Source organism: Zingiber officinale, chromosome 1A (genome assembly GCF_018446385.1).
Source record: "Zingiber officinale cultivar Zhangliang chromosome 1A, Zo_v1.1, whole genome shotgun sequence".
NCBI lineage: Eukaryota > Viridiplantae > Streptophyta > Magnoliopsida > Zingiberales > Zingiberaceae > Zingiber > Zingiber officinale.
This window is the reverse complement of record NC_055987.1, coordinates 148915428-148987516: the sequence shown is the minus strand read 5'-3', so window position 1 is coordinate 148987516 and position 72089 is coordinate 148915428. Positions and strand designations below refer to the sequence as shown.

Genomic DNA, 72089 nt, shown 5'->3' with positions numbered 1-72089 from the left:
CGATGGACGCTGGGGACGTGGCACTCCTGTTGACTGGTCGAAGACTCCAAAGACGCAGATCCTGTGCCGCCGTGAACTTGCAAACACAATGCCGAGCCAGGAAGGGGTTCCCCGGCGATGGGCCTCCGACGCTCAAGTCAAATCTCTGGCAGAAAGAAGTAGAGCGAAGAAGAAATGAGAACTGTAGCTACAGTGAATAATAGTGCATACCTCTATCGACGTCTGGGGGTCCTTATATAGGGCTCTCCAAAGGTGCGTGCACGCTCCTCAAAGCATACCTAGAATGGATGTATTAGGAAAGCGTGCAAGACGTTATACTTTAATAGCACAAGCATATCTCTGACGTGACAGTGGAAGTTTCCCCCATACGATTCTCTGTCTGATCATGCCGCCGACCATGCCTCTTATCGGCGACACTAGTTCCTAGGACGATGTCGCCAACTGCTCCCTTTGTCCTTTACTGGGCCGAGCATAGGAACCGCTCGGCAAGCACCTTTCCTCGGCCGAGCGGAGGAGCCGCTCGGCTAGTACTTTTCCCGAGCCGAGCAGAGGCACGTCTGCTGACGACCTCCAAGCGGATGCCCGTTCGGACAGTGGCCATGTCTACTGTTAGCCGAGCGGGATGGCCGCTCAGCCTCCGTTTCTTCCCGCTTTGCCTTATGATCGTCGGAAACTCGGCATCAAACCGAGCTGTCGAGCAGCCGGGTCGGCTAATCCTTCTGCTGATCAGGAAGGCAATCCGCCCGGTCGAACGTCTGTCGAGTGTTGACCACTTTAACCTTCTCCCGGGTGGGCCCCCTCCTCTCACCACCGGATCACATGTCTTTCCTTCAGGTCTAGTCGAAGGAGGCTGAAAGTCCGACTGACTAGACAAATGGCCTGGCGAGTGGTTGGCAGGTCGGCCATTAAATGAGTGGGATCCCGCTCGGTCTCCATAGGACTGATCTTTCTCCCCTGGTCGGCGATTTGTACCTTTGCACTTGGCTATTTTGGATACTTTTCCTTACCTTTGTCGGAGGGGTGCGGGCCGGTCAGCTAATGCTGACGTCATCCAAATCCCCTCGTGATGTGAGCAAATCCCCTCATGATGCGTGTAAGCCCCCTCCATTAAGGCCGAGCACGTGCCCATTAAATGTCATCCTGTGGGGTGACGCCACGTGTCATTGGCGTAGTCGCCACATATCCGAGGTGACAGTTGTTGATGTGACGTTTGGTGGTTTGAATTCAACGGTCGAATTTGCGCTCCAATTCCTGTGACCTAGATCGGACGGCCCCGATCGGCCACGCCTATCTTTATAAAGCTTCAGCGTCACCGCTTCTATCTTAGCGTTCTGTTTCTACTATCCGACCACTTGCTCCGGCGACTCTGCTTGCTTCTAGTGTTCCGTCCCAGTGTTCCGGCGACTCCCAGCTTTCTACTCCGACAATCCATTTTCCTGTAGGCTTTAACTTCTGTTTCCTTGTCTTTTCTCCTGGCCTTTACCATTTTTTGGTGTTCCATCGTCTCGTTTAGTGAGCCTCTTGTCAATCCTTCTTTGATTTTTGGTCGACCCCCTTAGCAAATCCTTCTATTTCTCTGTTTTCCAACTTAGCCAGTTCCTCCCAGCCAGTCGACCCGACCCCTGGTCCCTGGTACACCACCATGGAGACCAGGTTGGATGCGGGCAACGCGACATGTCTTATCAACGCTTTTGACCTCCCACCCGACCACGAGATTGTCCTGGCCGGACCGTCCGATCGGCCACATAACCCGCCGACCGACACTATTTGCTTCTTTCTGGACCAATTCGTGGTCGGTCTTCGGTTTCCTATTCATCCGTTCATAACCGAAGTTTGTAATTTTTTTTGCATCCCGCTCGCCCAGCTCGTCCCTAACTCCTTCCGATTGTTATGTGGGGTAGTCGTGTTATTCAAAATGCACAGCATCCCGCTGACCCCTCAGGTCTTCTATTACTTCTACTACCCCAAACAGTCCGAGCTGGGCACCTACCTATTCCAATCCCACATCGGCTTGGTCTTCTTCGATAGAATGCTCTCCTCCAACAAGCACTGGAAGGAGTATTTCTTCTACATTAGACTCCTCGAGCGGCCAAGCTTCCGCACTCAATGGCAGACCGCTCTGCCACCTCCGCCCGAGCTGAAGAGATATAAGACTCAACCATATTACCTTCACGCAACCAACATGTTGGCTAGGCTGAAGCTCGATATTCACAAATTGCTTCCCAAGGGCGTAATGTACATCTTCGGGCTGAGTCCGAGCCGAGTGCAGCTCCCGAGCAGCCTATATATAAAATTTCTTAAATCTTCTTCCTTTGAGTCTAACTGATTTTGTTTTTCTTTTGCAACTGACATTATGATGCGCGCTCGAGTTGCCAGGATAATGAAGGCCAAGTAGACCGAGATCGAGACAGCTGCTGCCAAGGAGATGGAGTGGCTCGGCTTGACCCCGGCCGGCTCGCAAGAGGGCACGCCTGGGGAAACTGCAACTGCTAAAGAAAATACAACTGCGAGCGATGGGACCGCTGAACGGACGCCCAGCGCGGGAGCGGCAATCGAACCTGGCTCGGTTCGCGGCGTGCCGCCCGTCATTCCTGCTTAGGGATCGGGATCCTCGAGCGACGAAGTTCCGCTCTCCCGCAAGAGGCGTCGAACGGAAGCGCCGTCCCGATCCGCTACTTCAGCCATTCAAGGTGGCAAAAAGGCGAATACGCTCGCCCCCAGCGGCTACTTCAGCCATTCAAGCTTCTGCGGAGGGAGGCGTCCCATCCCCAGCCCCCGTACCAGTGGAGGCTACTTCCTCCGATCGGACTCCGTCTGTGGCTGAGCTGCAAGAGCCGCTCGCCGTTCAGCCACTCACCTCCCTTCCTCTGGCCGGGCAGAAGATAACCCGCTCAGCCATTCATCCCGTTCATCCTACCCAATCCTCCGGTCCGTCTGCTTCTGCCCAATCGACACCGGGCGGAAGAGGATTCGTCACCGCCACCCTTCGTCTGCCGATCGAGGATCTTCGCGCGCTGGGCGACCAGGCCGAATCCCCAACATCAAGTCTACATCCGGGGTCAGCTCGGTCGCATCTGGGAGGAGGCGAGGGTGCGAGGGACCATGAAGTCCCCGGGCGCACTGACCGACAGTCATCTGGAGATGTCCACCGGGCTTAGTTTTCTTAGCTATCACTTCATAAATTATCTCCGATCAACACTAATATTTGTTTGCAGTACTGGGTGGAGAGCATCGCCATGTGTCAGCGGCTGGCACAGGTGGAAGATGAGCCGAAGAAGCTCAAAATTTCTGGAGAAGGCTCTTCCTCCCTGGGACCGCCGTCCGCTCGGCTGAAGGCCGAGATGGAGAGGGCCCAGCAACTTCTGACGAAGGAGCAGCATAAATTGGCCGAGAAGACCAGTAGGCTGAGTTAGATCGAGACTCAATTGAAGACTTACAATTGGAAACTGGATTTGGCCACTACAAGAAAACAGCACGTCGTCGCCGATCTGGAAGAAAAGAATAAAGCAGCCCGACAGTTGGCCGAAGATTTGAAGAAGGCCAAGGACTCTCTGTCTGCCAAGCGGGAGGGCCAGTCAGCCAAGGAGGCTGAACTTCAAGGCCAAATGAAGTTCCTCGAGGAGGAATTAGAGGCTTCGTGCACCACTTTAAAGACCTATCAGGAGGTCAAGCCAAGTCGCTTCGCGGTCCTAAAGCAACAGTACCTCCGCTTGGACCAGTTCATGGGGAAGGTGGCCGATCGAATCGTTCGATTGTTTGAGCTGGCGATCGAGGCGACGCTCAGCCAACTGAAGACGAATGGGCATGTCTCCGAGGCCCTATCTGATAAAGACGTGAATCGCACCCAACTTCTCGAATCCATCCCCGATGAGGTCTTTGAATACATCGAGTGAGCGAGGGGTCAGTAGAGTTTTGTGCAAGTCTTAACTGTAATCCTGGCGCTCGGTAAAACTTATTAATGAAATCATTTTGCGCCCTCTTTATATGGTGTTTGCTTACCAAATATTTGGATGCGTAGTCCTGCTCGGCTGTGTCGCCCATGTCATTATTGAAGTATTGACTCTAGGATCATACCTCCGGGGTTTAGAGTCGCCGCTCGACTTCAATTTTAACATATACGTTAGACGACTTTCTAAGGTCGGGGTTTGACGTCGCCGCTCGACGGTCTTCAAGGCGGGGTTCTTATAGTCGCCGCTCCGACTCTAGGGTTTAACGTCACCGCTCGACGGTCTTCAAGGCGGGGTTTTTATAGTCGTCGCCCCGACTCTAGGGTTTAACGTCGCCGCTCAACGGTCTTCAAGGCGGGATTTTTATAGTCGCCGCCCCGACTCTAGGGTTTAATGTCGCCGCTCGACGATTTTCAAAGTGGAGTTTTTATAGTCGCCACTCCGACTCTAGGGTTTAACATCGTCGCTCGACGGTCTTCAGGGCGGGGTATTTATAGTCGCCGCTCCGACTCTAGGGTTTAACGTCGCCACTCGACGGTCTTCAGGACGGGGTATTTATAGTCGCCGCTCCGACTCTAAGATTTAACGTCGCCGCTCGACGGTCTTCAGCACGGGGTATTTATGGTCGCCGCTCCGACTCTAGGGTTTAACGTCGCCACTCGACAGTCTTCAGGGCGGGGTATTTATAGCCGCCGCTCTAACTCTAGGGTTTAACGTCGCCACTCGACGGTCTTCAGTGCGGGGTATTTATAGTCGCCGTTTAGACTCTATGGTTTAACGTCACCGCTCGACTATCTTCAGAGCGGGGTATTTATAGTCGTCACTCCGACTCTAGAGTTTAACGTCGCCGCTCGATGATCTTCAGGGAGGGGTATTTATAGTCGCCGCTCCGACTCTAGGGTTTAACATCGCCGCTCGGCGGTCTTCAGCGTGGGGTATTTATAGTCGCCGCTCCAACTCTAGGATTTAACGTTGCCGCTCAACGGTCTTCAGGGCGGGGTATTTATAGTCACCGCTTCGACTATAGGGTTTAACATTGCCACTCGACGGTCTTCAGCGTAGGGTATTTATAGTCGCCGCTTCGACTCTAGGGTTTAACGTCGCCACTCGACGGTCTTCAAGGCGGGTCAGCCGCTCGGCGATAACTTTGTAAACCTTTGATTCAGATTTTAATCCTGTAGCCGAAGGATGCAGAAGAAACGAATATTACATGGTATAAATTACATCAACGCACCTTTCACCCAGCTCGGTATGGCTGGAGGTGATTTGTGCTCCAGGGACGTTCGAGCCTCCGCCCCTCTTCGTCCTCTAGGTAATAAGCACCCGACCGAAGCTTTCCCACGACCTTGAAGGGTCCGGCCCAAGAAACCTCCAGCTTGGTGACATCTCCGACCGACTTCACCTTCTTCCATACGAAGTCGCAGACTTGAAAAGATCTAGGTATTACCCGTCTGTTGTAGTTTTAGTGCATCCTCTATCGGTAGGCCGTTAGCCGAACGGCTGCTTTGGCGAGGGCTTTGTCTACCAAGTCTAGCTCCAGGAGTCTCCGCTCGGCATTGCTATATCGCTGCAGACGATCAGACTCAATTCCAACTTCAACCGGGATGACTACTTTGCCTCCATAAACTAAATGGAATGGTGTCACTCCCATCCCCTCCTTTGGGGTCGTGCGGATTGCCTATAACACTCCTGGAAGCTCGTCCGCCCAGCTGCCTCCGACGTGGTCGAGCCGAACTCGAAGAATTCGTAGAATCTCCCGATTGGCCACTTCAGCTTGTCCGTTGCTTTGGGGATACGTCACGGAAGTGAAGGCCTGCTGAATCCCGTAGCCTTCACACCATTCTTTGAGATGTTGCTCGGCGAACTGTCTCCCATTGTCGAAGACGAGCCGACGCAGAATTCTGAACCGACATATGATGTGCTACTAGATAAATTTCTGAACCATCTGCTCGGTTATTCTTGTGATCGGCTCGGCTTCGACCCATTTGGAGAAGTAGTCTACCGCGACGAGCAGGAACTTTCGTTTGCCGATCTCCACGAGGAAGGGCCCCACTATATTCATGTCCCACTAGTCGAACGGGCAGGATACTATAGACGTCGTCATCTCTTCTGTGGGTCGGTGTGAGAGGTTGTGATAGCTCTGGCAGGACAGGCAGGTGGACACTGTCCGAGCGTCATCCACCTGGAGGGTTGGCCAAAAATATCCGGCCAGCAATATCTTCCTGGCCAACGACCGACCGCCCGGGTGTCCTTCGTAAGTTCCTTGATGCACCTCCTGTAGAATGTACTCGATGTCTTCTGGCCCGACGCACTTGAGTAGGAGCTGGGAGAAAGCTTTCTTGTACAGTTGTTCCCCGATCAGCGTGAATCTTCCCGCTCTTCTTCTCAGCAGGTGGGCTTCCTCCCAATCGGATGGCGTAATTCCCGATCGTAGGAACTCTATCAGTGATGTCCTCCAATCGTTTGGGAAGGAGAGTCCTTCCATCCGATCAACGTGTGCCACCAGAGATACCTGCTCGATCGGCTACGATATGACAACAGGCCATATGGAGCTAGCTAGTTTGGCCAGCTCGTCTGCCGCTTGATTTTCTGCTCGGGGTATCTTCTGAATAATCACCTTCCGAAAGTGGGCTTTTAACCTTTCAAAGGCTTCGGCATAGAGCTTGAGTCAGGTGTTGCTTATCTCAAATGTCCCAGTGAGCTGCTAAGCGGCTAACTGGGAGTCCGAGTGAATCAAGACCCTGATTGCTCTGACATGCCGAGCGGCTTGCAGGCATGCTATCAGCGCCTCGTATTCGGCCTCGTTGTTAGTTGCTCGATATTCCAGCCGAATGGACAGATGCATCTGTTCTTCTTGAGGGGAGATCAGTAGTACACCGACTCCGCTCCCTTGCCGAGTGAACGATCCATCCACATATATCCTCTAAGTGGTTTCTGACTTGAGATTCTGTACTTCAGTGACAAAGTCCGCCAAGGATTGTACCTTGATGGTCGTTTGGGGCTGATACTATATATCGAACTCACTAAGCTCCGTTGTCCATTTGATCAGCCGTCCGGATGCTTCTGGATTGAGGAGGACTCAACCCTGGCTGTTTGTCATTACAATGATTGTATGTGCGAGAAAGTATGGTCGAAGTCTCCGAGCGGCGAGCACCAACACAAAGACAAGTTTCTCGAGACCAGTGTAGCGAGATTCATCATCTTTTAAGATATGACCCAGGAAGTACACTGGTGGTTCTTCGTCGTTCGACCATACCAACGTCGAGCCGACAGCGTGCTCAGTCGAGGATAAATAAATGCGAAGTGGCTCGTTGGCAGCTGGCTTAGCCAATACAGGAAGAGAACTCAGATATGCTTTTAGCTCTTCAGAAGACTTGTCGCACTCCTTGTCCCACTGGAATTTAGTAGCTCGACGTAGTACCTTGAAAAAAAGGAGGCTCCAGTTGGCAGACTTGGAGATGAATCGAGATAAGACAATTATCCGACCGGTGAGGCGCTGAGTTTCCTTCAAATTCCTTGGTGGCAGCATGTCTTACAACGCCTTTACCTTACTAGGATTCGCCTCGATGCCCTGCTCGATGACGATGTAGCAGAGAAATTTCCCACCTTTTGCGCCGAACAGACATTTACTCGGGTTCAGCTTGATGCCATATGCGTGGAGCGTCTGGCAAGTTTCTTTTATATCTACGCAGAGGTCGGCAGCTCGGAGAGACTTAATGAGTATGTCATCGACATATACTTCCATGTTTCATCCTATCTGTTGCCGGAACACCTTATTCATGAGCCATTGGTAAGTAGCCCCAGCATTCTTTAGTCTGAACGACATTATGTTGTAGCAATAGGTGTCGTCTGCTCTGATAAAGCTCACCTTTTCTTGGTCTTCTCGGGCGAGCGGCACTTGGTGGTACCCCTGATACGCATCCAACATGCATATCAGCTCACATACAGCCGTGGAGTCCACTACCTGATCGATCCTGGGTAGTGGGTAGAAATCCTTTGGGAAGGCCTTGTTGAGGTCTCAAAAGTCGATGCAGACCCTTCACTTGTTGCCGAGCTTTGAGACTAGCACCACATTCGCAAGCCAGCTCGGGAACTGGACCTCTCTGATATGGCTGGCCTCCAAAAGCTTCTCTACCTCAGCTCGGATGATCTGATTCTGCTCGGCGCTGAAATCTCTTTTCCTTTGCTTCACCGGCCTTGCATCTGGTCGGACGTGAAGCTCATGCTGCGCTATGCTCGGGGAAACGCCAGGTAGTTCATGCGCGGACCAGGCGAAGACATCATGATTTCGCTGAAGACATCCGATCAACTCGGCCTTCTGCTCAGCTGGCAGGTCGGCTGCTATGAAAGTCGTTGCCTCTGCCCGGCTAGGGTGTATCTGCACCTCTTCTTTCTATTCATAAACTAGAGTAGGAGGTTTTTCGGTTATGGCGTTTACCTTGTGTCGAGGAGCTTTCCAAGCGGACTTAGCCTCTGCCTTCACCATCTCGACGTAGCAGCGCCGAGCAGCCAGTTGATCTCCTTTGACTTCCCCGACCTAGTCTTCTACCGGGAACTTGATCTTCTGGCAGTAGGTCGAGACTACCACCCGGAATTCATTGAGCACCAGCCTGTAGGATCGTTGCGGCCGGTTAGAAGGGGGGTGATAAATAGCCCTGTAAAACAAAAACAAAAACACCCTTCTCCAACTCTTAAACTAACACTTGTAAATTAAAGTAAGCAGAAAGAAAATCAGAAAAACGAGACACACTGGGATTGACTTGGTTATAACTGGGGAGGTTGTTAATTCAAGGAAGATGATCGTACTTAAAGAAACTCCTTCAGGCGGAGAAGCTTCGTACAACGATGACGCACAAAGGAAAGAAGCTAAACTACAACTGAGAGTGTACAAGTGTTGGAATTACAATTTTTGAGTTATTTTAAGCTTCTGGACCAAGGCTATATTTATAGCCTTGGTCGGGGTGCCTGGAAGGGTTCCGGGCGCTCTGGGAGGGATAAAACTTTATCCCCCAACGTTTAGATCGCGTAAAAGGTGATCCAGTCAAATATTGACTTCCGGGCGCCCAGAGTGGTTCCGGGAGCCCGGACGTCCGGGCGCCCAGACCCCTAAGTCAACTAAAGTTGACTTTTGGTCTGGGCTCTCTGCTCCGGTTCAGCTTGCCTCGGTTCGGGTCCTTCGGCTCCACTCGCTTAGGTGATCTCGACCATCCGGAAAAGGGCTCACCCGAACCCAACTTCCGGTCTTCTCGAGTGGGCTTCCGCTCCGACTTTTCGTCCCTCGGAATCGCCGTGTGTTTCCTTCTCGTCCACCGACGTACTCATCCGCAGTCTTCGTCCCTCGGACGCACCGTATGTCGTCCTTCTCGCTAGCTACGTCTCTTGCTCCTCGAGCAGTCTTCCGCTCCGGCTTTCGTCCCTCTAAACCACCGCACGCTTCCTTCTCATCCGCCGGTGTACTCTTCCGCAGCGCCTCATCCCTCGGACGCATTGCGTGCCGTCCTTCTCGCTAGCTGCGTCTTTCACTCGACTACCTGTGCTCCTAAACTCCTGCACACATAGACACAAGGTTAGAAACACACAGGACCTAACTTAACTTGTTGATCACACCAAAACAACCTTAGGGTTCCAACAATCTCCCCCTTTTTGGTGTGAGCAACCCAAGTTAAGCTAGGGTAAAAATAGACATAAAATAAACTTAACTAAATTTTGTAATTAAGTGCAAAAATAAAACTAGTAAAAATTTTGGTCTACCTCCCCCTAGACTTATACTTTTCCTTCTCCCCCTTTGATCACATAAAAATAGGGTTCTAAGAAAAAAATCTAAGGGTAAAAAAATCTTAGAAAATTTTGAGATCCTTAAAAATTTGCAATAATTTTACATAAACAGTCTCTGAAAAAAAAATATGAAGTGAAATTTTAAGAAAAAGTTTCTTAGTAAAATTATAAGTTAAAAAAAAAATTCTAACTTAGACAGCTTTGCAAAAATATTTTTTGAAAATTTTTCAAAAAAAATTTAAGCAGAAATTTTCAACTTTTAACTTAGGCAAAAAAAAATATCTTCTGAAAATTCTTCTAAGTATAAAAGATAATTTTTCTAAGAAGAAAAAAAAATACTCAAATTTTTTTTTTAAAAAAAATATTTTCAAGAAAAATAATTTTTTAAGTCTTTGCAAAAATTTCACGTAAGTATTTTTCTAAGTATAAAACTATTTGAAAAAAAATGTTTGAAAAATTTTAAAAGCATTAATTAATTCTAATTTTAATATTTTGACAGAAAGTTAATTAAACATTTATTTTAATATTTTGGCTTCCAGGTCGTGGCGAGACACTAGGATTTCTTGGTTATTGGAGCAACAACCACTTTCTTAGACAAAGTCTCATGAAGAATTTCAATGTTTAATTTTCTCGCCCAAAAAACTCTAAGTCTAATCAATAGTTTAATTTAAACAGGACTTAAGAACTCAATATAGGTTCCAACTTACTGGATTGATTAAAAATTTCTTAGGGGCATATTTTCTAGAGATATTCTTAATTTGTCCCTGGTGATATCTATAATACCAATTCAAATTTTTAAATTTTCTAAAATTAGATGAGCATGCATGGTTTTTTAAATTATATATTTGAATTTTCATATCTTTATTTTCTGATTTTAATTTCTCATTTTCTAATTTTGATTTGTCTAGTTCTTTTAAGGGACATGACTTAGCTAGAATTACTTTTAAATTTTTATTTTCATTTTCTAATTTGCAGCAATCTTTTGTTAAAAGTTTAATGAACTTAAACATTTTGTCGGGAGGAAGAGATCGTACCTGACTTACCTTGTTGATCTCGTTGTCCGTTTCTCCCCATGAACTACTGCTTTTTTCCGACGTGGCTCCCCCTTCATCGATGCTTTCGATGCTCATTTCGGAAGAGCTTGACTCGCAGTCGTCGTCTTGATGACTTGCCATTAGAGCAAGTCCGGAGAATGCCTCGACTTCCGACTCCGACCACGTATCGTCCCACGTCGCCTTTAGGGTCTTTCTCTTTTGGATGAGCTTCTTACCCTTCTCCTTGTCCTTGTTCTTCAGCTTGGGGCAGTTGTCCTTGACGTGCCCTTCTTCGTCGCAGTGGTAGCAGCGGATCGTCCTTTTCTTTTTCCCCTGCGGATGGTTAGTAGATCTAGATTTACAAAATTTCTTGAATCTTCTTACCATCATTACCATTTCCTCGTCGTTGAGAGAAGATTCCGACTCAGGTTCGTCTCTCGAAGCTTTGAGGGTGACGTTGTTCTTGGGCTCCTTCGAACCTGCACATCTTGATTCGTGCACTTCAAAAGTCGAGAAAAATTCTTCTAATGAATTTTTTCTAAATCTTTTGAAATGTAAAAGGCATCTACTAGTGATGCCCATTTTGAATTTCTCGGAAACGAATTTAACGCGTACCTTAGCGAATTTCAGTTACTTACCTTTTCTCCAAGATTCGACAGTCCGATGATGATCTCTTTGATTCTTGAGTGCAGATGCGCGATTGTCTCGTATTCCCCAAGTCGCAGGCTAGTGAGTTGATTGCGAAGCAAATCTCGTCTGGCGAGCTTGGATTCGGAAGTTTATTCGTGCAGCTCGAGGAATTTCTCCCAAAGTTCCTTCGCGGAGTTGTAGTTGCCGATTGACTTCTTGTGGCGGAAGAATGCTTAATAGATGGTATTCTGCTTTGTCGTTCGCCACGTAGTCAGCCTGCTCCTTTTTTGTCCATTGATGTATTTCCTTGTCCTCTGAAGCTTCAAATCTAAGTTTGATTGTTAAAATTAATTCAAACTCTGTTGTAAAAAATACCTGCATCAGTTTCTTCCAGGTGACGAAATCCCCTTCGTATTTCGGCGGGTGAATGTTTGGTCCGGCCATCTCATTGCTTCGTTCGGCGATTAGTCCTCCTGAAGCGCGTTGACTCTAATACCACTTTGTAAGACCATTGCGGCCGGCTAGAAGGGGGGTGATGAATAGCCCTGTAAAACAAAAACAAAAACACCCTTCTCGAACTCTTAAACTAACACTTGTAAATTAAAGTAAGCAAAAAGTAAATCGGAAAAACGAGGCACACCGGGATTGACTTGGTTACAACCGGGGAGATTGTTAATCCAAGGAAGATGATCGTACTTAAAGAAACTCCTTCAGGCGGAGAAGCCTTGTACAACAATGAAGCACAAAGGAAAGAAGCTAAACTACAACTGAGAGTGTACAAGTGTTGGAATTACAATTTCTGAGTTATTTTAAGCTTTTGGACCAAGGCTATATTTATAGCCTTGGTCGGGGCGCCTGAAAGGGTTTCGGGCGCTGTGGGGGGGATAAAACTTTATCCCCCAACGTTTAGATCGCGTAAAAGGCGATCCAGTCAAATATTGACTTCCGGGCGCCCGGACCCCTAAGTCAACTCCAATTGACTTTTGGTTTGGGCCCTCTGCTCCGGTTCAGCTTGCCTCGGTCCGGGTCCTTCTGCTCCGGCTCCGCTCGCTTGGGTGATCTTGACCATCCGAAAAAGGGCTCACCCGAACCCAACTTCCGGTCTTCTCGAGTGGGCTTCCGCTCCGGCTTCTCGTCCCTCGGAATCGCCGCGTGTTTCCTTCTCGTCCGCCGGCGCACTCATCCGCAGTTTTCGTCCCTCGGACGCACCGCATGTCGTCCTTCTTGCTAGCTACATCTCTTGCTCATCGAGCAGTCTTCCACTCTGGCTTTCATCCCTCGGAACCACCGCACACTTCCCTCTCGTCCGCCGGTGTACTCTTCCGCAGCGCCTCGTCCCTCGGATGCACCGCATGCCATCCTTCTCGTTAGTTGCGTCTTCCACTCGACTACCTATGCTCCTAAGCTCCTGCACACTTAGACACAAGGTTAGAAACACACAGGACCTAACTTAATTTGTTGATCACACAGAAACAACCTTAGGGTTCCAACAGCCTGCCCAGGATGACGTTATAGGCTAACGGGGCGTCCACGACGATGAAGGTGGTGGTCCTGGTCCTTCGGAGCGGTTCCTCTCCAAGTGATATAGCCAACCTTGTCTGACTGATTGGCTGGACTTCGTTGCCGGTGAACCCGTACAAAGGGGTTGTCATTGGTAGCAACTCGGTCCGGTCTATCTGGAGCTGGTCGAAGGCCTTCTTGAAGATGATGTTGACCGAGCTTCCTGTGTCAATAAATATGTGATGAATAGTGTAGTTGGCGATTACCGCACGAATGATGAGGGCATCGTCGTGCGACACTTTGGTCCCATCAAGATCCCTGGAACCGAAGCTGATCTCGGGTTCGTTCGCCCTCTCTTGGCTGCATCCTACAACATGGATCTCCAGTCGTCTAGCATACGACTTCCGAGTTCGGTTCGAATCTCCGCTGGTCGGTCCACCAGCTATTATGTTGATTTCACCCCGAGCGGCGTTGCTCCGATTTTCTTCCTCCTGAACGGAGTGCCCGACTGACCTGCGTGATGCTGGGGTGCGGTCGTCACTCCTTGCCTGATGATAATGCCGCCGCTCGGGTGACCGCCTGCTCTCTTCTTGTCGTTCGGTACTCTTCCGCCGATATTGCAGTTCGGGGGAAGGTGATCGACGACGATAACTCCTGGGAGTCGGCTGGGCGACCGCAGGAACTCTGCGGCAGTCTCGGGTGTTGTGGGTGGCGGATTGATGGAAGACACAGAACATAGGAGTCCATACCTTTCCCTTGGGCCTTGGTCGTTCGACCGCCACGTGCTGGACATCGTGTGGCCTTGCTTCCTGCTTTGGGAGTGCCATATCAGCTCTGGGCCCTCTTGGAGGCTGATGGCTGGTGGGTGGCCTTCGTTCGGCGTGCATAGCCAGTTCTGATGGTGCTTCTTTCCTTCGAGCCGCCTGGGCTTCCTCCATGTTGATATACTCGCTGGCCTTCTTTAGCATATGGTCGTAATCGCGGGGAGGCTTCCTGATGAGCGAGCGGAAGAAGTCCCCGTCGATGAGCCCTTGGGTGAAGGCGTGCATCATTGTTTCGGACGAGACCGTGGGGATGTCCATGGCCGCCTGGTTAAAGCGTTGAATTTAGGTCCGAAGAGTCTCTCTCGACCCTTGCTTCATAGAGAACAAACTGACGCTGGTCTTCTGATAACGCCTGCTGTTCGTGAAGTGGTGGAGGAAGGCCGTCATGAAGTCCTTGAAGCTTTGAATCGACCCGTCCGGCAACCTTCGAAACCAACGTTGTGCTGATCCGAAAAAAGTAGTGAGGAAGACTTGACACTTAACTCCATCCGTGTACTGATGAAGGGTTGCCGCGTTGTCGAACTTGCCAAGGTGGTCATCTGGGTCTGTCGATCTGTTGTACTCGCCGATCGCCAAGGGTGCGTAGTGCCTTGGCAGAGGGTCCTGTAGAATTGCTTCGGAGAATTGACGGTTGATCCGCTCGGGTGATGAATCAGCTCGGGGCGCTTTGCCCTTTCTTGCATCCCGAGCGGGAGCTTTGTCTAAGGAAGACCGGTCTCGATTCGCTTACGCGATCTCAGAGGGCATTTGGAACAAGGCCTGGTGGAATGGGATCGGCGCGGGTGGCGCCTCTGCTTACGTACTGGTCGGACCTTTGTTTTGACCTCATATGGAGAGCTGTTACGGCCGATCCTCGTGCGCCGCTTGGCCTCTAGATGCTGAAGTTGCTTGTTGCGCCAGCCGCTCGGCTAGCGCCTTCTGTTGTCGCTCTATCATCTTGGTCGTTCGCGCTTGCATGAGCGCGTCAAGTTCCTTTTGAGAGAGCGTCACAGTATGTTGGCGTCCAGCTTCTTCCATCTCCTTGACTCGGATTCAGGTGAGTTCCCACAGACGACGCCAATTTAATCCTGTCCGAGTGCTGAGTCGATAGACGCTGGGGACGTGGCACTCCCGTTGACTAGTCGAAGATGTTGGTGCAGCGGAGACCGGCAAGAGGGGGGTGAATTGCTGAAAACAAAACTAAAAATACCCTCCTCGGATTTCAACTCAGAATTTAAATCAGCAATAAAAATAACAGCAACTAAATTAATAAAACAGAAAAAGAAATAGGAACAGAAAAGACTCAGGGATTTAACCTGGTTACAACCAAGGAGGTTGTTAATCTAGGGCAGTGGAAAAGAGCGCAGTAAGAAAATTCTCCTTCTCTTAAGGCGGAGAAGCCTTTTACACTTTTGGAGCTCACTAGTTGCTTAGGAATTGCTTACAGATTGATTGCTTGAGTTGTTCTTCTATTCCTAGCTCAAGGGGCCTTTATATAGCTCCTGGAAAGTCTATCCCGAGGGTCCAAGGCGCCTCCAACAAGGTTCAAGGCGCCTCCAGCTCGGTCAGCGGATAAAACTTTATCCGCAACTCAAACGGTCAAATCTGACCGGTTGAAGGCGCCTTCATGATGGAGGCGCCTCCAAGCTGGCAGCTCCATTTTTCAGCTTGGTTTCTTCAGCTTCCGATGCTCCGTTCTTTTGGGTGATTGCGGCCAACCGGAATAGGGCTCACCCAAACCCAATTCCCGGCCTTCTCCTCGAGCAGCCTTCCATCCGGCTTAACGTCCCTCGAACGTCGTGCACGCTCTTCACGCCCACCGGAGTACTCTTCCGCAGCTCTCTCGTCCTTCAGACGCACTGAGCCCGTCGGCTCCCTTCCCGTGCCGTCCTTCTCGTTAGCTGCGTCTTCCGCTCGACTTCCTGTGCTCCTAAACTCCTGCACACTCAGACACAGGGATCAAACACAGCAGGACCTAACCAACTTGGTTGATCACATCAAAACTACCACGGGGTCCAACAGAAGACTCCAAAGACGCAAATCCTGTTCCGCCGTGAACCTGCAAACACAATGCCGAGCCGGGGAGGGGTTCCCCGACGATGACCCTCCGACGCTCAAGTCAAATCTCCGGCAGAAAGAAGTAGAGCGAAGAAGAAATGAGAACTATAACTACAGTGAATAATAGCGCATACCTCCATCGATGTCTAGAGATCCTTATATAGGGCTCCCCAGAGGTGCATGCACGCTCCCCGAGGCGTGCACGCTGCTCAAAGCATACTTGGAATGGATGTGTCAAGAAAGCGTGCAGAACACCATAGTTTAATAGCACGAGCATATCTCTGACGTGGCAGTGGAAGTTTCCCCTGTACAATTGTCTGTCTGATCATGCCGCCGACCATGCCTCTTGTCGGTGGCACTAGTTCCTAGGAAGATGTCGCCAACTGCTCCCTTTGTCCTTTACCGGGCCGAGCGTAGGAACCGCTCGGCTAGCACCTTTCCCCCCGCCGAGCGGAGGAACCGTTCGGCTAGTACCTTTCTCGGGCTGAGCGGAGGCATGTCTGCTGACGGCCTCCAGGCGGATGCCCGTTCGGACAGTGGCCATGTCTAATGTTAGCCGAGCGGGATGGCCGCTCGGCCTCCGTTTCTTCCTGCTTTGCCTTATGAGCGTCGGAAACTCGACGTCAGGCCAAGCTGTCAAGATGCCGGGTCGACTAATCCTTCTGCTGATCAGGAAGGCAACCCACCCGGTCGAACGTCTACCGAATGTTAACCACTTTAACCTTCTATCGGACGGACCCCCTCTTCTCACCACCGTATCACTAATCTTCCATCGGGCGGGTCTCCTCCTCTCATCATCGGATCAGTAACTTATTGTAATTTTAAGAATTTATGATATATTAAAAATAAAGAAAAAAATATTAGTAAACGCGTTATTATTGGTATTTTCCTTTTATCTTGCTTTTAATTCAAAAAAAAATATTTTATTTTTTTAAAAATTTTATGAAATAAATATTTAACATAATACCTTTTATCTTCCATTTATTTCGCCTGCTCCTCGTCGCCGTTCCCTGTGCTTCCACGTCCGCCGCCCAGCGCCATCCTATCTCGTGTGGTAGCATCTTCATCTCCTCTCTGCGAAAGCTTCGCTTGTGGTCCCTGATCAATAACCTACTGCTCCGTACTGTATCTCTCCCAGTTCGCCTGATTCTCCCTCCATCCTCGCCTCGGAAGACCCTTTGGATCCGTTGTCCGATCGAATCCCGCCTCCGCGGTTCGAAGGATACGATTTTTTGGCATAAAATTTGTATTTTTTTGGGTTTATTTGGTCAAAGTTGCAATCTTTCGGAAGCCTGATTCGGATGGCGCTGCAAGTCTGCGGAGCAGGTTTCTCGCTGCTCCCTCCCCTGGGACGGCGGGCGGTTATCTCGAGGGCTGTTGCTCCGGAGAGTACTACGACAAAGGTGGAAGTGGAGAAGGTTAACCTGGGGGGATCCGAGGTGAGAGTCACCAAGATTGGGATTGGTGCGTGGTCATGGGGAGACACTGCCTACTGGAATAATTTCCAATGGGATGGTAATTTTTCCCACATATCATATGCTTAAATTTATAGTTTGGCAAACGAATTGCTTTCGCAAAATTCAGAATCCAGTGACTTTGGGTCTTCTTCCTGATATTATCTTCTGTTGTTAAATGTATAAGAGTTTTGTTTCATTTTGTCAAAGCTGCTAGAATTTGATAATTCATGCAATGTTGGAGTGCGAAAGTCTAACTCGTGCTATGATGACAAGATTTATGCGACTTTAAGCTTAACTTCCTTAATCTGTGGTGACACTGAAGTTATTTGCTTCTGCTGTTGACTCTTTTTTCGGTTTCCATGTTGTTCATTTGAGGTAACAGATAGGAAGTTGAAGGGAGCCAAGGCTGCTTTCAATGCAAGCATTGATGTGGGCATAACCTTCTTTGATACAGCTGAAGTTTACGGTGCCGGGGTAGGTAGAATTTCTTAGGTTTGGTTCTTTAGTTTGATGGATATTTTTATTTCTTCAACTAATATAATTTTGCTAAAACAAGGTAATTTCTCTTAGGTTATGGGGGCAGTGAGCTCTGAATTATTACTTGGAAGGTAACTGATTAAGCCTTTCTACCATCTTTAATCTGGACTAGAAGTTCTCAGCTTTATGATAAACATTGTTTATTTTTGATATACTTCATTTGACAAAGGATTCTGAATCCCTGCTTTGGTTTGAATTGAAATTATAAATCAGATTCATTAAGGAGAGGCAGCAAAAAGATGTTGAAGTTGCTGTTGCCACTAAGTTTGCAGCGCTGCCATGGAGGCTGGGTCGACAGAGTGTTATCTCTGCTCTGAAGGCTTCACTCTCACGTCTTGACCTTGCATCGGTTGAACTATACCAGCTGCATTGGTGTGCCTATAAGCCTGTTCCTGCTGCTATTTCTTGAAACTTGGCAAAGTTAACACTATCACTAACGTTCCTGTTGTCTATTATTTACAGGCCAGGAATATGGGGAAATGAAGGTAATTGCCTTTAACTTTCCTTCAATGTGCATGGAAGTAATTCTATCCCTTCATAGATCTAACTCAGCTCAGGTTTTAATCCGTACTATGGAACTTGGTTTAGGGTACATTGATGGCCTTGGGGATGCTGTTGAACAAGGCCTTGTCAAAGCTGTTGGTGTCTCAAACTACAGTGGTTGGTTCTAACTTTGACTACGAGATGTTTTCTTCAAGGAAACTGTAATGATCCTTGGACTAACATGCTGGTTGATCTGATTTTACCCTCGACACCAGAAAAGCGCCTCAGAGATGCTTATAATCAACTGAAGAAACGGGGAATTCCATTAGCTTCAAACCAAGTTAATTACAGTCTACTATACAGGCTTCCGGAGCAGAACGGCGTGAAGGCTACATGTGATGAATTGGGGATTTCTCTGATTGCATATTCTCCTATCGCACAAGGTATTATTCAAATATACACCATTCTCTATGTTATTTTGCTTGTCTGTTTATATAATGAGCTAGTTGCATGTACTTATTTGAAGTCTACTGATGCTTGTTTGTATGAGTTTTTAGAATGCTTGGTGGAATCTGGACGTCTTCTGGCTTTGATGGTTTATTAATATGCTCAAATTTTTTGTTCAAAATGTCATCACAATGTCAGACCCTATGAACTATAAACTATATCTATTTTATTTAGTGATCAGATGGTAGAAGTCTAGCTTGAGTACATTTAATTTACTTTCCATTGTTTCTTTTTCCGAAATTACATAGATGTGGAAAATCATACTCATTGTAGGTACTTTGCACCATAGGTGTTACTACTAAAACTAAATTATGACATGAACACACTGGCTGATACCTTGAATTACCATCCAGGTGCTCTGACCGGAAAATACACACCAGAGAATCCTCCAACTGGCCCTCGAGGACGAATTTATACTCCGGAGTATCTCAGAAAGGCAAGTACTTGTGTTGCTAGATTCGTGCAATTGTCGAGGTCAACTGTGAACATTCTTTTTGTTATTGTTTGCAGCTGCAACCTCTTGTCACAAGACTTAAGGAGATTGGACAAAATTATGGCAAAACTCCAACACAGGTCCCTTCATGCTTCTGATAATCTATTTTCCGTTTTGATAGAATTAAAGAGAATTCATTTGCTAATTTGCTGAAAAACGCAGGAGCTAGTAAAATTGTGTGTTCTTTGTTCTAGGTGGTTCTGAACTGGTTGATAGCCCAGGAGAATACAGTGCCCATACCAGGTGCAAAAAATGCAGAACAGGCAACAGAGTTTGTGGGTGCTCTAGGATGGAGACTCACAGAACAGGAGATTGAGGAGCTGCGTTCGATCGCATCAGAAATGCCATCAATCGTTGGGTTTCCTGTCGAAAAGCTATAACTGCCTCGAGCAAAAAGTCTATGTGCAAATTAATAGATGTAGATGGGCACGATTTCTCTTCACTGTTTTCTCGCCTGTACTTTTCCTGCAATGGGAATATGATCTTTATATTGGGCAGCTTTTGCATCAAAGACGACTTTTTTTTGTAGTTCCTCGGAATAGTTTATGTAAAATGGTGCGATAATGACATTAGGTGCCTCAATTACATTGCTGTGTTTGGTGGACGCAGCTGCCATTCAGTTTGAAAGCATTAAACTAAATGATGCATTACTTGTAACTAAGCATATGAACCTAAAATCTGGATTTATATCATCTTCTGTTAGTTCTTTTTTCTGTTAGTTTGATGTCTGACATGAGCCGTAGCCTGCAGGAAATTGAAAATGCAAGCCCCAGAGTAAAAGCTAAAACATGGAACACAAGAGTTTGATGTTAGTAAGCTGCACACTATTTATTAGACTGACACGTGGAGCCTTTGTGTGCCCAGGCAGGTTCATGGGTACTTGAAGCCCGGCAAAATCCAATCATTCAAGAGCCACATGTCCCTTGCTACCCTCTCCACCAAGAGTTCGCCAGAAGTGGGAGAGAGAAGAAGATGGTGAATCTTTTTCCTGGTCTAAAATTATTCCAAGTTATAAATGGAACCAATGGATGGAGTTGAATCACACAAGACTAGAGGGACTGTAAATGGTAAACAGGGGCATTATTATCTCGAGACAAAATTGATGACAATGATGCAGCATCTTGCCCTTAACTTTCTCGACAAGCTCTATGAAATATATGAGAATTGAATCTACTTTTTCACAGAAGAGCATTTAAATCTTTTCAGCTCTAATAAAGGTTGTGAAGTAATTTTCATTTGGATCATTAGCTAAGGTGATAAACTAATTATATGCCTACTGATCAGCATGCGGTAGCTTTTCAAAAAGATGAAAATTTTGTGGCTGAGAGTGGTTTGCATTAACTTCCATCAGTCACAGATCAGTCACAAGAATGCCACTTGTGGAGTTGATGTAGAACCAAAAAAGAAAGGATACTGTTCTTGACAGGGAGCACTACAAAGCCAGTATCTCATCTAACAGGGCTCGCTGTAGCCGTCCTCAATTTAACTGCTTCTACTTGTCGGATTTTTCAAATCTAATTCAGTTTATCCAGATGGATGCGATCCAAAAAGTGATTGAACTATGCAAACGTTACTTTATTTAGCAAAATTGTGGAAACATAGTTGTGTTTGGAGTTGGATTCATGGAAGTTCGAGCTGAGGCTGTTCAATTGAGATACCAAGCAAGGACAAACAAGTACAAGTATTGCCAGAGATTTTTATAACGAGAGAAGATAACGAGTAAAAAGAAAAAAAAAGAAAAAGAGGTCGCACCATAAATGGCATGTTGTGATGTGATAACGATGTCATGCGTCCTCCTCTTCGTCAATTTACGAATCTGGCCGTGGTTAAATCTCAAGGGAGAGAGGAAACTCCCTCACACCCTCTTTGCAACTTTCAACTCCTCCTCAATCTTCATAGCAACAAGAACCGGGAAATTAAAGAGCAAATTCTGTTTCATTCACCACCATAATCCACTGATTGCATAGTTTGCTTTGATCAAGAATCCATGCCGAGGTCTGTTTCTTTCTCCTTTTCCTTAATTTTCATCACGATCACTTTGGTTTTGATTTTTTTTTGTCTTTTTGAAGGTTGTCTGAAGCCTTTCTCTGATTCCTTCCTAGTCTGTGGATTTTGGTCGCTCGAGCTGTCTCGTGTGGTTTTGGCATGTCTTCTTTACTTGGAAAAAAGAAAGATTAGAGCTGCTGCTCCTTGAACTACCCCTTCTTTTTCTGTCATTAGATGATGAAGTTTGGCCTTTGATGGTTCTCGATGATGTTTCTTCCAGCTGGAGTTGTAGTTCTAGCTCGGGGCACAAGCTTTTCGGGACGGTTGAATGTTTCCATTCCTTAATTTATAGCGTATTATCGGATTCCTTCTCTGCAATTGTTTGTTTTCTGTTTCACGCTTTCCCTCGTGCGAAGATTTAGGATCTTTTGCATCTCGTCCGGCTAATTTGGCAGCTCTGGTTCCTCATACTTCTTGTCTAATTTTACTTCTGGTCGTGTATTTTGATCAATCAAGAGATCTGTGATTTCCCCCTCTTTGCCTGTTCTAGTTTAGGTTAAACAAATTTGAGCTGTGACGACTTTAGAACCCTAGCTATCTTGGCGCTCTTCGTTTATTCCGGGTTGTTGGGTTTCACTTGTGTGGAGCAATGAATCAATATGTTCCTGATTGGGCCGTGGAAGATGACTCTGGTTGCTTGACGGATCTCCTTCCCAATTCGAGTCAAAAGAAACCAACGGGGTCAGACTTCTACTCGTTCAATTCCCTAACCCTAATTTTTCAGTTTCTGATGTTCTTTCGTTCTTGCAGACTGGAGAATGAGCTTGTTGAGTTGCTGTGGAGAAATGGGCATGTTGTCATGCACAGCCAAATGCGCCGGAAGGCGGCCCCTGCCGTCTGTGAATTCAAACAGCCTCAGAAACATGAGCAGTCGCTCGGCAACTCCAGCAACTTGATCCAAGAAGCTGAATCTGCGTCGTGGTTCCAGTACCCCCTTGACGACTCATTCGAAAAGGAATTCTGCTCCGAGTTCTTCCCCGAAATTGAGGCCGCTGAAACTGATAAGATAAGCAAGGACTTGGTTGCAGAAGAGCAAAGGTTCTTGAGGTTTGGTTCCACCAATGACAGCAACAATGATTTTACAGGGGCTGCCGCTAAGCAGTCCACCCCTAGTTCTCAAGAACATGTGATGCCCCCTCCGATATCGCATTGCTTGGGCTCTACACCTCAGTCTTCCTGCTTAGATAATGCAAGTGTTCAGAACTTTTTGCAATTGTCGAATATGATGAAGGCTGATATGGGAGTTAGCTCAAGCCGTCAATTGGGGCACAAAGGATCAGGGAGCAACTACCAGACAGGCACTGTGGAGTCTTCCATGATGACAGTTGGATCAAGCAACTGCGGCAGCAATCAAGTCCAAGCCCGGACTGAGCCGGTGAATGCTTTAAGCAATGATGCAGCCGGCATTATGGCAGGACTTAAAGAGGATGCTGGAACAAGGTTACTATCAGACAGACTTCAGTCGAAGCCGCATGAGGTTGCTCTAACTTCATCATCTGGTGGTTCTGGCTGTAGTTTTGGAAGACAAGGGCAAAAAAATGCGAGTAACCAAAGCCACAAGAGGAAGGCAAGGGAGGTGGAAGATTCTGTGTGTCAAAGTGAGGTAACTTATTATAACAAGTGAAATGACTAATTCTTCTGATTGTGTTTTTTTTAAAATCTGGTTTAACGAAGTTGGATCTTGTAAAACTTGCAGGACGCCGAGTATGAATCAATCGAAGAAAAGAAGCAAACTCAAAGACCAATGTCTAAACGCAGGAGTCGTGCTGCAGAAGTCCATAATCTCTCAGAGAGGGTTAGATACTTTACTTGAAATTGGGGTATGCTGATTTATGTCTATGTCCTTAATTATAGCGTTGTTAAATTGTGTAGAGAAGAAGAGATAGGATTAACGAAAAAATGAAGGCCCTGCAGGAACTCATACCTCATTGTAACAAGGTAAATATCCAGATCTCCATTCACTAAGTTTTGAGCTTGTAAAACTGAGTCATGCATTGTAAAAGCTAGTCTGAATTATCTTTTCCAACATATCAAATCGATGGGAACAAGATCATTTGTGTTTCCAATAAATTCCATGACTTATCTTCACTGATACAATTCATAATTTCAGACTGATAAAGCATCAATGCTAGACGAAGCAATTGAATACCTGAAGTCACTTCAACTGCAAGTTCAGGTTCATATCCTTTTACGTAGTTTGTTCTGCATTCCCATTCATAACTTCAATTGATTCCAATCTACCATTAATCATGTATAGATGATGTGGATGGGGAGCGGTATGGCATCAATGATGTTTCCCGGTGTTCAACAATACATTCCAGGAATTGGAATGGGAATGGGTCATCATGGTTCCATGCCTCCGATTTCTACTGCAGTCCAATTGCCAAGAGTTCCATTAGTGAATCAACCGGTACACCCAGCTTCCAGTGCGAATCAGACATCCATATTTCCCTCCCCAGCCTTGAGTGCAGTAAGCTTTCCCAACCAGATGCAGAATATTCATCTTCCTGAATCATATGCCAGATATCTTGGTATGCATATGATGCCCCCGCCTCAGGTTTGTAGCTTAACCGAATTCTGAATTTATCAATTAGTGCGGTCATCGCTCCAAGATGTACCAATGAATCCATGTTCTAGGTGTCAAACTTTTGCACATATGGATCTCATTTGGTGCAGCAGAACAAATCAGCAGTAGCACCTAGAAGCACTTCTCCAGCCAGTGCTGCAGGTGCTCCTGGTGCAACTATAGGGAACAAGAAATCTGGCAAGTTCAAAGTGGTTCATTCATAATCATTGTCAAATTGGATCTGTGATGATAAATGATATCAATCTCATACTAACCTTTGAGCAGGTTGATGGACAAACTTCGCATCAGGTGCCTGCTGAAATTGTTCCGGTAGCCAGAGGACTGAAAGTTACTGATACTGGCTTCTGAAGTCAGCATTTGTTATGTACAACATGAGAGATGAGAAGTTCGAATCTTTAGTTGAGCTAGAAAACTCAGAGAAACATAATGGCACTTGTTATTCTATTGTGTAGAAGATCAATATCATACCTATTTTTTATTTACCATAATATAATGATCAATCATTAGTCTACTTCTTTGATTTCTGAAAAACAGCAATGCTGTAACCACGTCTCTGTACATCTTCTCTTTTCAACATATACTAACCAACACAGAGAAAATAGTGATGCCTTCTGATACATATTATCAGCTCATCCATCATCAAAAAAAAAAAAAAAAAAAAAAACCAGAAGAAATCCAACGAGATAAAAGAAAAGAGAGAGAGCTTGATGCTCATGAGATATGGAATTGGATGTGTATGCTTATCATCCAGCTAAACCTATTGTTTTCACAAGGAATAGGATGAGTTGAGGGACCACTAATCTTCTGGAATATTTTTCAAAACTCATTTATGTTGAATGGTGAGTTCCACCAGCAGTCTAAAGATGCCCTGGTTCATGTTCATGAGATAATAGTAGCGCAAAGTGCCTATTTCTAGGGCATCTCTACTCTCACCCACCATGGCAGAGATTATTCTGGTTTGGTGCCACTAAGCGGAAACATACAATATTACCTCTTTAAGAATGTTATCATCCCTGTGAAACCATTTCCTAGGATCTACATGGAACAGGTATGATCTTACTTTTCCTTTATGAGAAGCTGGAGCTGTCTGCTGTTCGGTGGCCAACTTGCAGGGATGGAAAAAGGCAGATGAAATCAGTATCTGCATTATTTGATCAACTCATTAAATATTGCATTATCTGTAAAATCTTGCATCATTGGCACTGATGTGAAATTGTTTGGTGAGAGGATTTAGGGTCCAACCTAAACTTCACATAACTAATCAACAGGTTTGGGAAGATGACTGAGAGAATGTTTTTGAGGTCCCACCACTATGAATCACACTATTGTATACTTTAAGTTAAATCACTACATCCAATCCACAAATGGGGCAGTAGACAGCTACTCCCTTGTTTTCTTTCTCTTTTACTTGATGTTGCAGGCTCGCAGATGCCTTCTCCCTGGTTAAGACTTGCCCACAGTTCATTCTCTTAGTCACATTCTTTCAGCTTCTACTCGTCCACAATTTGGTTCAGATTTTTGTTTCATTTTTCTTTCTGCTCTCAATCTCCCCATAAATGCAGCAGCAGTGATGTCTTGGAGTTTTGCTTCAGGTCTCCTGTAGCTGGAGGGTTAGTTATATGCATGCGATGGAGCTTATAATATAATTAGCGACGCGGCAAATCTTCATTGCCTTAAACCTTTACTTAATCCTACTGTAAATGCTTCTGAGATTAAAATAATGCAGATGATTATATAATTATGCATGCATGATTAGCTCATATTATCTTATTAAGCTTGCCGTGATTTGTGTCACTTTCAGTCAACATCCTGAAAGATTGGCTTTAGATCCAATCCTTCAACAGAGTTAGGAATTTGATGAGTAGAATCTCCATTAATGGTTCACCTTTCTTGCAATCAGAGCCGGCATGAAGGGACCACTCTCCATTACAGTTGTATCCTGTCTTGGAGATGATTAACCATCTCCTATATCCTAACATATAAAATAAGCAGATTCGTCACATGACCATGACAGGTAAATTTTAATATGCATAGCTCTTGCATTTCAAATTGAAATAATTTACAGAAATTAATTGTATATGTATTATGTAATAATATTATATAAGTGTCATCTACTGCACATCGAATTCATTGTCTTTAGTTATTCAAAAAAAAAAAAAAAAAGGAATATAAAACCATTTTTGGGTTTCAGAAGTCAGACCGAGGCAGATCTTGAGCTGCTCTGAGACTTGAGAGCGTGCTTCTCTTGCAGAGATAAATTGGAAATCATTCTCAGTGTTGTGGTTTCAGAAGTAGAGTTGAGCAAGTTGTCATGCATGGCATCGCAGAGCTGGTCATGAGTGACATATGAACCAGCTGCCTAAAACAATAAATCCAATCATAAATACTTATCCAATAACTATGGTGAGGAGGAAATACTTTGTTGAAACTTGAAGGAGAAGAAATATGGGGTAAATTTGTAGGCATGGATATATTATTCAAACACAGGCAAGCCGACTAAAAGTACAATACTTTTTTACTTAAAAAACAGGCTTTTTTTTTTTTGGTGAGGAGTAGTTTAGTAATTCAGCTAATTGCTCTACCATGTTGTTAGCATTTCAAATACTACAAGTATAGATGGTCCCCCTAGCACATGATAGTGCAAGATAATGCTGAAAGTCAATATCAATCTAACACAACCCCAAAAATATCAAAGGTCAAAACTAATCTACTTCAGTTTCTTGTTTCCATTTGCAAATATTCACTCTATTGTTTTATATCCTATTCTTGATTAAAGATTTATTCTCTGTTTAAATATATAGAAAGCATTAATAGTATGAGAGTTTATTTGTAAATATGCTAATGAATTACTAATTCTTTTATTAAGAGTTATTGTTCATGTGTCAGTGTTTTGTTTACTTTTTGCTCAAATGATCTGTCATCTATGTTATTGTTATTGGAATTCAGATATAACTATACAACACAGATGTGGATATGTCTCTAATATAATTATTTCTAAATTTTTTTACAAGGGTCAATAGAGATGATAGGTGTCTATTCAAAGCATTGATGCTTGACACAAAACACAGTTTGATCTTACATTGACTAAAGAACAATTTATTTCTACATTTTTATTTTCTGACTGAAGCTTTATCGAGTTATGCCATGAATCTACGGCAGAGCTGAGACAAGCCAACCAATATGGCCCAGAAAACTAAGCTGCATTGATTCATCGCAATAGCGACAACTGCATGCCATCTCATGCTTAATCACCAAGCATCAGATAACACCTACACCACTGAAGCACCAAATCTAATACAGTAAAATGAACTCAAATCAAGTACAACTGTACAAGCATGCATGGACCCTGAGAAGATCAAAATTAAGACCCCATAGGTCATCCGAATTGGTATGTGATAGGATGCTTATCACATGAGGTCGCGGGGTCGAAATTCGGGATAGTCAGGGTATAAATCCCCGGTCCCTGTGTAACTCACCCCACCTGTCACATGCTAGCTCAGGATGCTATGATTTACCTCCCTCGTGATGGCCTTGGGTCGGGTACGGTGGGGACGTTGGGGGCGAACGATTTCGCCTTTTGCCACATGAGAAGATCAAAATTAAGAGAGAGAATGAATTAAAACCTGAGAGAAGTTGCTTGGATATTGGTCGGCAGATTCCCTGATGAGCTGAGCTTGTCCAAATTCATCTCCTTCATCTCTGAAAGCCAGGGCCATAACCTATTCACTAGGAATAACTACAAAATGAGATTAGATGGATCAAAATGAAGAGGAAGATATAACAAGAAGAAGATGACAGTGGAATAAACAAAGTACGTTAAATAAATAATAAATAAACAAAATAGATAAAATGGATAGATGAAAGTGGTCCTAACAAGTGGATGCCCATGCAGGGAAGACGTCGGGATTTGACCGAGAAAATTGCAGAAATTTAGTGAGTTAATTCAGAAAAAGACACATTATATTGATCCACATGTAACTAATTAAAAGTCAAGGCAAAATAATATATGGCAGAACGAGCAGTGTCAATGAAAGAGAGATCACGAAAAATGGAAATTAATAGGATCGTAGATCATCTAGAGGTAAAGTGATATTAAAGTACCACAGGTTGAAATAAAATAAGTAAGCAAAATCAGAGACTGTAGTTTTCCCATTTGCCATCTCATAAATGCATGCGGATGGAAATTAATGAGCAAAGCATATAATATTTTTAAAATGCTTGAGCATTTAGATAATATAAAATAATCGAAAGGTTTCTTAGTTGGGTTACAGTGAATTTTAACATTCATGCATGTGTCTCCATCAATATTAAAGAAATCGTTATTTTGAAGGATGTTTGATACTGTATTTTTTTTATATAAATTATATAACATATATTGAATGAGTTAATTCTGAATCTCCCACGTTAATTTTTCATATTTCAGATAAATAAAAAATACTCATGATAAATAATCTAAAAATCCAATATCTCATGATTGCATGTCTCATTAAAAAAAGAAATTTTTATAAGTACACTGTAATGGGGATTAAATTGTTATTGTCTATCTCCCGCTGCACTGTAATTCTAAAGACTTATAAATTATATAGTTACACTATTAGAAAAGAATAAATCAAAAAATTAAAATTAGTCATCATATAAACAGTAATTTCTCAATTTTCTATCAAAATTTGATATTTTAAAATTTTATAAATTTATCATATAATAATCAACTCGATTATACATTCATAAAATAAGTACTCGACTATTCATCCACGGAAAAATAGACAAGTATGATTTGATAGGGGACAGCCAGGTTAATAAACTATGAATAAGCTAGATGTGATTGGCTCGGGTCCATTGCCACAGGGTGCCTTGAAGCATAACAAGGTACGAATCCAAATTTTTTTTCCTCATTTTATTTGTATAAGTAGGGAGTTCAAGGCATGAAAAATTAACCCAATTCTTTAATCTACTGTGACAACGTGAAAAGTAGAAACACATTTGCATAACGTTAACTGTAAATAAGCCAGCCATATCGTAAATAAGCAATTCAATAAAACCAATAAATGTAGAGATGAAATGAACTCAGTAGCATGTCCTCTGCTCGACAATTTATTGTGGAAGATATTAAAATAAATTATAAAATTAATTCTAACTTATTTATTGAGATAACCTGAACGAATAATCTCAGACTGTCCAAGCTTCTAGTGGTCTAAGTTACGGAATTAATACGGTACGTGGCAGAATTGGGAGCCGATCGCTTAGTCGGAAAGGGAATTGAGTAAGATATCAAGGTATGCGCTCAACACAATTTCTTTGAAATAGATTCGCCCCACCTCCGGCTGTGCTTCGAGATTCTTTCGGGTCGTCTATTTCTTAAGATACAATGGCAAATCCAAGCACCGGTTGTTCGTGGCGAACTGAGAATGCATCTGAATGCTATCACGAGTACTTCAATCGAACGGATGCATGGCTGAGAGAGTTTTTGTGGGAGAACATGGGTGGACAGAGGTTCGCTTCGTGCTCTCCCTCTCGCTCTCTCTTTCGCTTATTTTCCGCTACTCTATATCCTTTGCTCAAGATCCAGCCTCCTTATATAGGAGTCCTCACCTTGCCTGCAACGAATGACCAAATTATGAACATTTAATGTTAGGTTTAACGTCGTCATTAATGAGTTTAATGTCTTTATTGATGTCGAAACGTTACAAAATTATTATTAATGGATTTAATATCGTTATTAATGTCGAGACATTACGAAGTCACCATTAATAAGTTTAATATCGTCATTAATGTCGAGACGTTATGAAATCACTATTAATTTTATATTAATGCTTCCGTTACCTTCTTGAGCAGGTAGCAAAAAGAGATTCAGTGGCAAAACGTTGGTTTATTCGTTTGGACAAATCTTACCTCGACTTGTCCGGCATTCAACGTGCACAAGTCGTACTCGCACACGAATCAACCTTGGTTCAGTACAATCCAGACTCTGGATTTGCACCCACCCTTGCGCACCCACGCGTGAGAGAGTCTCTCCTCATACATATGTTTACAACATCAATGCATGTGCTATAATTTAAACCAACAATAAAACCAAGAGACTTCAAATGTGGGATGAACAACTCATGCACAATACAGTATCTTTGTCTTCACCTCTTTATTTTATTCACATTTCCAACAAGCCCACACATAAATGGAATACATGGTATGTAATAACATTCAGCAGTTGAGTCAAGTATAGGATAAGTAGGTTTTACCCTTTGAACCTTCCTTTGTGAAGATCTATTTGTATACTGGCTAACAATCTATGTTGCATAGAGCGTATGAAAAAGTTATGCAGTATATCATTATTATTATTATTATTATTATTATTATATATATATATATATATATATATATATATATATATATATATATATATATATATATATATATATATATATATATATATATATATATATCGTATTAAAAATTAAAAATCCTAAAATAAAAAACATATTACTTCAACCATAATATTCATTACAAACAAAAAGTAAATATAACAAAATACAACCCACCAAATACATCTTAAATAAATAAATAAAAACAAATCAAACATCCATATCGGTCTCATCACCAACATCGCATTCGTCAGTAAATAAGACCGACTCCAATTCAGGTTCATCAAGAGATAAATTGACAATTTCAAGGATAGCAGGCACCCTCCATGTCCATGGAATTAAATCCATCTGCTCCAACATCCCACATCTTACTTTCTCCTTCATTATAATATGAACTCTTAGATAAAAGACGAAAATTATAGTGAACATATACCAAATCTTCCGCTCTTTGTGATGTTATCTTGTTCCTCTTCAATGAATGTATGAAATTGTAGGTGCTCCAATTTCTCTCACAACAAGAAAAAGAAGATGGATGCCCAACTAGCTTTAAAGCTAAACTTTGAAGAGTTGGTGTAGAAGCACCATGGATACCCACCACTTAGTTGGAGACATCAAACTTCGATCACGCATTAAATCATTATCAGAAAAATCATCAATGACAGTTGAAAAAGAGGCAAACTCCTCATTAACACTTCTTCGTTCGGATGAATTGGAGTAATATCTTTCAATGCACTTTTTCCTTTCCCTTGAAACTTCGATGTCCCATGAGGAGGAAGATGATTGGGAGATTCTTGGAGTCACTCATAGTTATAATACCTACATAAAAAAGAATGATAGTTTAACATCATTCATGAACTAATATTTCTAATTTGCTAAAACTTATAAAGTTAAAAACTTTTAGAGTTTTACCTTGAATTCAAAGAATGTGTCAAACAATAAAGAGTTGTATTGCTTTTATTCCATCGCTCCACTAGAATATTATGAACAACATCATAAAACTTTGAATCTCCACTATAAGGGCCTTTTGAAATAACAACTTTATTTTTTCTATCATTTCATCCCACCACTCATAGACTAAATGAAGACAAGGTTGATCAGTGTCTACTTTCCTTAACATCTCATAAATTGGACTTGTGAAAGCAAGTATATAATCAATTTTTTCCTAAAATTGATCATCCAATATCTTGTACTTCACTACTCTAGCCTTCACTATATCATCCTCCTTGTACAAATCTCATCTTTCACTAATCACCATGTTTTCAAGACATTTCTTGATTTGTCTGAACCTTTTAAGCATAATGATTATGGAAGTAAATCGAGTATCCGCAAGTGATTGTTGGTGCAATATCTCTCAGGTCAAGGTTGACCTGGTTGACCAAGCTTGAGTCTTGGTTTGGGTTTCGATGTTTGACAATACAAGGTTGATTGAAGAAGAGTCAAGTAGGTCAAGGATTGACCGGATACTCGACTGGGAAGTCCTAACTGGGATGTTAGGCGAAATGAAAGTCCTAGTGAGTGAAGCCAGGCAGCGGAGAAATCCTAGTGAGTGAAGCTAGGTGAAAGTCCTGGTGAGTGAAGGCAGGCAGAAGAGAAGTCCTGGTGAGTGAAGCCAGGCAGAAGATAAGTCCTGGTGAGTGAAGCTAGGCAGATTGGAAGTCCTAGTGAGTGAAGCCAGGCATGATAAAGAAAAGTCCAAGTAGGTCAAAGGGATTGACCGGATACTTGGCACAAAGAAAAGTCCAAGTGGGTCAAAGGGATTGACCGGACACTTGGTGAAGGAGTCCTAGCAGGTCAAGGAAGTGACTAGATGCTAGGCATAACGTACCAACAGGTTAAGGCTGACTGAATGTTGGCTTGGGAGGCTTGGGACTTGGTTTTGGGTAAAAACCAAGAGTTGGATCGATCAGTGGATCGATCAGTGGATCGATCCAGGTAGTTTCCTAGCGCACAGAAAGCCTCTGGATCGATAGTGGATCGATCCAGAGGTCCCAATCGATCAGTGGATCGATTGGGACGCTGCTGCTTCGTACGATAAGCGCTGGATCGATCCGTGGATCGATCCAGGCGTTTTTCCAGAGCACAGAGGCGCTCTGGATCGATCCGTGGATCGATCCAAAGCCTCCCCGATCGATTGGGAGCAATCCAATCGATCGAGATTCGACTGTTAGCGTCGATTTAAGCCACAAACGTTCATTTCCTTTGGCATTGCTTCCACAAAAAAGCTCAGATCTCTCGCCAGCTCCTCCACAGCGCTCTCAAAGCTCAGATCGCCAGTTCTTGAAGGATCTTGGAGGTTTTCCAAGTCAAGAGGCGGATCAAAGACAAGAAGAGAAGCTAGGGTTAGGGTTTTCTGTACTCATTGTAAGCTTTGCGCTTGTATTTTGTTTCCCTTTCCTTCTTCTTGTATTGAGAGTCTTGTAGGGCTTCTCCGCCTTCGGTAGTTACCGAAAAGGAGGGTTTTATTAGTGGAGGGTGCGTGAGTAAGTGTGGATCCTTGGACTAGTCACCTCTTGTGAGGTGGATACCAAGTAAACCAACCTTGTTAGCGTTGTGTGGTTTGTTTCTTGTATTTCCGCTGCACATCTTTGAAAAAACAAGCAACGACGAGCACCTAGCACGCGACGAGCTATTCACCCCCCCTCTAGCTACTTTTAGGTCCCAACAAGTGGTATCAGAGCGAGACCGCTCTTCACCGGAATCATCGCCGGAAGGGGCAAACAAAACAAGCAAAGCTAGAGGGTGAAGAAGTTGAAGCAAATTCATCAAAAGTCAAAGATTTCAAGAAGCTCAACTTCAAGATGCAATTCCAAGATGGACTTGGATTTGACACAAGGGTGGCTCCACCGTACACATCCACAAGCTTCGATTCTTGGAAATCAAGAATCGAAAATTTTCTTATGATGGAGATAGAGTAATGGTTTGCTCTAATAGAAGGCTTCAAAGCTCCAACAAACTCCAAGGGCAAGCTTCTCAAGAAAAGCAAATGGAGCTTGGAGCAAATTCAAAGGAGCGAGACAAATGATAAAGTGACTAGCTTTTGGTCAACTTATTGCCTAGCCACATTTTGGCTCAAATCGGAGAATTCAACGATGCCAAGGAGCTTTGGAGCAAATTGGCAACAATCCATGAAGAACCCTCCACTGTACCGAATCAAGAGGAATCCAAAGAGGGCGACTCATTGGAGCAAGATCAAGAGGAGGACTCCGAAGTTGAGAGATGCTCAACTTCCGAAGAAGAGGAAGTCCAAGAAGCCTCATCCTCAAAGGAGTGCAATCAAAAGAGCAAGGAAGGAGCATATTCCTTGTTTCATGTACAAGAGGATGAAGAAGAAGGTGAAGCCTCCACCTCTAGGATTGAGGGGGAGCAATCTTCATTGACACCGGAGCAAGAGCAAGAGCAAGAAGAATCCTCCACATCCGGGTCAAGAGAAGATGAGGATGAAGAAGCTTCCACCTCCGCAAGTCAAGCAAAATCGAATGGAGGAATATCTTCGGATCAAGAGGAAGCTTCTACCTCCGGATCAAAAGGAGAAGATGCCACCCCTACAAGCAAAGGTATAAACATTTCAATTAATAATAAAAATCATATCATATGCTTTGAATGTAGGAAACATGGACATTACAAAAGTAAATGTCCTAAATTGGTCAAGAAGAAGGGCCAAGTGGCACAAAAGAGCAAGGTGAAGCCCAAGGAGACCATTTCCGGAACAAAGAAGAGCAAGGAGTACATTGTGTGCTTCTCTTGCAATCAAAAGGGGCATTATCGAAGTCAATGCCCTAATGGGAAAAAGGTGGCCAAGGCTCATGAAGAAAGCTCAACTCAAGGGGGAGCCTCCAAGGTAAAAAAGAAGGTATCTTTTATTAAGCCTATTCCCTTGCAAAATGGTAAAAAGCATGCTAGGTCAAATTTATATCATTTTAATGCTATTTACCATGAAAATAGGAAGCATGATAGCATTAAGAAAAATCATGTAGCTTATCATGCCAAAACCTCTCAATCTAGGGTTAGAAAGGTAAATAGAAATTTAGGTAAGAACCCTAAGGATTCTAGGTATGTACCTAAGAAGAAGAAAAATCATAATTTTAGTGAAAAATCTATGGTTGAGGGATTATGGAAGGAAAATCAAGTCTTGAGGTCAAGACTTGATAAATTAGAAAAGACCCTTATAAAAATCACAAATATGACACAAGGGTCTAAGGGTAAAAATCTAGGTCTAGGAGTATCAAAGTCATCCAATGGCCATAGAGGTTTGGGATGCAAACCTAAGGCTAAGAAGGATGAAATTTCGTACCATAGGATTCCATATAGTTATGGAACTAACCCTAGGTCTAGTGATCAAGTCAAGAATACTAGGGAAGTCATCCCTAAGAGTATTTTTGCAATAAATGTGACTAAGGCTTCTAAGAAGTCTAAGAAAGTCACAAACAAGGTCACAAGGGAGGCTATCCCTAGAGTTGACCTAGAAAAAGTGACCAAGGCTTCCAAGAAGCCAAACAAGGTCACTAGGAAGGTATCTAGGGAAGTTATCCCTAGTGAATACCTAGAGCATCCAAGGAGCACCAATAGGTGTTGAGTTCCTAGGAGCATTTTTTCTACCCCATAGATGGGTTAGAGAGTGTCAACTCTAAGAAGAATGGTAGTTAACTCAACTTTGAAGAAATTGACACTCAAGGAGCATTTTCAAGGTTATTCTTAACCTTTGAAAATGAAATGGATTTATAGTTACTCCTTGGAAGAGTAAATGTGCAAAATTTGAGAAGTATTGATTTTATTTTAAATGACACAATTTGGGAAAATATGAGAAATACCAAGTTGAGATTTTGGTATTTTCTTAGAAATTAAAGGCAATTTAAGCCTTAATTTAAAGTGCTACTCTTGTGGAAAAATGAAATATGCCAACATTTGAGAAATAAGCTTAATTTCAATTGGCGTAAATTAATCAAGAGAACTAGAAATGTCATTTTAGGTTTTGGCATTTTCTTGAAGCATTTTGGGAAATTTAGGATTTAGAGCTTAAGGATTAGCTAAGGTTTAAGGATACTTAGATAGTATATCTAGGTATATTTTATTTATGCAAAATCTTGCCATGATTGTTTGCCCATTATATGTCATGACATCATATTTAGTTTTGTATTTTGCATTCATTCCTTTATTATGAAAAATACAAAAATACCATGTCATGTCATACATACATCATGTAGTTATAGGAATATTTCTTTTGAAAGCTATTTTATTTTGATGTATGTCATAACATTATCATGCATTATGTTTATTTCCTTAAAATTAAGGACAAATGTTTTTACCAACAAGTGGTATAAACAAATGGCATTTATGTACAAGTTATACCAACAAGTGGTATAAACAAATGACATTTATGTACAAGTTATACCAACAAGTGGTATTTATACACAAGTGGAATCAACAAGTAACATCCTTGGTGGATGTTCACCACTCAAAATGCCTAGATAGATATGCATGATCCCTAGATTAGGGCAAAACCAAACTTTACATCTCACAAAGACACATAAAATGACTTGTATGTGTTTCAGTGCACATTAGATACAAGTAAGATGTTAGGATGATGAACAAAAACTCAACATGTTGATTTAGTGCATTTCTTTGAGTTTTAAGTTCATCAAAACACAGTTATGTGTTTTCCCATCATTAGGAAAGCTAATGTACAAGTCATGTGCATTAAGCCCAAGGAACATGGTGGGATATTGGTTTTGAAAATATTTTTAAAATGATTTTGGAAAACCTTGGTGAAAGCTATCTTTTGATAGTAATCACCATTGAATAGTTAGACACAAACTTGAAGAAAACACTAAAGTTTTTGCAAGTTTTCAAGTTTGTGTCAATCTTTGAAAACATGAAGTATTTTCATAGAAAACTATTTTTCCATGATAATATATGCCCTAAACAATGTCTACACAAATTTTCACGATTTTTGGAATTTTGTAGAATTTTCTAGGGGTTTCTGAAGTTGACTGAAATTGAATTTCAGCAACTTTCATACCTCAATCGATCACCCGATCGATTGAAGGGTCTCAATCGATCGGGCGATCGATTGAGAGCAGGCGTTCTGCGAACAGAAGCTGTCTGGATCGATCCAGCCCTCCTGAATCGATCAGTGGATTGTTTCAGCAGAGTTCAATCGATTGGAACCCAACTCCAATCGATCGAAGATGCTGATTTTGGCTGGGAAAGCTTATTTTCAGCATTTTGAACCTATTTTAGTCTAGATAACCATTCCTAACCCCTCAAAATACATGTGTATACATAAAAAGAGTGTTTTCATGTTGAAGACAAGGATGAATTGGTTGAGGAAGATTAAATTGAAGTTTAGGTTGAGATTTAGTTTCATTATTGAATTTATGAACCTCAAAACTTCTAAATTTGGGTTTCCTAAAGGTTTAGGGATTCCAAGTCATTGTTGGTGCAATGACAGAAGTTATCATCATGTCTTTAGGGGGAGGGACTCTTTAAAGACATGAAAATTATTTTTCATGAACCTTGGAAGGTGGTTAACCTTCTGTGTGAGAAAATGCTCAAGGTTGAGCAGTTGGACTTTACTGGGGAATGGATATCCTCATTGTTCAACAGGTTTCAAGTGGATAATGCTCAAGGATGGGCATTTGCCTACATTGAGGAAGAATGTAGGATCAAGGATAAATGAAGGGTATGGGACCTTCATTTGGGTCATTGGACCTTGTTATTGCTCCAGGGCGAGCATTGTTGATAATGAAGGGAATGGGCCCTTCATTATCGTGTTGATCACAACGAGTGAAGTTGTGAACCACGATGAGCAACTCTTCAGGGGGAGAGTTTTTCAATAAGTGGATTTGTTGATGTGTGCCCGAAATTGGGGCATGGGTTGATGTGTGCTCAAAGATGGGTTGATGTGTGCCAATAGGGGGAGAATGAAAGGACTTGTGAATGGGAGTAAGTTAGGCTTTCATTACCTAGAGGGAGTTTGCCCTCTTAAGGGGAGAATGGAGAGCTTAACTTATGTGTTCATTACCTAGTGGCATGAAGAAGAATGAGGCTATGGAGTTAGCCTAACTTACATGTGGCATTGTGAGTGTTATTGTGGTATTGTCAAACATCAAAAAGGGGGAGATTGTTGGTGCAACATCTCTCAGGTCAAGGTTGACCTGGTTGACCAAGCTTGAGTCTTGGTTTGGGTTTCGATGTTTGACAATATAAGGTTGATTGAAGAAGAGTCAAGTAGGTCAAGGATTGACCGGATACTCGACTGGGAAGTCCTAACTGGGATGTTAGGCGAAATGAAAGTCCTGGTGAGTGAAGCTAGGCAGCGGAGAAATCCTAGTGAGTGAAGCTAGGTGAAAGTCCCGGTGAGTGAAGCCAGGCAGAAGAGAAGTCCTGGTGAGTGAAGCCAGGCAGAAGAGAAGTCCTAGTGAGTGAAGCTAGGCAGATTGGAAGTCCTGGTGAGTGAAGCCAGGCATGACAAAGAAAAGTCCAAGTAGGTCAAAGGGATTGACCGGATACTTGGCACAAAGAAAAGTCCAAGTGGGTCAAAGGGATTGACCGAACACTTGGTGAGGGAGTCCTAGCAGGTCAAGGAAGTGACTAGATGCTAGGCATGACGTACCAACAGGTTAAGGCTGACCGAATGTTGGTTTGAGAGGCTTGGGACTTGGTTTTGGGTAAAAACCAAGAGCTGGATCGATCAGTGGATCGATCCAGGCAGTTTCCCAGCGCACAGAAAGCCTCTGGATCGATTAGTGGATCGATCCAGAGGTCCCAATCGATCAGTGGATCGATTGGGACGCTGCTGCTTCGTGCGATAAGCGCTGGATCGATCCGTGGATCGATCAAGGCGTTTTTTCAGAGCACAGAGGCGCTCTGGATCGATCCGTGGATCGATCCAAAGCCTCCCCGATCGATTGGGAGCAATCCAATCGATCGGGATTCGATCGTTAGCGTCGATTTAAGCCGCAGGCGTTCATTTCCTTCGGCATTGTTTCCACGAAAAAGCTCAGATCTCTCGCCAGCTCCTCCACAGCGCTCTCAAAGCTCAGATCGCCAGTTCTTGAAGGATCTTGGAGGTTTTCCAAGTCAAGAGGCGGATCAAAGACAAGAAGAGAAGCTAGGGTTAGGGTTTTCTGTACTCATTGTAAGCTTTGCGCTTGTATTTTGTTTCCCTTTCCTTCTTCTTGTATTGAGAGTCTTGTAGGGCTTCTCCGCCTTCGGTAGTTACCGAAAAGGAGGGTTTTATTAGTGGAGGGTGCGTGAGTAAGTGTGGATCCTTGGACTAGTCACCTCTTGTGAGGTGGATACCAAGTAAACCAACCTTGTTAGCGTTGTGTGGTTTGTTTCTTGTATTTCCGCTGCACATCTTTGAAAAAACAAGCAACGACGAGTACCTAGCACGCGACGAGCTATTCACCCCCCCCTCTAGCTACTTTTAGGTCCCAACAGTGATAACATCTTCAAGTTTGAGTTATTGTTGAACATCGATAATCTCGTATTGTGATTCATGATAAAATTCTTGATCATTGAAGTATCATTTGTTACTTTTGCTATCCACTTGCACTCACCAAAGGCTTCTTTGTTTTGTAGAGAGTCGGTCGGTGCACAAATATTCTTCAAAGCAAGATTCAATGTGTGCACAACGCAAAGAGTCCAAAATATGTGTGGGTACCTCAACGAGTAACCAAGCAGCTTTGCATACAGGAGCATTATTGATGACCACTTGAACAACATTCTGATGTCCCACTTCATTTATGGCATTAATGAGCAATTTAGAGATGAAAGTTTTATCCTTGTACTCACCTTCACAATTTATCACCTTCAAAAACATAGGACCACTTTCACACACGACAATGATATTAATTAGCAGTCTTCTTTGCACATCCGACCACCCATCACTACAAATACTAACTCCCTTTTGTTTCCAAGCAACTTTTGTTGGCTCTAAAAGCTTTCCAATATGACCTTTTTCTTTTTAAAGAAGTGAAGTTCTCAATAAATTGTATCCAGGTGAAAGATAAAATGGAATTGTTCATTGAGTAGCCAAACTAAAAACACAAACATAATGAGGATTCATAATAATATTGAAAGATAATCTCCCGATGTACAACCTTGCAATTTTAGAGCGGAACTCATCTTTGGCATTCAAGTTAAAAGATTTTTTAAGCAGACCAAGTGGTCCTTTCCTCTTCTTTATTGGATCATCATTTTGCAAAATACCACTAGAATAAAATGAGGATTTTGAAGTCATATTTAATGATGCAGACGACGAAGGCAACAGAACTTATTTCTGTTTAGAATTTTCTTTCCCAATTCTGCACCATCAATAAGTTGTTGCATACGCTTCATTTGATCCATTGTAACAGCCGTACAACCTGCAATTCCAGTACCTTTTTGTTTTAACAGGTGTGCTTTCACCTTTGAATATGATCCTTTGCACACTTTACTACATATATTGCATGACCAAGTAACATTTCCTTCTCCAACTGTCTTTTCAACCTTGGTTACAAATTTCCACAAAGGAGAATAATCATCAACATCTTCTTGTGCACTCTCATTTTGAAAACTTTCCGTATGCTGAAAATAACAATTAAGAAGCAGCGGAGGGAGGCCTATTGTTAAACTTACCAGAAACTTACCAAAAGCAAAAATAAATTCGTGATAGAAGAAAAATAAAAAAAGTAAACTTACCAGAAAGAGGGCAGCGACGGGAAGCAATGGTGGGCTGCCGTTGAGTGGTGACGGGCTGCCGTTGAGCGACGACGGGCTGCCGCTGAGCGACGACGGGCTGCCGCTGAGCGACGACGGGCTGCCGCTGAGTGACGATAGGCGACGGAGAGCTTAGGCGAGCGACGAAGAGTGCTGGCGAGCAGCGAAGAGCGCAGGCGAGCAATAAAAAGCGCAGGCGACGGTCGCAATGAAGAAAGGTCGCATCGCGATGAAAAAAGAGAATCGGGAGTAGGAAATAATTTAGGATCTTTTTTTCATTTGAATAAGTAATCATCATAATTTTATTATTTTTCAATTTTACCTTGAAATTTTTTATTTTTTTTACAATTGAACCCAAACGTATCCGGAAACATGTCTCATCCATGTCCTAATCATATCAGACGGGTTAAACTTGTAAAAAGTCAACGACACGATTTTCGCCGTGTCTGACACGCATTTGCATGTCGTGTCCATGTCGTGTCCGTGTCCGACACTTCCAAAACAGTGTCAGTGCTATACTGCTAACACTAGACATAATGCCTTTGAACTGTTCTGTCGTCTGTGTAAATATTGACAAATCTCACCCAAGACTCCCTGATAAACTCAATTCTCATGAGTGCGTTCATTCTTGGCAATGAACACACCTGGTTCTGTGAGAAACTCTAAGAATTGTGCCTCCGATTCTCTTCGAAGTGGCTCCACTTCTTTCTCACATAAGTAATCCCTCAAGAGTAGTCATCTACTCTTCTTGATCATTAAAAGCTCATCGACTTACCCTGGTCCAGTCACTATTTTATTGGATTATCCCCCACAGTGTGTCTAGTCAATGCAAATTAGTTGTCCTTTTAAACCTAGTTCTTTGGATCTCCAATGAGCATAGGTTAGGTGCCCTCTACATTAATAGCTGACAACAACATCAAACTCATTCCTTGTGATGAACTTACAACTAACTCTTGATTTAACCCTTTGGTTAGCGAATCCGTTAAGTTATCCTTTGATTTCACATAGTCAACAGTGATAACTAGCGTTAAGAGTAGATATCTAATGGTATTATACTTACGACATATATGCTCAATTGCTGATAGACTATCATTATGCAAATTGTCGGCACCAGTTTCGGCCATGTCGAAATATCTTCTAAGAATTGTCATGCTTAGAAGATTTTCAAGAAATGGTTGCACCTCCCAAAATGAATACATATCCATTCGTACACTTAAAATCTTTTATGTCAGATATCTAACTCACATCGCTATATCCTTCAATTATAGTAAAATATCTTGTATAGTGTAGTTCATATTCACGAATATACCTCAAGTACCTCAGCACTCTTGTTATTCCTTTCTAGTGCTTAACATCGGAATTAGTCGTGTAACTACTCAGTTTACTTACTACGTAGGTCAAATCTAGTCGTATACAACTCATTAGGTACATCAGACTTCCAATCACTCAAAAGTATTCTATCTGAGAAATACTTTCACCTCGATTTTTCGATAGATGTTGACTCGAATCTATCAGGGTTCATGCCAACACAGTATCACTCTTAGTGAATTTCTCAAGAATCTTGTCCATGTAATGAGACTGACTAAGAACAAGTCCTTTTGTTATAAGAATTTTGATTCCTAGAATCACATCAGCTAGACCCATATTTTTCATGTCAAATCTTGAATTCTACTACATATCTTTAGTGGATTTGATTATGTTATCATTACTTCCAATGATAAGTATGTTATATACATATAGACACAAGATAACGTAGTCATTCTCTGTAGCTTTCATGTAGACACATTTATCACATTCATTTATCTTGAATCCGCATTCCTTTATAGCATTATCAAATTTATCATTTCACTGCTTTGGTGCTTCTTTCAAGTCATATAATGACTTCATCAATTTACAAACTTTATTTTTCTATCCTGGTACAAAAAACCCCTCAGGTTGCTCCATATAGATTTCCTCTTCTAAATCTCCGTTTAGAAAGACTATCTTTACATCCATCTGATGTATTTTAAGATTTCATAGAGCTGCAATAGTCAACAACACTCTAATGGAAGTTATTCTCGACACCGAAGAATATGTATCAAAGTAATCAAGATCTTCACGTTGTTGGTATTCTTTGATTACCAATCTGGCCTTATACTTATCAATTATATCATTTGACTTCATTTTCTTCTTGAAGATCCACTTGCAATCTAGTGGTTTACTTCCTGAAGGAAGATCTACAAGTTCCAAGTGTGATTTTGCAAGATAGATTATATCTCAGATGCAATTGTCTCTCTCCAGTGAGATCTATCAGAAGAGCTTACTGCTTCTGAATAATTTCGGGACTCACTTTCCAATATAAAAGAGAAAATCCGATCCATAGGATTTTTCTACTCGAGCTCTTTTGCTCCGTCTAAGCTCAACCTCGACTGGTTCCTCATCATCATTTTCATGTTGTGTTTTATATGCCCGTTTTAAGGAGCTCGCTTCCTCTCGGGTCTTATACGGAAACACACACTCGAAGAGCGAGGCATTTCTCGATTCTATTATTGAGTTCTTGTGTATATCCGATATTTGTGACTCATACATAAAAAATTGATATGCACTATTGTTATGTGCATATCAATAAATATGTAATTAACTATCTTTGGTCCTATCTTAATCCTCTTCGGATCAGACACCAAGACACCCTCACGTTTGTAAATATTTGTAGGATGGATGTCTTTCATTCCACAACTCATAAGGGCTCTTATCTATTTTCTTCCGGAGCACCTTATTTAAAAGATAATTAGCTGTTAATACAGATCCCCCCACATGAACTCTGGTAGCCCAGAGCTCAATAGAAAAGCATTCATTATTTCCTTTAGAGTTCGATTCTTTCACTCAGCAATTCCATTTTGTTGAGTATAAGGAGTTGTTGTTTCATGTCTGATCTCATGTTCAGCACACAACTCAGCGAGCAATGATACATATTCACCGCCTCGGTCACTTCAAACCACCTTAATCTTTTTATTAAGTTGGTTTTCAATCTCATTCTTATAGAATGCAAATTTCTCTATAGCTTCATCCTTACTTTTAAAAAGATACACATAATAATATTTTATGTTATCATCTATAAAAGTGATAAAGTATTTATTCCCACCACGTGTTGGTGTACCTTTCAGGTCGCACACGTCGGTGTGAATTAGCCCAAGTGATTCGTTACTTCTCTCAACATATTAAAAGGATGACCTTGTCATTTTCGTTTCAACACAAATCTTGCACTTATATTTTAGGTCAAGGTGGAATGTAGGTATGCTTTGCATGTTTATTAATCTACGCAACACATCGTAGTTAACATGTCATAATCTACCATGCCACAAACATAACATATAAGTGGAAAAACTTTCATCTTTATTTATTTTAGGTCTAATGGTCATTACATTGAGCTTGAACAACCCATCAGATATATAGTCTCTTCCTATAAATATTTCATTCTTTAACAGTACAACTCTGTCTAACTCAAAAATAATACGAAAGTCATGCTTGCTTAAAAGTGATCTGGACACTAGCTTCTTCTGAATCTCCGAAACATACGACACATTGTTCAGAGTAAGGTCCTTGCCCGAGGTCATCTTCAACACCACTTTTCCTTGGCCTCCTACTTCTTCATCGACTTTCTGTATTCCGAAGATTTGTGACCGACTCAATCGTAGTTGAAGCACTTCCTAAAGAATTTCTTGCTTATGCCTCCTCTAGGTCCCATCTTGAAAGTCTTGATGTTCTTCTATTTTGAGTTTTAACCATACTCGACCACATTGGCTTTCACAGTAACCTGAGAGAACAACTTTCCCTTTGAACTATTGTTATCTTCTTCGATGCGAAGTCTAACAAAAAGTTCTTCCACATTCATCTCCTTCCGCTTGTGCTTTAGGTTGTTCTTGAAGCCCTTCCACCCGAGAGGCAACTTCTCAATGATAGCATGCAGATCATCGTCTTGGAGTCAACCATCTTGTAGTCCAGGAATCGGCTCACGATGAACTTCTTGGCCCCTGCATCTTCCGTCTTATACTTCTTGTCCAGGGAATCTCACAATTTCTTAGCCATTCTCTTCATGTTATACACAGCATACAACAAGTCAGCAAGACAGTTGAGGATGTAGTTTCGACAAAGGAACTCAGAGTGAATTCATGCCTCCAATATACTGATGGTCTGCGCATCAGCATCCTTAGCATGCTTGGGAGGGTCCTCGGTCAAGAACCGAGCCAAATTGAGCATGGTCAAGTAGAAAAGCATCTTTTACTACCACTTCTTGAAGTTCAATGCAGTGAACTTCTCTAGCCTTTCCCGTGGTTGATTAGCACAGTTCCAATCGAGGCAGAGGGGACCTTCATGTGCTAAGTCTATTGCACCTCAATACTTTGTTTTGTGGTCATCTCAACAAAACAAATTCTGTTTCAAGATTGTTAGACAATCTGTTGCCATAGATATTGGGGAAAATTAATGAATTAAAATTACACAAAATCAATTCTAATTTATCTGTTGAGATGACCTAAGTAGATAATCTCAGGCTGCTAGCGGGACTAGTTCTGCCAAGCTTCCGGTGGTCCAAGTTGCGGAGTTGATGCGGTGCGTAGCAGAATCGAGAGTTGATCGCCTAGTCGGAAAGGGAATTCGTTGAGTAAGATACTGAGGCATGCACTCAACATAGTTTACTTGAAACAGATTCATCCCATCTTCGGCTGTACTTCAAGGTTCTTTCGGGTCGTCTGTTTCCATAATACAACGGCAAAACCACACACGCAATCAAGCACTGGTTGTTCGTATCGAACTGAGAATGCACTAAAGTGCTATCACGAGTAGTTCAGCCGAACGGATGCACGGCTAAGGGAGTTTTTATGGGAAAAGAGGAGTGGCCAGAGGTTCACTTTCTGCTCTTCCTCTCGCTCTCTCTTTCACTTATCTTCCTCTACTTTCTATCCTTTGCTCAAGATCCAGTCTCCTTATACAGGAGTCCTCACTTTACCTGTAATGAATGATCAAATTATGATCATTTAATGTTGGATTTAATGTCACCATTAATGGGTTTCATGTCGTCATTAATGTCGAAACATTACGAAATCATCATTAATTTCATATTAATACTTCCGTCGCCCTCTTGAGTAGGTAGCAAAAAAAGATTCGGTAGCAAAACATTGATTTATTCACTTGGACAAATCTTGCCTCAATCAGTCCGGCATTCGACATGAGCAAGTCGTGCTACCACACAAATCAACCTTGGTTTAGTATAATTCAGGCCCTGGATTTGCACCCACCCCTGCACATCAACGCGTGAGAAAGTCTTTCCCCATGCATATATTTACAACATCAATGCATGTACCATAATTTAAACCAATAATAAAGTCAAGAGACTTTTGATATAGGACTAACAACCCATACACAATAGAATCTCTTCATCTCTATCTCTTTATTTCATTCACATTTCCAACACCCTCTGCCCTCTATTTTTAATAATAAAATATATATTCTACATATTTAAGGTTTCATTTACCCACAAGTGGACTGAGTGCTGATCCAGCTTGCTACACAGGTCATAGGTGATGGTTTCCCTCACACGCTGCTTCAATGGTATATATTGCAAGTTTGAATTCCATCTGTAATTTCAATGTGAAAAATAGAGGCATGCAGCAATGTACTCAAGACCAGTAAAATGCCCAACCTGATTGCTGGTAGCCCAACGACAGAATTGCTGACATGCAGAATAAAATATTAGTAGCAGTTTCTGCAGATCACAATCTCCAACATACCATTTAATTCTAGTTTTTGCCACTTTCATTGACTGACATTGTCCTCAACAACAACAGACATGTTTCGGAATCGAGATGCAAACTAAGAAAAGAGTATGACCATGAAATGATAAAAACAATACTGCAATACAGTAAGATGGCTAACATCAAGAGACTTGGGGGAGAGAACATACAGCTGAACTTGATGGCGAAGCTGTAGTTTCATTATCCCTATGTGCAGTTGGCAATGGAACTAGCATAGTATCCATCTGTTTCATATATCAAAGGAAAAGAAGTGGGAGCAAGCTTGGATATACAACCAATTGAAAATATTGTTTTAGTTAAAGAACAAAGTGATAAAGTACAGGCGGAAAATTTTTCGGGTAAACGAATTCACAATTTGTAGGGGCAGAGAAATTATTTGAATTTACATTCAACTCCGAGCAGTCAAACTAGAGACCACATCCGTATGTAAACAACTTACCGATGTAGCACATGGGACAGGAAACTACATTAATTTTTGAATCCAAGCATTGTTGCATCTGCACGAGATCGATATAGAATCTTTAAGCATGCAGCCAAAAAAAGAGTTGGATCAGAAATTAAAAGACAGAAGCTTGTTTTCTGATAAACAGATTGAATCCATTCTGTAAACACTAAAACTCAGTAACGCATCTTGCAGCAATTATCCTGAACTATTATCTGATGGATAATATTAACCACAGTTCTGCAGGAGCACCTATGACTATTCCACAACAATTCCACTACATATTACAAATAAACCATCCGAAACTATTAAGAGAAGCAGAAGTTAAAATAAAACATCAGTAACAAAGATTTAGAAGCAAATGTAGACTAAATAACGTGCAACATTTATTGGTAAATCAATACAGCTTGTTTAACACAGTTCATATAAAAATAATCCAGAGCTACCAAGGTAATTAGATATTCGACAACGCTTGGTGGAAAGAACAAAATATAAACCAAGAGTTCCAAGTTCAACAAATCACTCTGATCCCAACGATCAAAATCACAGATTAGGGTATGCAGAAATGATGAGAAGAAATCTAAGTTTGTCTAGTTAACCTAAAGGGTCACCAAGTCCAAACTCCATATATAACCTTGTTTGGTTCATAAAATTTTCCTATTTTTAGTTTGTAGTTAAAAAAAATTAAAACAATTAATTTTTAAAAAATATATATATATTTATCACAGAATTGACCTTTAATAAATTCAAATGTGCAAAAAAAATCATTTTTTGCTTAACAACATTCGATGGTCATCAAGGGTTCAAAATCTATAAAAACAAAGATGAACAAACTCAGGTAAACCCCAAGAGTGCAACAATATTAATTTGACATGAATCAAGGCCTTTATGGTTTTTTTTTCAAAAGTGCCTAACAATGATTACTCAATCAGAATCACATTAAATCGACTAGAGTTACTTCTAATCCACTACTCAATTGACTTGTAATGATAGAGGACAAAAATTTTAATGATCATAGAGGACTCAAAATTTAGAAAAAGAGCATATATTGACTTGGGGGACCCCAAGACTACAACAATACAAATTTAGCATGAATCTAAGGCCTCTATAGTCATCAAACACTTCTTGGCAAAAGAGTCTGATAGCTTGTAGTACAAAGGAATGAATGCTGGACAAGTAAACGAACTCCATGCAGATCATGGAGAATTGGATGTTTGGTGGTTGTAAGTTCTAGTAGGTCAAGATTGACCTGAGACCAAGTAGTGGAAGTCCTACTAAGTCAAGGACAATTGGATATTGGGCAATGGATGAAGTCCTAAAGAAATTGTCTTTGGAGGCAAGGAGTCCCTAGGCATAAGAAATCTTGGTCAGTTGAGGTCAACTGAATACTAGACTAAGTCGATGTTGACTTATATTAGGAAAATTATGAAGTCCATAATACATGGGGCCCCTTGGCACGACACAAATTTCATCTTATTATTGCTGGAATTCATGTATCACTCAACTGATAGAGAAATTCAATTGATTAATTAAATTCAATCGATTGACAGCACAATCCACTAATACAGGGCTATTGATAGAGCAGTTGAATTATGGAACTTAACTAATAAACAAAACCCTGAAAGTTTATGATTTGAATTAGTCGACTGTTATGAAATTCAGTCGACTCATGGAGCAATAGATTTAGACATGATTATTAGCAAACAAATTGATTTTGTTTGGGTAAAGCAGTCAACTAATGTTGGATGAGTTGACTGAGACCAATATAAAGTTTTTGTTTAAGAGAATAGTCAACTAAGCAGTCAATTGATGTTAAAGGATACCAAAACAAGAATTTAGGAAAGAGTTGTTAATCATATAAGGTTGCAACAACATTCAAATTTCCCACGTACCATAATGGACGAATCGATTGAAGTGTAGATCAGTTGACCTCAAAGGTGGCAGTTGATTGATGGACACAAATTAGTCAATTTCACATCGAATTCCAAAATGAACAAAAGCTCTATAAATGAGCTTTAAAGGAGAGTTTTTGGCATTAGTTATAGAGAGAGTGTTGTTCTATTTTAGAGTCATTCTGAGCAATCCAAAGAGAAAAGAAAGCAAGCCAAAGCAATCTTCAGTATCATTGTAATTGTTTCTTTACAATGTATTTACTTTTCTTTTACCTTTGTATTTTTTTTTTTCTTTTATTGTTACAAAAGGTTTTTCCACCTTTGGAAGAGTTACATAAGAGAAAAAATGGATTCCAAGAGTAGTTCGACAATGGATTATAGGTCATGGAGGAGGTGTCCGGGGCACTACCGATTCATGTAAACAATTTGTGGGATTTGTTGTTTATATTTCTACTGCACTAATATTTTCAAGCTTGCTACGCATCATACGATCCAACAATTGATTATGTAGATGATATTATCATTAATGGTGATGGCACAAGAAGAATCACAAGGAAAGTTCAACTCCATTAGTACTTTCAAAACTAGGACTTAGAAGAATTGAGTTATTTTCTAGAAATTGGGTTGCTTGGATAAGAGGAGACATTTATATATCATAGAGAAAATGGCTCTAGACTCATTGACACTCTTATCAGTTCAAATGTCAAACTAATATCTAACATTATCTAATGCAGCATGAAAATATCATAGATGAGTTAATAAACTAAACTATCTCATGATTGCCTCCTTTGTTGTGAGTGTGACCAGCTTATTCGTTGAGTCCCCCTGCCAAGGTGATTAAGAGGCAGCTCTAAAGATTCATCAGTACCTAAAGAATACACTACCACAGTTTGTCCTTTAGTATAATCGAGATCACTTTATGATTCCAGGATGTATAGATTAGGGAAGTTGGCCTGTAAATAAGTGATCCACATTAGGTTATCATCTCCTAGGAGCAAATATAATACCTTGGGAAATTAAACAAACAAAATGTTGCAGCCAGACTAATAGCAAAAGCAGAAAATATTGCAATGATTCTCCTCACCACTTGTGAGCTTATTTGGTTCAAACATTAATGACGAAGCTGGGTATGGATCCTACTTAACTGAGAATTTTATTTTGTGATAATTAAACTATCATATTCATCAGCTCCAGTCCAATCTCTAACAAGAGGATGAAGTATAGAGATAGACTATTATTTTGTGTTGAGAGAGTTTCAGATAAGATCGTTAAATTTTGCTAGTTCTAAGAGGCAATTGAGAGAATTTACTAAAGTTCTTGAGATATTCTATGATATCTTTGATCAGCATAAGGTGTCTTAAGAACCTAACTACAATCATGTAAATACTACTAAACTGCAAATGTAGGTAGGACTACCGTTGTTTTCCCTCCTAGGGTTAGATTTCTTCATTCTTTCCCAGTAATTCACAATAAAAAGTATTTCCATAATGCAAGAGTTTGCAGCTAGTTGCAATTTCTTCTGGAATTCTTTCATCAGTTTTGCTTGCTTCCCTGGTACTATTTAATGTACCAGCAATGTGCAAGAATAATCAGCATCTATGTAATAGGTTTTTCCTCAAGTCAAATTCCACATCATCATCTCGATCAATAGTAGCCATAATCTTGGATGTTCTTTACAATCCTGTGGTGTTGAAATACAGAAATTGACTGCGTATGTTGCCTAGAGAAAGGTAAATGTCAAATTTCCACATATACAGATTCCCTGACCTGAGTATGTGCTGATATGCATCATATCTGCGCACAAGTTCACAATCCTCTGCCTTAGACAAACAAGTTTACGAGCTAAAGTCCAAGTGACACCTGTGTGAGTAAAAGATCAAATCAGTTTTCCAGATTTTATCCATCCAATCCCCAACAGCATGTGAATAATAAGAATCTTGGCATCATTAGGAAAGCAAGTGCAAAACAGAACTTGGGTCGAGTCTGTGCAATCTTTTTTATTTCTGCAACGAATTGTTTTTTTTATTTAATAATTTAGTTGCAAGTAAGCAATTAAAATATAATTTAAGTGCCCTTAGATGATGAACAGCAAGAACTCTAACTGTAGCGAAGCAATCTACTTTTCAGCACCTAAATCAGGATCATAGTAACCTAAAATAATTCACTCGTAACAAAACCCTAGTAAATTGAATAAAAAGAAAGATCTTACCTCTAGTGAGTTGTGGTGGCTGCCATTGCTCTTACAGTCGAGTTGAGAGCATCGGTGACAGAGAAAATAACAATCATAGTCACAGACACAGAATTCCTAACTGAAGCATCTAGAGGGAAAGGAAAAAGTGACACTAAAGCAATCCGGAGACGAATTTACTAATTCTACCAAACTACGACGGCAAGCAAATCAATAAAACACCAACAAGAAATGAAATCAGTACGGCACGAGCCAGGGATTGATCAAAAATAATGGGAAACAAGCCAATTCGAGAACGTCACAATAAAACCAGATCTAGAAAGAGTTTTCTTAATATTTACCCTTGGTGTATTCTCCTCCTTCGTATTATCATTCGCGAAAATGTTCTTCCCTTTCACGGTTTAAGAGATGGGCGATCAGAAACAAAAAATTTGCAGAGGAAAACCCAAGAAGCTTACTCAGAGATCTGGATACAACTAGGGTTCGGGCTCCTCGCGACAAAATGGCCTCCGGATCGCCCGATGGCTCGCAGCGGCGGAGCCAGCAACCGCGCGAAAGTGGGGAAATGAAAATGGAGAGCAACAGTGACTATAAGATTTCGCATCTCACTCCACACGCCAGACAGCCACCAAGCGGATAGAATAGATCCGAAATTATGAAACGATCGGATCCGATACGGTTGGGCCCGAACTGTGTTGCAGCAGCCCAGAACTAAATTGGAGGGCCAACTCTTCTCTCGCTTAATAAATAGATTAATGATAAATAAATAAATTTAGAAAAGACAGATAATTCTTCTAATTAAATTAAATGAAAATTAAAAGGACGTCCGTCTCATATTTAATGAATCGGGTATCCCTTTTAAAAAAAATACACCGTGGAAAAAATAATTAAGGTGGTAAGGAAAAAGATTTCATTGTCAATTTTTAGATTTATATTGGGAGTTTTATAGTAATGAATTTGATTTATAATGTATTATAAGTATTGAGATTGTGAATATGGAGGTGATTAGTTTGCGGAAGAAAATCGGAATGGGAATAATGGAAATGGAAATGAAAAAGTGGGGAATGGGATTAGGATTTTCAATCCCCTTATTTTACTAAGTAATGACTTATTCCCATATTTGGAGGATTGAATCCATGACATCCACCATTAATCATCCAAATTAAGGCCCCACTTTTTATCTTTTTCTCATTCCCTACTCTCATTCTTCCTAACTAAACACCCCCTATATATATATAATAGCAGGGGCGGATTTACACGGGGACAAAGCCACGACCTCACAATCCACGTGTAAAACTTATTAGTAATATATTATTATTATTTATAAACTAATTAAAGAGAAAGGCAAATGCCTATATTGTATACGATTTGGAAGTTCGAAACTTTAGACGAGTAGGTGGCGCAGTGGCACGATGGTAGAAACTACTCGCTCTATAGCTCTAGCGTGGAGGTCTCAAGTCTCATGCGAAACAATGATAAGAATGTTTTCAAGCCCGATTCGAGAAAATGATAGAATTCCTCTTCTCCTTAGACCTTAGTCTTTTTACTCCTTAGGAGTTTGAAACCTAAAACTGAGAAGGGAAAAAAATTATTTTGGTATTTTTATATTTGTCTCTTTATCCTAACTTCACTTTCTAGTTCCTCGATCATCCTTCTAAATTCTATCTCTAATATAGGTAGAAAGACTGCGAATAAGATTTTAAAGCATATGACATATCAAAGTGTTGAAGAATAGATCTGATAAATTGATCATGTCTTATTAGAAATAGATAATATATTAGTATATTATAAATTGATAAGATATTAGTAGAAATAGATCATGTACAACAGTATTAAACAGTACTAACAAGTCTGATAAATTGATAATCCTTTTGATTTTTGATCTAGTTTTTTTTTTATCTTACACATTCATCTTCCACTAGTTCTTGTTTCTTTCTTTCATTATGTGTGGGTGATTATTAATTATCAGTGGTAACAATCAGTAGCAATAAGAATTACATCATGATAATCTTTATTATCGTTTTAAAATGCAACATATATATGCCACTGTGTTTTAAAGGGAAGGTAGAATTTATCACACTATGATTATGATTTATAAAACTTACTAGCTAGCACAGATTTATACTTCATTTTATCATTTATAGCTTCTTTTTCAAGAATAAAATGCTCTAAAGTTCATAATTTTGCTAGATTTCTTGATTTTGTCTGTTTTTCTACTTTTTGCTAGATTCTTTGATTTTGTTTACTTTCTTCAAATGATTAATTTTAGATATTTTGATCAAATTTTGTTATTTTAGAAAATAAAGTGTATGAATAGTTAGAGTTGGAATTGTTGATTTAATAGTTGATTTTCATGAAATGATAAAAAACTTGATATTTTTATTTTTATGTTTTTATTATTATTTACTTTTTATCATTGACTTAATGTTTTATTTAATATTGTTATTAATTGTTATTCATTTTTTGAAATAATTTGAGTTTTCCATTATTAAAGGTTTTATATACATTAAATGAGAAAAGTCATTACAATTGATAATTTTTTTCAAATGAAAAGAGCAAATGAACTGGATATGGTTACTCCGATGACTCTATCGACAAGATCAAATAACAATGAACTTCCCTCTAAAATTCCTCCTAAAAGATTCAAAAATACAAAAACTGAATAGATTGATTTCAATTTTTTAGAGGGTGATCCAGGATTACATCAACAAATTTGGGAATATCATTCTAATAAACGAGAGGTGATTCGTTGAGTTTGTTTGAATCTGAAAGTATACCAACATATTCTTTAAGAATATCCATTAAATAAAAATATTAAGCACTCTAAACAATTTCAATCAACTTGGTATGAACAATTTTCTTGGTTGGAATATTCACCAACTAAAGATAAAACATATTATTTTTCATGTTTTATTTTCAACAAGCCATCAGAATGTTTAAATCAAACTACATTTACTATTGATGGATTTGATAAATGGAAGAAAGTTCGAAATAGAAAAACATATGCTTTCGTAGGCCATATGGGGAAAGGTAATGTATTTTCACCCCATCGTAATGTTGAAAAGGCATGTGAGGATTTGATGAACCAAACACAACATATATTAAGGAGATTTGACAATTAATGATTAACAAGTCACAACTAATCATCTTCGGTTAAAGGCTCACATACATATAGTGTTGTTGCTTGCACTACAAGGAATTCCGTTTAGAGGTCATGATGAGAAATCCAGTTCATCTAATTATAGCAAATTTCTTGAATTTTTGGATGTGCTCATCATGTACAATGATGAATTTTCAAAGGCAATTGTGAAAGCTCAAAAAAATGCCAAGTATACAAGTCGCGATATTAAAAAATAAATACTTTATGTGCTTTCGATCAGAGTGAAAAATATAATTTGTGAAGAAATTGGAGTTGCCAAGTATTGCATAATTATTGATGAAGCTCGAGATGAGTCAAAAAGAGAGCAAATGTTTATATTATTAAGGTTTATGGATACTAATGAATTCATTTAAGAACATTTTTTGGGGCTTGTTCATGTATCTAATACTACGACTTTAACTTTAAAGGATGTTATATATTCTGCTTTGGCTCACTACAGTTTAGATGTTCAAAATATTAGAGGTCTGTGATGATGCTAGTAATCTAAGGGACAAGTTTAATGGATTGCAAGCTTTGATTATAAAAGATTATAAAGTGCTTATTATGTTCATTGTTTTGCTCATCGGTTACAATTGACTTTAGTTGCTGTTGGGATGTATACTATAAGCCTAGCTTTTGTATGAACATCTGTTTTGAAATATTTTGAAATGAGAATCACTTTTGTCAAATGCTTACATTTTATATTTATATATATGTCGATGCAGTTGTCCATTTAATTTATATTATAGATAGCATGGTGTGTGGTGTCACACAGAAGATCATATTATCGGTTCCTTATAAATTATAAATAGTAGCTCACAACCAAGATGGATAGGGACAAACCATTGGAACGGTTGTAGTGTAATTTGGTATTAGTCTGTCTTGACTATAAAACTACACTAGTACACTATGTGTGTATTGAGTAGGACCATCTGAGGTTGTTCGATTTATACTGACTACATAAAAGAACAGAACCTCTGTTATTATGGATGTGTGTCCTCTTAATCCCTATATTAAAATAAGTAAGTATACTTAGTATTTATTTCTTTAACTTATCAATGGGTGAGATTTATTCGTTAAATCAATAGGCTCGATGAGTTGAGAGATAGTATTATTTATATGGTGTGTTATTGATTATAGAAGGAATCTGTGTCCTAATTATTTAGGCTGATGATGCCCCCTTGAGGAGCTCATAAGGATTATCATGTAAACTCTACAGGTGGACTTAGTCTGGCATGATAATAAAGTTGAGTGGTACTATTCTTGGAATTAGATGTTAATTAATTGAGTTGTCAGTAACTCATTTAATTAACAGACATATGATATCTTAAACACAGGGAGTTTAACGCACTCATGATAAGAATGAGCCTATATTGTAATATGGGATTGGTGTGGCAGTTTAATAATAACCCTTTAGTTGTATGAGTTATTATTGATGGACTTGGGTTGGGTGTTCGGGCCGAACACAGGAAGCCCAAACCCATCAGGAGGCCTAAACCAATTCCTCCTCTAGGTCCTTGTTGTAGCCTTTATATAAAACCTTGCATCCACCCATCCATAACTTGGTTTGGTTTAACTTGGTTATAGAAAGGGAGATTTTTTTCTAAACAGAATTTTGTTATTTTTTTTCTATGTAACTGATGACAAAGGTTATAAAAGGAGTAGGTGGATCCCCCTAAAACCTAATTTTCACAATTCTCTTCTTCCCTTTGTGGTTCCCCCTCCTTGGTGGCCGGTGCCCCTCACCTCCTCCCTCCTTGTTGTCGGCGCCCCTCCTCTTCTCTTTGCTTAGGGTCGGCACCCCCTCCCCCTTGCTTAGGGCTGGTGCCCCCTTCTCCCTTGATGGGCAGCGGCTTGAAGAAGAGGAAGTAGAGGAAGAGAAGGAAGAAGATTAGAATGTGCCCCCATCCTCCTTTTATGGCCGGCGGGTTTGGAAGAGAAGAGAAGAAGGGTGGTTTTGTCTTGGTAGATCGTCGCCCACACAACGTCCAAGAAGAGAAGAGGAATACGGCAGAAAATCAAGAGGTCTTTAGCTATGAAGGAAGGTACAACTAGTTCTTTAATTCCGGTGCGTAATTAGTTAGTTTTCTTTGTATCATTTTTTTTAGAATACTAACACAAGAGGCCAGCGATCTTGTACTTCGATCAAGGTGTGCTTTGATCCGTCAAGAACTTCCTTGATTGATCAAATACATGTTTGATCGAACATGTGGGTTGTTAGGAATAGTTCTGTACTTGTACAATTTTTGTACAGGGAAATTTAAATAGAACGGAATTCTAGCGCCTTCAATTGCGGCATCAAAAAATGTGGCACCTATTTATAAATTTTTTGATAGATTAACTTTTATAGTTAATATCATTGGTTCTTCATGTAATCATAATGATGAATTGAAGAATGTTCATGCAAATGACATTGCATATTAAATTGTTATCGATGAACTCGAGATAGGGCATGGACTTAATCAGATAGGCACTTTACAACAAGCTACTAATACATGCAGGAGTTCTCAATTGAGATTATTGAAAGGCCTAATTAAGATGTTTAGTGCATCGTGTACAGTATTGCTCAAGGTTATGGATGATGGGATTCCTTCTCAACGAGTAGATGCAACATCTGTTTATGATAAAATGACTTCCTTTGATTTTATATTCATCTTGCATCTTATGAAAGAAATTATGGGGATCACAGATATCCTTTGTCAGACTTTACAAAGTAAGTCTTAGGATATTATAAATGCAATGGAGTTTGTATTATCTACTTAGAATTTACTTCAACGGATGAGGGATAACAAGTGGGATGGTTTGCTTGTAAAAGTGAAATCTTTTTGTGAACTTCGAAATATTGACATTCCTGATTTCAATGCTCTGTATATTAATAGATGAGGTCGAGGATGTGCTCATCAAGACAATTTTACCATTGAACATCATTATCAGATAGACTTCTTTTATGCTTCGATAGATTCACAGTTGCAAGAAATTAATAGTCGCTTTAGTAATGATGATCTTGGTAGCCATTGTTTCATCGAATTTTGTTTTGTCGTAAATTGGGTATCAAACAATGAAGTACCAAACCCCTCCTACGCTAATGTTGCATAGAAATGACTCGGGTCGTCCGCCAACGAATGTGACGATAGGATGGTAATCTAGGATTGTATGTTATTTCTATTTTTGGGATTTTTAATATGAAAATGGGGGTTTTGGATTTTGATTCTAAATCTAAAAAATGAAAAGCAAATAAAGTAGGAAATTAATCTAGTGCTAGAATGAAATCTAACTAAGTGCGAATAATTAATCCACAACGCATTGTCACACTACGTTATGGATTAACTATCAACACAATTAAACTAAGAAATAAAATAACAAAGCATTAAATGAAAGCTAATCTAGTAAATAAAAGGCAATACAAGTAATAAAACTAAACCTAACCAAACTACAATTGCAGGAAATAAAAGACAACATAAGTAAAGCAAGCATTTAACGAATCCTAAAGCATTAAAGAAATTTAATCCAACCCAACCTAATTGCATTAAATCAAAGCTAGAACTTAACGAAGTTAAAAGAACAAGACAAAGCAAGAATTAAATAAACTAAAATGCATTAAATTGAACCTAACTATTGGTTGAAGCATTTCATCGAACACATTGTAGGCGTGAAACTAATTAAGCATAGTATGTGCAATTCAAACATGGAAAATCATATTCAATACAAGCATTCAACACAAGAAACATGCAAATTGACACAATTAACAAACATTAACATGAACAAAACTAAACTAATCCAACCACAATTCACACATCTGCTTCCGATTACCAAAGACTAACCTTCGCCGTCACATGAAAGGCCCGGCTCCGGAACTGTAGTGTCTGAAACCACTTAATTAATTAATGAGATTTATTGGGTTAAATTATAATTTAATTAGAATTTGAATTTATCTAATTAAGGAGATTTATTGGATTAATTGTAATTTAATTTGATTTTGAAGTTATTTAATTAAGGATATTTATTTGAGTAATTGAAATTTAATTAGAATTCATATTTTATTAAGAATTATAAATTTAAATAGATGAGTTAGTTAGGATTAATCAAGTTAACCTTTAATTATGGAATTTGGATTAATCAAATTAAGAAAATAATAGGATATATTAAATATAATATAGAATATATAATTAAACAAGAATAAAAAAAATTAAAACAAGACTAAAATTTTATGTAGCGTGTATTGTATATAGAAAAAAAAAGTATAATATATATATATATATATATATATATATATATATATATATAAAAGATTAATATATTATGTAGGTAACGTGTAACAAATATAGTATAAATAATGATTAAGACATTTTAATCATATAATATGTGAATTATTTATCTATATTATATATATGGATATCCATATAAAATTATATTAAATTGACGACTTAGTTTTTTATATAAAAATCTATATAACCATGGATATATATAGAAAATATAAAGTATATAGTATAAATAATGGAAATAGAAAAATTATAAGATATATATAGGAGATTTTAATTGAAGATATGAATATATCTTCAACGTGAAATTTTATATATATATATATATATATATACATAGGAGATTTGATTCAATATCAAATTAATGACTAATATATATAATATATAAATTTAATGAAACATGTATATTTAGAAAACTATAATATTTAATTATTATGTATACGTTATATATATATATAATATATATAATTTGATTCAATATCAAATTAATGATTATTAAGAAACTATATATGAATTATATTACCATGTATATGTGATATATACATGGATATTTATATATATGAAATTAGTATATGGAAATATATAATTTGATTCAATATCAAATTAATGATTATTAAGAAACTATATATGAATTAAATATATTACCATGTATATGTGATATATACATGGATATTTATATATATGAAATTAGTATATGGAAATATATAATTTGATTTAAAAATCAAATTAATGACTTAGTATTAAGAAACTATAATATGAATTAAATATATTATCATATATATGTGATATATATATGTATATGAAATTAGTATATGGATATAAATATGTATAAAATTAATGCAATTAATGACTTAGCATATAAGAAGGAAGACAAGGTCCTAAGCTCTCACTTCTATTTAAACCTTACCCTCAAAAGCCTCACCTTGGATGTTGCCACCGACCCTAAGAAGGTTTCCTACCCCCTTTTTGTTTCTCCACCGGTGCTAGAGCTTCAACGGAAGATAAGGATTTAGAAGCTAAATACTTAAAGGCATGTTCCCTACTTTGTTAATGCTTTAGTTGGTTTCTATAGTTTGTGTATTTCGGGGAGCATGGTTGGTGTTCTTGGTTGTTTTGGGGAGCATGATACTCACGCTTTAGGTTCTCTTCTTGTGCTCCAAATTGTTGTATGGACGATAAGTTTTGGATTTATTTAGGGATGGTGTCCTTGCTCTACAATTTCGTATAAGATGTGAAATTGATGTTTAGGCATAGGGATCAATCAAGGTAATTGCATCTCACACCCCACCTGGTTTTAATATGATATAGGGATCAGTTGATTCCTGCATGTTTAATTAGGGGTTAGGAGAAAATTGGGTGCTTTGATTTACTATGCTTTATCATGTTATTGGAAAAACCTAGGCATGGGTAGCTTCAAGTCCGTAGCTTTATTGTGATAATGATAAAATATATGTATGAGTAGTTTCGGATTCATTGCTTGATTATGCTGGTGGAAAAAAAATGTACGGATGGCTCAGGTTATAGACTTTGATGGGTTAGTTATGCTCCTTGGGAATGTATGTAAGTGTGTTTGGATTTCAATATGATTATAATGCTCTACCGTAATACATGCATGGTCATAATTTAATGTGTAGTATGCTCCATGGATTTTGTGCAAGTATGGGTGTTATGAACTCAAAAGCAATCATGGTTCGGATCTTTATCGATTAGGATGCTATGAAATTAATCCATGGTTTTATTAAATATGTAGTATAGGTTAGTTTCAATTTTTATGATTTAATATGTTACAAAACCTGCCACTACTTTGATAACTTAACATGTTAATTTAATTTCATTTTGTGGTTTAAAATGCTATGAAGTCCATCGTGTTGTTGATAACTTAGTATGTTAGATTAGTTCATTATTTAGGGGCATACATGTTATGGATTTTATGATAATTAATGGTTATGCATGTTATGAATTTTATGATAAATAATTGTGCATGTTATGAATTTTATTATGGGTTGAGTTATGAACTGAGGATCTAAGCTCAGGGAGCTCACCAAATCTACATGGTCGAGTATGACCGGTGTCCTTAGCCCGGGAGCTCACCAAATCTATGTGGTCGAGTGTGACCAGTGTCCTTAGTCCGGGAGCTCGCCAATCTTATGTGGTAGAGTGTGACCGGTGTCCTTAGCCCGAGAGCTCATCAAATCTATGTGGCTGAGTGTGACTGGTGTCCTTAGCCCGGGAGCTCGCCAATCTTATGTGGTAGAGTGTGATCGGTGTCCTTAGCTCGAGGGCTCACCAAATCTACATGGTCGAGTGTGACCGGTGTCCTTAGCCTGGGAGCTCACAAATCTATGTGGTCGAGTGTGACCAGTGTCCTTAGCACAGGAGCTCGCCAATCTTATGTGGTAGAGTGTGACCGGTGTCCTTAGCCCGGGAGCTCACTAAACTATGTAGTTGAGTGTGACCGGTGCCCTTAGCCCGGGAGCTCACTAACTCTATGTGATTATGTTTATCTTCATACTTAGCTTATGTACACGATGATGCTTATGATTATGCTCATCCTTAGTATATACGTTTATGCCATGCACGTATGCTTATACCTATGTTTATATACATGCTCATGAGTATGTCTATCTCATGCTTAGTTATTTAAATGCTTATGCTTATGTTTCTTTTCATCTATAGTATGTGCATTTATGCCAACAAGTATGCTTATGCCTATGTTTATATACATGCTCATGAGTATGTCTATCTCATGCTTAGATATTTAAATGTTTATGCTTATGTTTCTGTTCATCTATAGTATGTACGTTTATGCCAGCTAGTATGTTTATGCTTATGTTTATATACATGCTCATGATTATATCTATTTTATGCTTAGTTTAATTACATGCTTATGTTTATGCTTCTGTTCATCCATAGTATGTACGTTTATGCTAGCTAGTATGCTTATGCCTATGTTTGTATACATGCTCTCGGTTGTGTCTATTTTATACTTAGCTTACATACATGCTTAGGCTTATGTTTATGCTTGTATGCCTAAGTAGGCGTCTCATGTCCATGATGTCCCAGTAATTAAGACCTAAGTTACCTTTGATGTGGTTTCCCTTACTACACTAGATTATAAACACTAACTAATGCATAACATTGTTTTGAACATACTGAGTCTCTCGACTCACAGTTTATATCTCTTTTTTTTCCAGACAATGAGATGAATGGGATAGGAGGCATTGACTAGTGAGCCAGCTCAGAACAAGGGCAGTACAACCCAAAGGCCTTCTAGACTAATTCCGCATGTAGTTATGTTTTCTTTCGAATCGTCTATGTAATTTTATTTGAAGTAAGGAACCATTATGGAAGTATGAGAAGTGACGCCGCAGGTTATACATTATATATATGTTTTTTAAAAAAACTTGGGTCATTATAGGAACCCCCAAAATCGGTGAACAGTAGCTCACTCTGATGGTTGCTGCTTGCTTCGACGACAATGGGATGAATGCAATCTTCTAACGAAGAACCCCCTCGGATGAAATTTGCTGGAGAAATTGGACTGTCGGTTGCCTCCTTGCTCCACCGTCTGAACCCCAGATTGAAGAGCTGCCAGAAGGTTGCCAGAAGGTGGAGGATCTCACCGAAGAACCTCTCCGGTGAGGTGGATTTGGTCAGAGTTGTTGTCGTCCGCTTGCTGCCCTGCTGAGAAAGCTGCTGCTGTCGCCGTTGGAATTTAGAAGAGGAGTGGACTGGGTTGGCCGGTCGACGACAGTGAAGAGAAGAAGAGGAGCCGCCGGCCAGTGGTGAGGAAGAAGAGAAGAGGTGGTCGGCGGTGGAGAAAATCGCGTGCCTTAGCCCGCGCGAGGAAGAAACGCCGTGAACAAAAGGGGCTCTGTTCCATGCGTGGAGAGAATAAGGGGTTTCTTAACGGGTTTTGGATCTTGGATTTTGGGTTGAGAGGTTTGAGTGAGATCCGGATCCGGATCCAATAAGAGAAAGAAAATTGGGTTTTTGAAATTAGGCTTGAAGAGTGGGCTTTTGGATTGGGTTTGAATTGGAGCTCCACTTCTTGGATGAACCCTTGATGCCTTGATTTCTCTAGATCAGGATCAACAATCCATATTGATCCATCTTGATCTCCTCCGTTTAACCTTCAAATCAGGCCAAATTCGATCCGGCTCGACCCTAATCCATGACTCTTTGAATTTCCTACAAAACCACATAAAAATATGAAATTAAATTTCACAATTTATAGGAAATTTATAATTAAGTCCAAAATAAGTCCCTATTCGTAAATTATGATATAAACACAACATTAAGTATGCGAGAAGGTAGAAAATGTTAAGTCTAAGAGCCAAAATAATCAATAAAAATGCTAGTTATCAACTCCCCCACACTTATTCTTGCTCGTCTCGAGCAAACAAACAAAATAAGAAAAATAACTAAAATGAATTTCCCTAGCAATTCTTACTCATACATAGAAAATAGTGAAAAAAGAGTTACCTAGGATTGTCCAATTCTAATGACCCAAGCAATCATGAATTCAATTCATACATCGATTAACAAACATGATAATTTCAATCCATAATCAATAAATTGAAAATGATAACAAAATAACCTCACAAGGTAAGTGATGATGGCTCTTCTCTCATATACATGCAATAGTGGAACTCACTCAAGCTACTCATGATTAATGCACTACCATATGTTTGCTTTTCTTCTAATCTTCACCACTATATACATAAGAGTGCACAATAAAATAATGAAGGCATTATTTGAAACGTAAGGGAAACATGAATCAAGCAAATGATAGTATAAGAGAGGAAATGAGGAAAATTAAGCAAGGTAATGGTGGAAGACATGGATATAGTAGAATGTTACATAGATAAGTACAAGAAAACTAATGCCCAAAAAGATATTCCATCAAAACTTCTATGCTAGCTCTCCACAACTCAATAAAAATATGAACAAACTCTATTATAGCTTTTACAATAAACATCTACTCATGATCTACAATAATATCTCCATGTCGCTACAATAAAAATTGTCACTCACAAATTCTACCACAAATAAATACAAAATATCACATGTCAAAGTTTTTCACAAATCCAATAAACATGTAGATAATCTCTACTATAGCTTTTCAATAAACATCCACTCATAATATACAATAAAATCTAAATGTTGCTACAATAAAGATTGTCTCTTCTAAAAATTCTATCACAAAGGAATATAAAATAGCACAACATGTCAAAACTTTTTTCTCTCTATTTTTTTTTATTTTTTTCTCTTTTCTATTTTTTTTATTTACCATTTTTTTAATTTGTCTTTTTTGTTTTTTTTTAATTTCTAATTTTTTTTCCCTTTTTTCACTTTTTTTTCAACATGTTGTGCATCACTATACAACATCATCAATAGCTAAAATAAAAAGATAAATAGCATGGTTTACCTATGGTGATCAAGCATGGTTCACCTATGCTTCTCTTAAATTCCACTAAGCTATTTCCCTCCCCCCACACTTAAATTTTTGTCCGTCTCAGGTAAAACACTCACCATATAACATCCAAAAATATCCACATCTCTAGAGAGTAAGAGAGTGCAATAAATGAAAATAAATGGAAGAGAGAAAAGAATGATATGATGGATGATGTGGAATTTATTTAAGAAACATGTGATAACAAAACGGATGAATAAAAGAAAGTGAGATAGCCTTCATAAAAATCATGCAAACCTATGATAATGTGGTCTCGAAAGAATTCAGCAAGTTCTAGAGTAGCATTAATCACAAGTGCATCACACATCAATAGGAATAATAGGCTCAAAAAATATCTTCACTAGGTATATCAAAAATTATCATCTCAATGTACCAACATGAAATCCATTATCAAGTTGTAATCACATGCAATCCAATAATCCAATCATGACAATAAATCATCAAATTCGACAAACAAATTTAACTACTTTCACAATTTCTAAGATGATAAAAAAATGCATAGGGAATTTATTATGAAAACCAACAAGACAAACCAAAAACGAAATACCAACCAAAAGCAAACAACACAAAGAAAGTAAAGAAATATATACAAACAGAAAGGAAAAAAAGTGAGATGGAACAGACTCCCCTGAAATTCTGGCGGTCGGAGTCGATTCTGTTCCAGAAGTCATTCTGGAAGTGGAATGGTTGTAGGTGAAGTGAGGATCGCTCCCTCCACCTTCGCCTCCTTAAAAATTTTCTCTGGTGGCCGAAGATGGTTTAGTTGGAGTGTCCACTCCAGAAGCTTCATTATTGCATAAAATGTTAAGATTTTCTTCAAATGATAGAATACATCCTTGTGTAATTGACTGCCAATGAAATATCTATAGAAATCTTGCACACTAAAAAGCGGATGCAATTCCTGCATGCATACTGTGTGAGATGTACTATAAACAATATCAATATAAATAGAGCATGAATCAAAAGATATGTCACATCCACTACAATCAAAATGAACTACCTCCATGGAATTTTCTAAAGATTCAGAAAAAATATTGACCTTACTATTCTGATAGGTACCTAGAGGCTCTAAAACAATGAATGTGACATCATCTTGATCAGGTAAAAGATCTAGCTTTGAATCAGGTATAATCAACGGAAGTGATTCTTGAGTTTTCCCTACACTTCCATCATCAATAAGTACAATAACAAGCTCAACTGACTCAAATGGTGGTAGAATAGTCATAGGAAGCGATCCTTAGGTCTCCCCTACACTTCCATCATTATCTCCTATACATGCAACATCAAGACTATCTGGAATAGTAATATCATCAATAAAAATATTATCAAGATCAACAACAATATCACAATGTAAAAAACTAGAAGAGTCAAGTAGAGTAGCTGAAACAAGGTCAGGAATATCACAAACTCTACTATCTATCTTCTCAGAAATTGATGCAGTAAGATAATCTGATAGCAATTGTAACTGTGTCGATGAATATGTCCTTGGCTGAAATTGTGTTTCTTGATGTTGTACAAGTTGTTGTGACTGCTCCAAAATTGCTGCTCAGGCTGATGCTGAAGATATGACTGATAATGTTGGGATCAATCAGAATTCCCTTGTTGTGTGTTCCCATACCCGAATCCTACAACAAAATTATACCTGCCCTATTAATGGATCTGATAAGACTGAGGATCAGGCTGAAAATACTAGATCCTGGTAGGGATTACACTGGCAAAGGAATGAACTTCCTCTATAGCCATAATCTCAATAAGTTCTTTAGCTTGAGCAGATGTCTTGTTAACTAGAGCCCCTCCACTAGCTACATCAACCATACTCCTGTCCATGGGACACAATCCCTCATAGAAGTATATAATCAGAAGTTGATCGCTTATCTGGTGTTGAGGGCAACTAGCAACAAGTCTTTTAAATCTCTCTCAATAATCTTGAAATGGTTATCCTGTAAATTGTTGGATTCCACAAATACTTCTCCGAATAGCTGCAATCCTAGAAGCAGGAAAGAACCTCGCCAGAAATATTCTCTTCATTTCAAACCAGTTGGTGATAGAATCAGGTGAAAGACAGTACAACCAATCCTTTGCTGAATCCGCCAATGATAATGTAAATACTCTAAGTCTGACATCTTCATTTGACACGCCATGTGGATTCCATGAAGAGCACACCATATCCAATTCTTGCATATGTCTGTTGGGATCTTCACAGAAAGTTCATGAAACTTCGGTATTAGATGAATAATTCCATAACTCGAAGTCGACCTCCAAATCAGAACATCTGATGCAAAAGAAATCATCTGACAAGTCTGGTGCCCAAAGCTCTTTGAGAGTCTTTTCAGTATTGTTCTCCATGTTACTTGATAAATCTGAGGTCCTAAACTAAACACACTGAAACTGCTGCTGCAAAAGAGATTTCCTGGTCTAACCTGAAACACTCATGCAAATAAAATCAAAAGACATAGGAAATAGACAAGATAGCACACATGCATACAAGATATGAAATAATTAAGCCCCTAATAATATTTTTGAATTTTTGCAACCACAAAAAATAGAAACAAGAAAAGAGAGAAAATTAAAAAAACAATCCTAAGGTTACCAAACACCGCTACGAGTCCCTGGCAACGGTGCCAATTTGATTATGGCCCAATTTTGTCGTGAATTGGGCATCAAACAATGAAGTACCAAATCCCTCATACGCTAATGTAGCATAGAAATGACTCGGGTCATCCGCCAACGAATGTAACGATAGGATGGTAATCTAGGATTGTATGTTATTTCTATTTTTAGGATTTTTAATATGAAAATGGGGGTTTTAGATTTTGATTCTAAATCTAACAAATGAAAAACAAAGAAAGTAGGAAATTAATCTAGTGCTAGAATGAAATCTAGCTAAGTGTGAATAATTAATCCACAACGCATTGTCACAGTACGCTATGGATTAACTATCAACACAATTAAACTAAGAAATGAAATGACAAAGCATTAACGAATCCTAAAGACAATACAAGTAAATAAAAGACAATACAAGTTATAAAACTAAACCTAACCAAACTACAATTGCAGGAAATAAAAGATAACATCAGTAAAGCAAGCATTTAACGAATCCTAAAGCATTAAACAAATCTAATCTAACCCAACCTAATTGCATTAAATCAAAGCTAGAACTTAACGAAATTAAAAGAACAAGACAAAGCAAGAATTAAACAGACTAAAATGCATTAAATTGAACCTAACTATTGGTTGAAGCATTTCATCGAACACATTGTAGGCGTGAAACTAATTAAGCATAGTATGTGCAATTCAAACATGGGAAATCATATTCAATACAAGCATTCAACACAAGAAAACTTCAACATGCAAATTGACACAATTAACAAACATTAACATGAACAAAACTAAATTAATCCAACCACAATTCACACATCTGCTTCCAATTACCAAATACTACCCTTTGTCGTCACGAAAGGCCTGGCTTCGGAACCCCTAAAATCGGTGAATAATAGCTCACTCTGCTGGCTGGTGCTTGCTTCGACAACAATGGGATGAATGCAATCTTCCAACAAAGAACCCCCTCGGATGGAATTTGCTGGAAAAATTGGATTGTCGGCTGCCTCCTTGCTCCACCGTCTGACCCCAGATTGAAGAGCTACCAGAAGGTTGTCGGAAGGTGGAGGATCTCACCGGAGAACCCCCTCCGTGTTGGTTAGTCCTAGGAAGATCGTACCGATTCCACTGTACAAAAATTTTGTACAAGTGTCGAACCTTTCCTAATAACTTATTATGTTCTTTAGAAGTTAAATTAGGAATCACAAATGGAACTTAAAATTATTGATTTCAAATTTAACTTATCTGTTCTTAAAGGTTTAGACTTGAGTCGCAAGCGGAACTTAACACTATTGATCCAAATCCACCTATGTTATAAATTCAATTAAATATTAATTTCTAAAATTGGCTTCCAGGACTGCATAGTGAGGCACATGGCCTTCTTGGGTTTGGGAGTATCCACCACCGCCTAGACAAAGCCTTTTAAGGAAAGCTAATATTTAATTTCCTTATATAACTCTAGGTTTAACCAAAAAGAACAATCGAATCACAAATTTGAAAAAAAAAACAAACTCAAATAACGAATTCGAAAAACTAGAATCTAATGCCTCTTGTGTTTGGAATTCTTACAAAGAAAAATAACTAGTATGATGTGGAAAATAATTATTAGTTATACCCATATCTTGAATAGTTGTATATAAAATAGATGAAATATTCGAAACCACCTCTCGCCTGGATAGTCATAGATCCACACAAATCAGAATGAACTAATTTCAACACATCTTTGGTTCTATACCCCTTAGACTTAAAAAGTTTCTTGGTTATTTTTCCTTCCGAGTAAGACTCGCAGGTTGGAAAGATTTCCACTACCAATGAACCTAAAAATTCATCGGTATTATCCTTTGAATCCTACTCAAGTTAATATAACCTAGCTTTAGATGTCAAAGATATGATTGGTTCATTGTCGAAGGTTGCTTTCTCTTATTAGAGTTAGAAGATATGTTATTAATTTCCATTTGTTGCATTGTGGGAGTTATTGGATTTTTTAAATTTCCAACCAACGTACCAGAACAGATAACTTCTCTCTTTTTCTTGATAACAACTTTGTTATTAAAAGAGGCAGAATATCAAGTTTTTTGAATAGTTTAGAAACTGAAATCTAGTTCTTTCTAAACTTGGTACGTAAAGACAATTTCTCAAAATCCATGTTTTATTCCTATCGGAGGATAAACATCTCTCACTGCAACAGCCGCTATTTTCGCGGAAGTGCCCATGGTGATTTTCTCTTCACATAGTTATCGGATTTCCTGGAACCCCTGCAATGAATTGCAGACATGATCAGTGGCTCCCGTATCTACACACCAGGTACTGGTAGATAACACCACTAAACATGTTTCAACAACTGATGAATAAAATTCACCTCCATTGTTTTTAGTTCTGAGAGGGCAGTCAATCTTAATGTCCAAGTTTTCCAATAATATTGATATGGGTTAGGTTTTGTGGGTCTCCCGATGAGGAAAGAAAAGGAAGAAAGAAAAGCAAAAAAGATAGAATAATATCAGTCGGGACATGCCTCCATGATGAAGGTAGGGTAATATCGGTCGGGACATACATTCAGGAAGGAGATAGGCTAATATCGACCGAAATATACTTCCTAGGCAGAGTTAGGCTAATATCGACCGGGACACACCACTGGGGCAGAGTTAGGCTAATATCGGCCGGGACATACCACTGGGGCGGAATTAGGCTAATATCGGCTGAAACATACTTCCTAAGCAGAATTAGGCTAATATCGGCCGAGATATACTTCCTAGGCAGAGTTAGGCTAATATCGGCCGGGACATACCACTGGGGCAGAGTTAGGCTAATATCGGCCGGGACATACCACTGGGGCGGAATTAGACTAATATCGGCTGAAACATACTTCCTAAGCAGAATTAGGCTAATATCGGCCGGGACATACCACTGGGGCGGAATTAGGCTAATATCGGCTGAAACATACTTCCTAAGCAGAATTAGGCTAATATCGGTCGAGATATACTTCCTAGGCAGAGTTAGGCTAATATCGGCCGGGATATACCACTGAGGCAGAGTTAGGCTAATATCGGCCGGGACATACCACTGGGGCGGAATTAGGCTAATATCGACTGAAACATATTTCCTAAGCAGAATTAGGCTAATATCTGTCAAGATATACTTCCTAGGCAGAGTTAGGCTAATATCGGCCGGGACATACCACTGGGGCAGAGTTAGGCTAATATTGGCCGGGACATACCACTGGGGCAGAATTAGGCTAATATCGGCTGAAACATACTTCCTAAGCAGAATTAGGCTAATATTGGCCAAGATATACTTCCTAGGCAGAGTTAGGCTAATATCGGCCGGGATATACCGTTGGGATGGAGTTAGGCTAAGGCTGAATGAGACATACTTCCTATACAGAGCTAGGTTAATATCGATCGACATATAAGAGATAAGTCTATATCGACCAAAATATACCTCTTAGAAAGAAAGCCAAGACCGGTCAATTGACCAGAAAAACACTTGAGATAATATATTGACTTCAATAGATATAAGGAATACTGGTAGATGGAATTAATTACAGCAGAAGGGGTGAAATGATAGAGATATTTATAATATGTAAATATATGACAGAAAATATATTTTGGCGGGAAATGTGTTTTTATATTATTTTGCAGGTGCTAAACGACAAAGAAGGTACATCTGGGGTACAAAAAAGATTCCTTAACAAGTAATTCACCACAAGTACACAGATGACGTCATCTCATAACAAACTCTAACAAACCGGGGTCCACTTCATGACTACGGAGGTTATATGAAGTGGTATAAAAGGGGGAATCCTCTCCGTTGGCAAGGTAAGTTCACAAGTTCATATCATTGCACACATTCAGAACCCTAATTTCGAGCTACTATTCATCTTCTCCCTCCTCTTTCTTCCACACTAAGAGATATCACTGACTTGAGCGTCGGAGGGTCTAGCCAGGGATTCCCACCCCGGTCTTAGGTCACTGACGATAGTGTTGGTTGGTCTCTTGTGTGCAGGAAGTCTTGGAAGCTTTGGATATGGGTTTCTTCTCCTCAGATCTGGTTTCTTTCTTCGTCATCAGGTCTTCATACGAGGAAAGCCTCTAGTGACTCTATTTTTTCCCAATCCGCTTTGAGTTTCTCGGATTGGTATTCGGCAGACTTTACTCTTCATCAGCACGGTGGGTTTCTTTCTTCCAGATCTCTGTCGTGTCTAGCTTCTCACACAGGATCAAATTTGGCGCCGTCTGTGGGAAATATCACCTGAATCTGAGACGACATGATGGAAGAGGCCGGGAAATCAAACCTACTTACTATCAGTCGGGAGGATTTGGATTTTCTCATCAACTCCCATGTCCAGAAGGCCTTGCAGCAACAACAACAACAACTTCAAGCTCATACTGGAGCTACTCTGCCGACAGCTCATAATCCGGCAATATCGACTACTGAGCAGCGGAAAGGAAAGGAACTAGAAGAAGAGGAACATGCGTATTTTCCTCCAACTGCTGTTTCTCCGACGAGGCGTCCCCGAGCCTTCCTTCGTACTCCTATGGAGCAGGGGGGTAGAAGGCCTGTGTTCCAAGAATCCTCTGGTGAAGCACCCGATAAAGAAAAGCGTAAGATCAAAATGATAACTAGTGATAGCTCACCTGAGAAGGTCATCTCCCCATTTTCTCAAAGTGTATTGGATGATCCGCTTCCTAAGCAGTATCAAAATCTGCAAATCGGGGAATATACTGGAACAACAGATCCAGAAGATCATCTGCTGAAATTTGAGAACGTAGCATTATTACAACAATTCTCTGATGGAGTGAAGTGTCGGATGTTTCTCACTACCCTCGGAGGAGCTGCACAGCGTTGGTTCAAGAGATTACCAGAAAAATCTATTCGAAAGTTCAAGGACTTCAAGAAAGTCTTTCTGCACCATTTCTCTAGCAACAAGAGGTATCATAAGACTCCTTGGAGTTTGTTTTCAATCAAACAGTCGTCTAAAGAATCTATCCAAGCATACATCAAAAGGTTCAATCAGGTAGCCATTGATGTGCCTAATGCTACTACTGAAATATTAGTAAGTGCTTTCTCTCAAGGTCTGAATGATAATGATTTCTTTAAAGATTTAGTAAGAAATCCTCCTGTTAATTTTGATTCCTTGATTGAGCGGGCTACTGAGTTTATTAATGTAGAAGAAGTGCAAGCTGCTCGTAGAAAGGAGGGTGTCACCTCTTCTCCTACCCAAAATAAAGAGAAAGCTCCAGCTCCTGTGCCTCCACCAAGAGGTCCTAGAATAACTCATCCACCCCATCGACAACCCGAGTATTGCCCACAAGCTGTACAACATGTGGAGATACAGCCAGAGGCACCCAGGAGGTGGTGCACTTATCATAAAACTAGCAGTCATCATGCTGAAAACTGTTTTGTTTTAAGAAATAGACGGGTCAATAGAGAGCGATATCAGAGGCAGAACTACTATCGACAATAATACCCCAGGCAGCAAAGTCCACCCAAATTGGAATATCGTCCGGTCGAGACTCGGCAGGAGGCAATACCAGTCCCGGCCGGTACTAGTCAAGTAGCAGAAAAAGCACCTTCTGAAATCGTGATGACTCGACAGGAAGAAAACAGAAACAATGCTGCTCGAGGCAATATCAATATGATTGCGGGCGGACCCACTGATGGGGATTCTAATAGAGCCAGAAAAGCGCATGCCCGAAGATTGGAGATTCATGCAGTAGGGTGCAGCATGGAACGAGCAGCCGACCCTGAAATAAGTTTCGGGCCCAGAGATCTCGAGGGGGTAGAAATACCTTATGATGATGCTCTGATCATCAAAGCTGTGATAGCCAATTACGTCATTGCTCGTACCTTCATAGACATGGGTAGCTCCGTCAATATTATATTCAAGAAGGCTTTTGATCAGCTACAAATTGATCCAAGTGAACTTCAACAAATCGTTACTCCTCTGTATGGATTCACGGGCAATGAGGTACAACCTTTAGGTCAAATAAAGTTGGCCATCTCATTGGGAGAAGAACCTCTTATGAGAACCAGAAGATCTTATTTTATGGTGGTAGACGCTCCATCCTCTTACAATGTGATATTGGGTCGACCTGCCTTGAACGAGTTCAGGGCGGTCGTTTCTACTTTTTGTCAGAAGATCAAATTTCCTGTGGATGAGCAAGTCGGAGAAGTACGGGGTGATCAGAAGACAGCCCGAAAATGTTATGTAGAGATAATTCGAGCTGAAGCTAACACCACCCGAAAGATTCAAAGAATGGAAGTTAACGCCATTAGGGAAAAGCAGCCCACCCTGGTTTATGAAGAGAAGGAAGAAATTCAGATCCAGGCCGATCGACCTGAAGCTACTACATATATCGCGGCCGATCTTGAGCCTACTCTGAAGGCTGCA

The 72089-nt window shown here is 40.2% G+C and overlaps 2 protein-coding genes and 1 long non-coding RNA gene across 11 annotated transcripts; 2 read left to right on the top strand and 1 right to left on the bottom strand.

The window, feature by feature from the left end:
* Positions 1-16733: 16733 nt before the first annotated feature.
* LOC122037939 (uncharacterized oxidoreductase At1g06690, chloroplastic-like) lies at positions 16734-19809 on the top strand. Its single transcript, XM_042597432.1, has 10 exons — positions 16734-17262; positions 17587-17678; positions 17775-17812; positions 17955-18113; positions 18204-18226; positions 18330-18401; positions 18500-18667; positions 19085-19167; positions 19242-19304; positions 19419-19809. Exons 1-10 carry the CDS (start codon positions 17049-17051, stop codon positions 19602-19604), a joined length of 1098 nt encoding a protein of 365 aa, XP_042453366.1. The 5' UTR covers positions 16734-17048; the 3' UTR covers positions 19605-19809.
* Positions 19810-21019: 1210 nt separating this feature from the next.
* Positions 21020-24345, top strand: LOC122037937 (transcription factor PHYTOCHROME INTERACTING FACTOR-LIKE 13-like). Of its 4 annotated transcripts, XM_042597430.1 has the most exons (10): positions 21020-21219; positions 21294-21563; positions 21761-21951; positions 22021-22873; positions 22967-23065; positions 23143-23208; positions 23381-23446; positions 23528-23827; positions 23908-24034; positions 24122-24345. In XM_042597430.1, exons 3-10 carry the CDS (start codon positions 21860-21862, stop codon positions 24124-24126), a joined length of 1608 nt encoding a protein of 535 aa, XP_042453364.1. In that variant the 5' UTR covers positions 21020-21219; positions 21294-21563; positions 21761-21859; the 3' UTR covers positions 24127-24345. The 4 variants fall into 4 exon arrangements, with proteins under 4 accessions (XP_042453364.1, XP_042453365.1, XP_042453363.1 ...); XM_042597431.1 differs by lacking the exon at positions 21294-21563 and having other exon boundaries at positions 21766-21951; XM_042597429.1 differs by lacking the exon at positions 21294-21563.
* A 20913-nt stretch (positions 24346-45258) lies between these two features.
* Positions 45259-50832, bottom strand: LOC122037936. 6 transcript variants are annotated; one of them, XR_006127774.1, is made up of 5 exons: positions 50568-50832; positions 50248-50356; positions 49806-49898; positions 46144-46201; positions 45259-45928 (listed from the first exon to the last, which is right to left on the bottom strand). It is a non-coding gene; the product is annotated as an uncharacterized LOC122037936 (long non-coding RNA). The 6 variants fall into 6 exon arrangements; XR_006127777.1 differs by lacking the exon at positions 50248-50356 and adding an exon at positions 49455-49719; XR_006127775.1 differs by lacking the exon at positions 50248-50356 and having other exon boundaries at positions 45259-45527; positions 45593-45928.
* Between the last annotated feature and the right edge of the window lie 21257 nt (positions 50833-72089).

Bases quoted from the DNA above. Each gene is read 5' to 3' on its own strand.
- LOC122037939 (XM_042597432.1), top strand. From the start codon at position 17,049: ATGGCGCTGCAAGTCTGCGGAGCAGGTTTCTCGCTGCTCCCTCCCCTG. The intron at 17,679-17,774 runs GTAGGTAGAATT...AATTTCTCTTAG, and splicing joins CTGAAGTTTACGGTGCCGGG to GTTATGGGGGCAGTGAGCTC. The intron at 18,114-18,203 runs GTGTGCCTATAA...TATTATTTACAG, and splicing joins GAACTATACCAGCTGCATTG to GCCAGGAATATGGGGAAATG.
- LOC122037937 (XM_042597431.1), top strand. From the start codon at position 21,860: ATGAATCAATATGTTCCTGATTGGGCCGTGGAAGATGACTCTGGTTGC. The intron at 22,874-22,966 runs GTAACTTATTAT...TAAAACTTGCAG, and splicing joins ATTCTGTGTGTCAAAGTGAG to GACGCCGAGTATGAATCAAT. The intron at 23,447-23,527 runs GTTCATATCCTT...AATCATGTATAG, and splicing joins CACTTCAACTGCAAGTTCAG to ATGATGTGGATGGGGAGCGG.